The 72,089-nt window shown below is 36.1% G+C and overlaps 2 protein-coding genes and 1 pseudogene across 5 annotated transcripts; 2 read left to right on the forward strand and 1 right to left on the reverse strand.

Moving 5' to 3' along the window:
- The first annotated feature begins 17,480 nt into the window (after nt 1–17,480).
- On the forward strand, nt 17,481–18,736 carry LOC127081341 (probable 26S proteasome non-ATPase regulatory subunit 3; annotated as a pseudogene).
- A 25,557-nt stretch (nt 18,737–44,293) lies between these two features.
- Nucleotides 44,294–48,149, forward strand: LOC127081351 (1-(5-phosphoribosyl)-5-[(5-phosphoribosylamino)methylideneamino] imidazole-4-carboxamide isomerase, chloroplastic). Of its 2 annotated transcripts, XM_051021621.1 has the most exons (9): nt 44,294–44,591; nt 44,684–44,745; nt 44,871–45,081; nt 45,965–46,050; nt 46,777–46,878; nt 47,129–47,262; nt 47,346–47,394; nt 47,464–47,640; nt 47,750–48,149. In XM_051021621.1, exons 1-8 carry the CDS (start codon nt 44,492–44,494, stop codon nt 47,638–47,640), a joined length of 921 nt encoding a protein of 306 aa, XP_050877578.1. In that variant the 5' UTR covers nt 44,294–44,491; the 3' UTR covers nt 47,750–48,149. The 2 variants fall into 2 exon arrangements, with proteins under 2 accessions (XP_050877578.1, XP_050877575.1); XM_051021618.1 differs by having other exon boundaries at nt 47,464–48,149.
- Nucleotides 48,150–61,868: 13,719 nt separating this feature from the next.
- On the reverse strand, nt 61,869–66,142 carry LOC127081364 (WUSCHEL-related homeobox 9). Of its 3 annotated transcripts, none has more exons than XM_051021626.1 (6): nt 65,906–66,142; nt 65,684–65,813; nt 64,152–64,419; nt 63,149–64,069; nt 62,338–62,537; nt 61,869–62,252 (listed from the first exon to the last, which is right to left on the reverse strand). In XM_051021626.1, the coding sequence occupies exons 3-6, from the start codon at nt 64,282–64,284 to the stop codon at nt 62,247–62,249; spliced, it is 1,260 nt and encodes a 419-aa protein (XP_050877583.1). In that variant the 5' UTR covers nt 64,285–64,419; nt 65,684–65,813; nt 65,906–66,142; the 3' UTR covers nt 61,869–62,246. The 3 variants fall into 3 exon arrangements, with proteins under 3 accessions (XP_050877583.1, XP_050877587.1, XP_050877592.1); XM_051021630.1 differs by having other exon boundaries at nt 64,152–64,356; nt 65,906–66,115; XM_051021635.1 differs by lacking the exons at nt 65,684–65,813; nt 65,906–66,142 and adding an exon at nt 64,594–64,968.
- Between the last annotated feature and the right edge of the window lie 5,947 nt (nt 66,143–72,089).

Below are 72,089 nucleotides of genomic sequence, written 5' to 3' on the forward strand. Positions count from 1 at the left end.
TTAGTTTAGGGCTAAAAGTCTATTGACTAAAGAATTAGGGATAAATACTACGGAAGAATAGTAACCATATCGAATAATAGGTTGTAGCAGTAGGGTTAATTTAGCATACTAAGGGGAGGCAATGCCACCCATCCCTAACATATTTTAGCCCCGTATTAAATTCAAAAGAAATCAATTTCAGTTTTTATATAAATATTCAAACACCTCAACCATAACCTTTTGTTCATCTGAATCATGAAATTAAAATCAACAATATTAGCAGTCTTTGAGTCTGACACTCGGTAACTCTATCATTTTTATTACTTGCATGATTTAATACACTTGCTAAAATCAAAATCAGTAGTGTTGCAAGCATGCTCAAGCCCTGAATTTTGGTGGAAAATAACATGAAGGTTATTGCTAAGATGAAGGGTGCAAAATTGAAGAAAAATGGAAATGGTTAAGCTTATGAACCGAGCTCACATACATGGAGGTATCATCATCAACATTGTTGTCTTCTTCAAAAGGTGGGCTTCTTCTAAGCTTGATCTATTTAAGAAAAAAATATAATTTTCATGATTGAGGATTTAGGTTTAAATGAACTATTGATGATTGTGTTTATGTGAAATGATGAATTATCATGGATGAGAATTATTAGAAATGAATCTAAATGATTATGGATGAAATTAGTATGTTTAGGGATGTTTTGGGAGTAAAGTTCTGCAACTCGTATTAAGGGCACCCTATTAGTATTTTACTTATAACTTTTTCTATAAAGATTAATTAAGAAATTTAACTTGTATCATTAGAAAATAAAAAATATTGTTTCACGAAATAGGCTTGGGAAGAACTTGAATTGGTTAAGTATAGTGTGAGAACATCTCAAAACAGAAATTATCCTTAAATAGATCAACTTAAGGTATGTGATATGAAAAAAGAAATTTAAAGCTTTGCGTCAACAAAGATGAAGAAAACAATCAAATACTTCTGATCAATGAACTAGCCTAAAAAATTGATGTCGTCGATCATGGGGGATAAGTATGGTCTTATGTATGACTTAAATATGCCTCTATGCTTGTTTCTATGATTTTATCAAGTAACTTGTCCCTTTTGTTCTATTCGGGAACCATAATTAGATGCACTTTATGGCATAATAATCTTGAACTGGTCGTGTTGATTTGCGATACGACGATGCAGGGTGGACCTGCAAGGTTAGCACTCTAACGTCCAAGCCAGTTCAAAATTCAAGATGACTGTAGTGAAAAATGGATATTAGATAATGTACCTTGATTTCAGTGTGAACTTACTTGTATAAATTGGGTCAAGTGGAGTTGACTTGAGATAAATTTGACCTTAGTTATCTGAGCCTTTGGTCGATCCAGAATAGTTACCCCCAAGGCTTTTCCGCGTATTAAGAGAGTCAGGGAAGCCTTTAGTAATTTTGGTCGGCCTCAATGGTTGTCTTCTGATGTGAACTAAAGGCGAAATGCTTGGAGTCAACTGAAAAGTAGCGGGGAACAAGTGGATTTAATGCATTTCCATCATTGAAATGTTTCATTACTTGCTTCTGACATGTGGGTTGACGCGACAAGTTAGAGCATGGAGCAACTTATATTGCACTTGAGTTTACATGTGTTCCAAAGGACAAATATAGTCTTTGGTTTGATACTTCTTTCCATCACAAATCTAGATTATTCCATAATCTTCTACTATAAATGGGGGAAAATTGAGCGTTGAAAGACTTTTCACAATCCTTTCCATTCAATTTTATTCATATACACTTATTAGCAAGTGCCTTCACCTCTCCTTTATGAGAGAATTAATTAGAATGATTGTAGTTCCTTGATAAAAGTCTTTGCCTTTCTTCATTTACTCGCTTCATCAATCTCACACAAGTAGGTATCCTCTTCAACTCAAGCTTTTATCTTTAACATTTCTCACTCTTTCTAGCTAGGATGAGTGATAATACTATTAACCTAGTGAGTGACTTTGAGAGAAATAACTCTTCTGCTATGGGAATGGGGACATCACTTGATTCTCATCTCCCTCCCCTTTCTCACGATCACATGGGTCAGGAAGTTATATCCTTGTTTGACAATTCTAATTCAAAAAGGGCATATGGGAACACCTTTGTTTATGGAGTTTCTTCTTTTGACTCTTTTGAAGCATTATTATCAGATGATGGTGAAAGGGAATGTCCTATTGGGGTTCCTATCCCCTCTCCCATTTTGACTGAGGAGAAGACCCAAGTTAACAAGTTGATGAGAGATCACGCTGATGATTTCACCTAGCTTTTCTTGAGAACCAATAACTGTGAACCCAACGATGTTGAAGTGAAGACCCACTTGAAGTTCTAGAGTAGGTATATTATATTATCTTGGATCACACCTTACGGTCGTTCCAAATCTGACCATCAGGCCCATATAGGCTTGACGCTGGTGTAACCCGCCATCACGGCAAAATACAATTGGGTGGATGCATAGGTGGTGGGAACCCCATTTGTTCTAAATATTAAAGCAACAATAAATGTTGTTGGGATCATGGTTGGAGATCCTTTGGAATGGTCAATTCTTCCTGTGGGCCTTGGGAAGAGGATACACATCACTTTCAATGATTGTGCAGTCCCATTTTACGTGTGCTTTTTCACAAGGATATGATTGCAAACTCTTTTCTCTAACTTTAAAGTTGTCATCTCGAAACACTTAAACGTTTCTCCCTTAAAGCTTCGTCTGAGGCCCTGGGCCTATACAAAAGTATTCCAGTTGTGTGCATAGCGTAAGTCTTGGAAACCTTTGCTTGGGATTTTCTTTAACTTGTTCTACCTTGTTTGCACATCTCAAGATAACTACTGCTACTAAGGGCTCATTAGTGTTCACCCAAATGATCGTTGATTTGACCCTTTTAACTAGGACTGAGGAGATTTTATAAGGCGTTTCTTGCTGGTGAAACCTCTTATGCCAAAGGTCCATTTCAAAAAAAATTTACTACTCTTTTGGATTCTCTCACTTCTGTAAGGGCACATTTTTGAAGTACTGGTCTGCACGTCACTTCTGTCGGGATGTCTATTACTACCATACCAAGCTAAGTCATCTTTATCCTGACAAGGTGGTGATAAAGGTAGGCTTCCTATCATGGTTAAATGGACTTGGCTATGAAGAAGGGTTTGTCCCTGGTGAGGTTCCTTATACTGAGGTGAGAGAAAATGGATTAAAACTTACACTATCTTGAGTGCGGCTAACCTGGAGGAAAGGAAAAAGATTTTTGGTGAGGACATAGTCCTATAATTTTTACATGTACGATTGCATCTTGCAGATAACATGGATAAGTTGCAGATGTTCTATGACCTTGCCAATTCTCAAGGTATTGAGACTATGGTGCCTCCCTCGATGATCGTTGCTCCTGCTCCGACTATCACTCCTACCTCAGCCCCTGAGACCGTAGTAGTTGTCCCCGACGTTGGCCAGCTTGTTACTTCTATGTCCATTTTAACTTAGGAGGAGGAGCCCCCGTTCCTAATTTAAACAAAGAAGGGTCTGAACAAAGACTAATACTCTCATCCCCTTGAGAAGAAGGTGCACCTAAACAGTCTCGTCTTTCTGGGGACGATAATTTAAGGGAGATGGCCCACTTCCTTTGGATGCCTGCCACTTCCAGGTCCACTTCCCAATGGGGTATGTACCTAGAAAAATAGAGTCTCATATTGGTGTTATACTCCGTGTCATAAATTATTGTTCCCCAACAAGGGTAGGATCATTGTCCCTGCCCCGAGGTACGAATCGCATCGGGGTGGACGTCTCCGGGCTCCACCGTCCAACTCCGAATGGGCGGATCGGGGACGATTTTTACCTCCCCAAACCCAAACCTAAATCCTCAAACAATCTCCGTTCCCCGCCCCAAACCCAAACGGGGATGGAGAATCAAAACTCAAACCCGTCCCAAACGGGTTCAGGTTGGGTTAGGGTATCCCCGCCCCACCATCATTCATTTAGTGAAATTAATTTTTTTAATAGAAATATATATTTTTCCAAAATAAAATTACATTATAGATAATAAAATAAAACAATATAAAAAAAAATTCCATACATACATTTCAAATATTTTAAATAATAAATTCAAATTAAAATATCAAAATATTAACCACATATTTAATATTCTAAATTATTAAAAATAAATAATAATGTACATAATGAAATAAAAGGGGCGGGTTCGTGGTGGATAATAGTGTCCCCATTACCCGACCCGTCCCCATATTTTAAAATTAGGGAAAATCCAAACCCGAACCCAAACCTAGTCAAAGCGGGTTTTCCCCGTCAACTTCGGGCGGGTTCGGATTGATACCCGCGGATACGGGTTATGTTGTCATGTCTAGCTGTAAAGCATATCTTATAAGATTGGTTCATGCTACACACAATCCCCTTTGTGATTGAAATATTTAACAATTAGGATATCAATTATCGAAACTGTATAACAACTTTACAGCGTGTCTAACTAATAAAAGCAAAGGTAAGAATGTGATGTCCTATTTTATCTCATATTTTCTTTAATTGTTTGGGGAATTAGTGTAGTCAATCTGATATTTTCATGTCCAATGGGGAGGCGTCCACTTCGGATGCCTCTGAGCCTTCGTAACCTACGGGTACCACCGGATGGTCGACTTTATTAAGGACGTAGCTTGATAATGGTTGTTGATACACTGAGGTGACAAAAATTTCTTTAAGAGTATTCTGGCGCAATATCCTCTAACAAACATGATGATGATATCCTTGCGGACCAGAGAGGCCGAATGTGGAATTGAATATAAATGTCGACCGAAGATGTCTTCGCTTTAACTTCTCCCCTATCTAACGGGGTATGCGGTTTTGTTTCTCTGCACGTGGTCAACGAACTTCTTTTATTCTACATACTTGGCTATAAATATCTGGTATTTTGATCACGTCTTTCTCTTCAAACTTGTTTGTATCCACGTATCTTTATTTCTTGAGGCAACGATCAATAGTAAAAAAATGATTCTTACTAGGAAACCGCCGTTGAAAGCAACAACGCTTCATATCTGAGTGACGAAGAGAATATGTAGTAGAGTCAGAATTCTTAAAACTCCGCGTCATGGAGGTAGGATGTGTTACCCACGGTGATTAGTGTTTTCCCAAAAGATAATATTACGTTAGATGTTCGTTTCACTTTCCTGTGATTAAGTAGATTTAGTAGTAACATGAGCTTCATAGGGAACTATTAGATTTGACTGGACCCGACTTCCAATCAATGTTTAAAGATCTTCAATCTCCTGGAGAAAGTGTTCCGGTAACGGAGCCACATCAGCAAGAGCTATAAACTCGTTGTATTTTATAAGTCTCCACAATAATTACCGCATTGTCGGTGAATAACCGAGGTAATGTGAGATCAGAAGGTTGATTAAGAATCTTCAGTATGATCTTGAACGTGATTACCTCACTTCTTTGATAATTCTAGCATAGGTATGGATCTGGATTTAGTGTCATTCGTTATTTTACTTCTCATAGTTTATGCGAGAATTAAAGATCCGGAAATTTGGTGGATCAAAGTTGACATGTTGACCGATCAGATCGAACACGACGAATCTTTGCCTTCGATCCAAATCACTCTTGATTTGGTGATCCTCAAAGTTTACGCATTGACGAAACGAAGAGCGAATTATGAAATCATGGAAAACATAGGAATCAGAAATCGATTCCCACATACAACGCCATTGTTCTGTTCGAAAACCAAAATTTTGCAATTAGTATTTATTATATTTATTTTTGTATCATCACCTTGATATACATAATCATTAATATATATATATATATATATATATATATATATATATATATATATATATATATATATATATATATATATATATATATATATATATATATATAGTGTTATTTGTAAATGATATAATAAAGTCTTTTGAATAATTAGTATGTTTTATTACTTATTAAGTATGTCTTAATCATGAGACTTTATTAAATATAAGAAAATTATTCTTAAAGTATCTGTATTCAAGCTTTACCGTCACATATGACAATAATGATGCATAAAGACTTATGTGAGTAAACTGATGACCTTATCTCAGGGATCATGGATATGAGATATTAAGTCTTCACATATGTATAAATATTAGGAGTAATATTTATACTGGATTGACCCACCATGAGAATATTACATAGTTTGTTATGTAAGTGTCATAAGTTACTCTCATAGTAATTATGGTGTATACTACCATTCGGTCAGAAACCACTGAGGATCCTAGATGTTGAATCGAGTACTGTATTTTCAATAAAACATTATCCGTAACATAATGGTCATGTAGATGGTTAATGGGTACTCCCATGCTGAGGGACATGAGTGATTTAAATGAGATTTGTTCCTCCTACATATACAAGAGTAATATCTATGAGCCTCTTGATAGAGTATGACTGCAAAATGTCTGGTCGTGTTCAAATAAGTCAATATGAGATATTGAGCTTATTTGATGCTATCAAGTACTCTCGGGAATTAATGAATATTATATTGAACTATACAAGGGTGACATATATTATACCTTGTGTATAATATAGATATACAAGAAAATGATAATTGTACACATGATCATTATCATAGAAAGATTATGTTAGATCACATGAGATTCTCTTCACTTGAGTAACAGTAGACCGACTTATTTTTATGAAAGTATATTTTAGCAATATGCATCTTAAGGTGCATATAACTATTTTTTAGTTAAAGCTTGCTAAAATACACCTTCATAAAAATAAGCGGGTCTATTTTAATAAACTCGAGAGTTTGTTAAAATAGACCCACTTGTTTTTATGAACGTGTGTTTTAATTACATGCACTTGAATTCTTAAATTGTTTAGAATTTTAAACTCCTTAAAAAATTCCAATTACTACATCCAAACACAATTTTAGCTTGTTTCTCTTTGTTGTCTTTTGCTTTACATATTGGTTATACATAGTGAAATCAAACTTAAAGAAGTAAACAATCCTCACTACAAGCACCCGAGGGTGAAAGAAATTATAAAAACTCAAATTACATTGTTTAACTCTATTTACAAAGACAAAAGGTTATCACGAAAATAAAGTAATGAATTTAAGACTTAAGTAGAGTTACTCTAGCTCTCAACGACACTTTGATGCTCTAGAACACTTCAAGTGATCAAAACATTATATTTTACTAGGCAATGCATCTAGGGGACGCTTGGATGTAATTGAGGGATCATTTTTCCCTAAGGATTTTCATTCTATTCTAGCGCGTATGGGCATCCATATCTTGTGCCCAAGCGCACAACACATCGTTGATACTTTAATAGAGTGTTTTTGATATATTTTAGGAATTCTTTTAGCTATTTTGAGAGTTTTTTCTTGTGCTCTAGTATAGAAAATATAGAGGAGGCTGACTATAACATTGTTATCCCCAGCAGGATTGTTATCCCCGGTGTGTGTCTGACTCTCCAGCAGGATTGTTATCCCCAGCGTTTTGTTTTATCATTTGTCTGTGTCTCTGTGAACCATCAGCATTCCCCGCAGATTGGTCTGTCCAGTAGCATCTCCTATTAAGGGTTCACCGTGTCCCTAACAGATAAATTAAAAATAAAATAAAGAGTCTTGCATCCATGCATATCATATCATAGCATTTGCATTTTTCAGGATCAAAATCTGGGTCTCCATGGTATTTAACCATCCCCCACTGCGATCCGATGAAAAAGTGTTGTTTCATTTTCCTCTGGTGGAGGATGTTTAAATAGGGGCAACTGTCATACCCTGATTTTGGCCCTGAAATTTTTTCCCCGTCACTCATTCATTTTCTTTTCTCCTCATGACCATTTCATCTGGTCATGAATCTATCCACCGACTTGTTTTGTTTAGACTTGTCATCATCTTTTATTCGATAAATCTTTGGGCCTTGCCATTTGTTTTGGGTGTAAGGTAATTAGCTCCCTTAGTCAAGCAGGACTTGGAGCACATTATCATTCGATAAGAATCAGGTGGAATCTCATGACTTTTATTATCATGTCTACAATTCAATCCATGTTTTGTCTCCCTCATAAGACACCATTCACCCATTGTTCAAGTTTGTCAATTATGTGGTCGTTCACATTCCTTTGTCTTGTTCCTGATCATGACTCACTTCTAATGAATTCCTATGCCAAATACAAACATTACATTCATTCAATCATTCATGTTCATTTTTCATTTATTCAAGATTCGGAATTTCCATCCATATTTCTCCATTCATATTCATTTTTCCGTTTATTCAAGATTAGAAAATTCTTTACATATTCCGTCTTTCATATTCATATTTTCTATTTCACATTTTTTTGTTTTTTCACATTCAAAATTTGCATTCATGTTTCTTCATTCGTATTGAAAAATTTTCCATTCATATTCAAAAAAAATTACACATTCATTCATATTTCAATTACGTCATTCATTCATTTACATGCATGATCTTAAAGTATCTTACATGAATGTTTGGAAGCTAAGACTCAAGGAACCTTTTTTAGTATTCCTACCTTGGACGAACTTGAAGGGTTACAGAAAGTTGTGGGACGTCTTTCCAACCTTTTGGACACTGCTTTAAAATTTTCGTTGAGTTCCTCATCAAGACCCCCACAAATGTTTTCACCACATCAAAAAAATCTTGTGGACCCTGAATGCATGGACTTCAATGGATGCAGTGAATATGAAAGTTGCAAGTTTTATTCTCGAGATGTGGTTTAACTGGCACGAGTCTTTGTGGGCATGCTTTCCTGACTTTGATAAGAATTTCTCCAATATTGAAGGTTTTGATAACAACAGTATTTCACTACCCCAGATGCTCATTCAGCCTGTGTGTGCTTCAACTGTGTTACAAATCACGAAAAGCTCACATGCTATCAAGGACTTTTGGGTGCAATGTCTCAAGTGTAGAGTGTCCTTGTCCAATTTGTGGAATTGCTCTCATCATGGGGAATATTTTCCTAAATTTCTTTTGCCTGGTGCTCGTGCCCTTTTCCAGCAGATTATTTATGCACACAGGAAATCGTTTGACGCTGATCAATATGCTGAAATTAAGTTTAACTTTTCTTCTTTTGAGGGAAACATGGCTACAGAAGAAAGCATCCAGTTGGTGAGCACTCTTGTTGCTTCATCACGACACCGCGGATTGAAAAACTCGGTGAATAAGTTCGTTGTTCCCCTGCTTAGGGAGTTGTATCTTCAGTCCACTACTTATGATTTTAATTTCAATTATATTATTAGTTGTGCATGGGCACACATTAGAGCATTGCGCATTCATCTCTTGCTTAGCTATAATGAAGTTGATCCTGCCATGCAGCACCTGCTACCATATAGGACAAACGCGCAACCAAAACGAAATGGAAGTTGCAACCACAACTTTAACATGACCAATTATTCCACCAATCCAGATGACTCAGCAGCTGGGACGGCAACCGCAGAAACAACCACAGTCATCTCAACATGCTATTATAAATAACAGTGTCATTGCTTCTAACCAGATTTCAAATCAATTTGTTCAGCTTTCATTTGATACACAAGAACCCTGCAACAAATCCATAACAAAATCACAGCAACATCAACCAAATCATGACCAAACAGGCTTTGTAATAATTGAAACTTTTACCAAATTTCACTGATAAGTTCCGAAGAAGAGAGCAGAATCCTGTGGCGCCACCGGAAGATGTTGCAGGTTTGAATCAGAACAACGTTAAGGGCGTTGACTTGGGAGGGGATAACCGCGAGGAGGAGAGCTGATGCTTCAAGATTATCTGATGTGGACAGTGGAGATTCTCGTGCTCCAAGGTGCAGACTGCTGGAAAAGGTGTATGTTGTGCATTTGTGATGATATCTGTCAAGGACTCATATTCAGTTCACATTACAAATGTCAAGTAGAAGACACCGAGTCTCAAGCCGAATTTCTTCTGGGCAGATTGGTAGAAACTGAGTTAGCAGAACAAAATTTTGATGGACAAGGAAGTTGAAGTTTCCTTCCTAAGACGAGAAGTACGACAGGAAAAAGAAGAAGAGCATAACTTGTTGATGGAACTGAAGCAGAACATCTTGAGGATTACAGAGATGAGTGAAGTAAACAAGGCACTCGAACAAAATATTGAGCATCTAAAGGATGTTAGTTGTTCTAATATCGCATTGGAGTCTGCCATTGAGATATCAAACCTCAAAATCTATTGGTTAATCCATACACCCACCGAAGTCATTTCAAAACGGTTAAATTCCTGAACTGACCATTGTGCTTACAGGCCTCGGTTAAAACTCGAAAGCAACACAAACCACACATCAATCTGCCAAGTAATGCCTCAGGAACCTAGAAATTTGATCCGTCACCCTTGCTCCATGAACCTCCTGCAATGCAAAAGTCGCATTTGGACTACTTCAGGTCAGCATGTCAAACCTGTTTCAAATTCAAGGACGAATACATAGGTCAGCAGCAAATAGAATTTCCGACATATTTGATGATCTTGCAGCAGCATACCACTGATCTACACTGCTATCTTGCCAGAAGTTAGCCCCTGCAATTCAAAAACCAACTCAGTTCAGCTCATGTCAAAATGAAATTTGTAACAAACTTCGCCTTGCTTATGTATTTGGCATGTTGTCAGAGTGCTATTTGCAACTAGAAAATACCAAAGATTTATCAGCAATAGCACAACCTGATCACACAAATGGCAATATAAGGTTTGCTCATTATTACAAGGTTGTTGAGCAAGAATGTAAAAATCTTTCCTTTATCAATAACCTGAACTTCAAAAATATAGCTGGGTTGCGTGGATTGAACTTTGAGTGCTTTAGTGATGAAGTTTATGCGTGCATTGAGGAAAGTAGCTTGTCTGCATTGTCGAAAATGATACAAGCTTTTGTCGATATTTATGGTCATTCATTTCCTGAGGGTTTTATGTCATGGCAGGATGTCTACAAGTATTACATCCTGAGTTCGCTGAGTGCTTTGGAGTCTAAATCAACAACTAACTTTAGTAGTAGAACTCCTGAATGCATTCAAAAAAATTTAAGTAAGCTTGAGCAGAGCTATGATTCTTGCCGAAAGTATATTAGACTTTTGAGCCAGTCTGTTGCTTTGACGATCATGACGCAGTACCTCACTGTAATTGTGCCTCTCCATAGTTCATATAGATTCCTACCTGACAATTCAATTTGGCAAGAGTGCCTCATTGTTCTTTTAAACTTTTGGATGGGATTGACAGATGATATGAAGGAATTTTCATTGGAGGAAAATTCAGGAGATGACAGATACATGGCCATACGTTTGGTGCTTGGATCATTCGTTTATGCTGTGTCGGCAACGTTTTTCCTACTATGCCGCTGTTTTTATGCAGGTGTTTTTTTTTAGCTTATTTGTTGAAGTTAGAATATGGCAATGACAAGGCTGCAATATGAGTATTGCATCATGCTATTGTTGATGTGTTGTTTATAACCGTATGCGAGTTGTCGTACAAGTTTTAGCAACAAAGAGCGTTCGGTTCCTTCATAGCCATTAACGGTAGAAGACAAGAAGACCATGTATGGGCCAAGTAAAGACTTCACCATTGGCAGCGAAATAGCAGTTGCTCCGTCGACAACCAATGATTCCACTTGTGAAAGCTTTTCATGTTCGTGTGGCAGTATATACTGAATGGTCTGCTTGTGGTGCTTAGAAATATTGACCCCTTGCTCTTCAAGCTTCCGCAATGATTCTGATGAAAGCTCCCTGACAAATTTCCTAAGAGGATGTTGGTGCGGTCAGACTTGGTTGTCTACAGATTCGCAATAATTCAACACGAACAAAGATATTTCACACCAGCCTCTTCGCAGACAAACCTCAAATAAAGCCCACATTATACAAGTCAAGCTTGCACTAGTGTATGAAGCATCAGGAACCGGCTATATGACGCTGAAGTTGTTGCTAAAGCGTTTCCGCAGTTTTCTATTTCTCTATCGATCATCTGCCCAAAACAACTTCCCATGTTGTAAAATATTTTACTGATATATTAAAAAGTTATTCTTACATGTTACATCTACATGCTTTAAATAAGAGAGAATAGAAAACCTAATGGGCTTTGACTAATGGGCCTCATTACTAATAGAAATAATTACTATTTACAATCTAATATTTACAACACTCCCCCTCAAGCTGGTGAATGGATATCTATCATTCCCAGCTTGCAAGTAAGTTGCCTGAATCTTTCTGTTGGTAAGCCTTTTGTTAACACATCTGCCAGCTGATGCCCGGAAGGAACGTAAGATGTAGTTATCAGTCCACTATCCAACTTCTCTTTGATAAAATGTCGGTCAATCTCAATGTGTTTAGTCCTGTCATGCTGAACAGGATTATGAGCAATACTAATAGCCGATTTATTGTCACAAAACAATTTCATAGGACCTTCACATTGTATCTTCAAGTCTTCTAGAATTTGTTTCATCCACAATAGCTCACAAATTCCTAGTGCCATAGCTCTAAATTCTGTCTCGGCGCTTGATCGAGCAACTACACTTTGCTTCTTACTCTTCCAAGCTACAAGGTTACCACACAGAAAAGTACAATAGCCTGACGTAGATCTTCTGTCACTCACTGATCCGGCATAATCCGCATCAGTGTAAGTCTCCATAGTTAGATTTCCACCTCTTTTAAACAAAAGTCCTCTCCCTGGAGTTGCTTTAAGATATTGTAGAACGCGGTCTACAGCCTGCAAATGTCTCACCCTCGGATCATGCATGAATTGGCTCACCACACTGACTGCATATGCCAAATCTGGTCTAGTGTGTGCCAAGTAAATCAATTTTCCCACTAATCTCTGATATTGACCCTTGTCAACTTTGTCACTTTCCTCCTCAAAGCTTATCCTGTGATTTTGTTCAATGGGAACACTTGCAGGTTTGCATCCAAGTTTGCCAGTTTCCTGCAAAAGATCAAGCACATACTTCCTTTGAGAAATAAAGATGCCTTGCTTTGAGTAGGCTACCTCAATTCCCAAGAAATACTTGAGTTGCCCAAGGTCTTTCATCTCAAACTCTGCTGATAATTTCTCTTTGAGGAAATGTCTCTCAATCAAATCATCTCCTGTAACAATAATATCATCAACATACACAAGAAGTACAGTCAATTTTCCTCCTTGTGAATGTTTAAAAAATAAAGTGTGGTCTCCTTGACTTTGCTTATAGCCCAAACACTTCATTGCCTTTGTGAATCTTCCAAACCATGCCCGAGGGGACTGCTTTAGTCCATATAAGGCTTTCTTCAATCTGCACACCTTGTTAGCTCCATTTGTTATGCCAACACCTGGTGGAATCTCCATATACACTTCTTCCTCTAAGTCTCCATGCAAGAATGCATTTTTAACATCAAACTGTTGCAATTCCCATCCACATGAAGCAGCAAGAGATAGTAAAATTCGAACAGTATTCATCTTTGCCACTGGGGCAAATGTCTCCTCATAATCAATACCATACGTCTGAGTATAACCTTTTGCCACTAGTCTTGCTTTGTACCGATCAAGTGTACCATCAGATTTGTACTTTACAGTATAGATCCATCTGCATCCAACTGGACTTTTGTCTCTTTTCCTTTCAATAATCTCCCAAGTACCATTTTTTTCAAGTGCTCTCATTTCCTCATCCATAGCTTGGACCCAATTTCTATTTTGCAATGCTTCTTCAACAGATGATGGGATTTTCACAGAATCAACAGCTGCAATAAAACTTTGATATTGTGTGGAAAGATGTTTAGTGGAGACATATTGAGAGATAGGGTGTCGATATAGGGAGGGACAAGATCTTTTATCCTTCCTCAAAGCAATGGGTAAATCAACTGGATTAGTGTCACAAGTATCAGAAATGGCACAATCATCACTAGAGGAATCATTTTCAGTACTTACCTCCGGTTCAGGCGATTGAATTTGTTTCTGGAGAAGGTCAGGTTTACTTCTTCTCTGATACACTAGAGTTGGTGCTGGAGGTGCTGATTCCTGTAAAACAGAAGGCCTTGAAGGACCAGGAACACTTACTGGCTCAGATTCAGGTGTTGAACTAGGACTCAAACTCAAACTAGGTGACAACTCGGGTTCAAGAGAGGGAACACTGATAGGTGTTCTAGGGAGGCTAGGACCAAGGATCAGAAACTCGGACTCAGACTCAGACTCTGACTCTAAGTCACTTATGTTCTCCCCCTGAGACTGAGAACGAGTGAAATATGACACATTTTCATGAAAGGTGACATCTTTGGAGACAAAGAATTTTCGACTCGGAGGATGATAACATTTGTACCCTCTTTTGTTGGGTGCATAACCCAGAAAGATACATCTGACAGCACGGGGATCCAATTTGTTGCGATATTGTTTGTGAACATGAACAAAAGCAACACAACCAAAAATGCGAGACTCAAGAGTGTGTAAGATAGGAACAGATGGAAAACGTGAAAGCATAAATTGGACAGGACTTTTATTACCTAACACTCGAGATGGGACCCGGTTAATCAGATAGGCAGCAGTAAGAATTGCCTCACCCCAATAAGAGGTAGGAACAGACATTTGAAAAAGGAGAGATCTAGCAACTTCAAGTAAATGACGATTTTTTCTTTCTGCGACACCGTTTTGTTGTGGGGTGTCAACACATGTGAATTCATGGAGAATGCCATGTTTACTAGTGAAGTTGGAAAAGGTATGATTGACATATTCTTTACCATTGTCAGAACGAATTCTTTTTATGCCTTTTCCAAATTGCGTTTGTACCATATTATAAAATTGGATAAATATTTGTGGTACTTCGGATTTAGTATTCATCAAGAAAATCCAAGTTACCCGAGTACAATCATCAATAAATGAGACAAACCATTTTGCACCAAAAATATTAGAGGTAGGGGCAGGTCCCCAAACATCAGAATGAATCAAATCAAAAGGTTCATCACTTTTATTAAAACTGGAAGGAAAAGATACACGATTGTGTTTTGCCAACTGACAAACATCACACTTAAAAGACTCAACAGAATGGTGTAAGAACAACGACGGAAACATAGACTTAATTATATAAAATGGAGGATGACCGAGACGCTTGTGCTGAAGCCAAATTTGTGAGGCTGAAGAGGAAGACTGAGACTGGAAACAGGAGGACAATACCTTTGGATGGTCATCAGAGAAGTAGTATAACCCTTCCTTTTCCTTAGCAATTCCAATCGTCTGCCCCGTGGTAAGGTCCTGAAAAACACAATGGGACATAGAAAAAATTACTTTACAATTCAGATCACGGGTAAGCTTATGGATGGAAATTAAATTGTGGGAAAGTGTGGGAACATGAAGCACAGATTGCAACTGGAATGGAGGTTGCAAGTCAATATTTCCAGTGCCAACAACACAAGCATGAGAGCCATCAGCAACAGTGATATAAGGAATACTCGAAGGTGTGGTATAAGAGCATAATAATGTGGAATCAAATGTCATATGATTAGTAGCACCAGAGTCAAGAATCCACGCATTCTTAGGAATATTACCACAAACAGTAAGAGATCGGGAACACAAACTCTTACCAGTAACTGCTAGAGACCCAGAACCAGAAGGCTTACTCATGGAGTCAAGAATAATCTCAGCCATTGAAAGGACAATCGAGAGAAAACAAACCAAGAAACAGGATGGGTTAGGGTTTCAAAGATGAGTGAACAAAAACAAGAAGCACGATGTGCTACAACACAAAACAACAATGACCCAAACACCCAAAAACAACAACAAACTGCAAGCTGCAGTAAAAAAAAGACTCCGCTACAAGGCGGCTAGGGTTTAGGCGGAAGCGAATCCCCCAAAATCGGGAGCTCTTGATACCATGTTGTAAAATATTTTACTGATATATTAAAAAGTTATTCTTACATGTTACATCTACATGCTTTAAATAAGAGAGAATAAAAAACCTAATGGGCTTTGACTAATGGGCCTCATTACTAATAGAAATAATTACTATTTACAATCTAATATTTACAACACCAAAGTTAAAGCCATTTATAATGCGGGAAAACGAAATAATAGAGCTTCTGATCCACCAGTTGATGCTAAAACCACTCATTTCCTTGTTTTAATATCAGAAGGTTTCAGGGAAGCCCGTGGTGCCTTGAGTCATTCTGGAGCAAACTTGCCTTCAAATCAAAGTCCTGTGAAAGTAGATTCTGCATCTACAATACCAGTTACGGGGGCACCCCCAACTACATTACCATCAGTGAATGGATCTATTGCAAACCGACAACCAATACAAGAACAAGGTTGATGTGTTTGCTCTTCGACAGGCAGTGTTTAAGTTGCACGATGGGACTTATGTCAAAGCTTTTGAAAATCAGTTACTGTCATCTTCTAGCCCCCAGGCTAATCGGCTTGTTCAGCCTCAGTGTTATTCTGCTAGCGGCGTTTCTTTGAATCGTCCAGTGGTGGAGACAGAAACTTTGGGTGCTGAGAACAGTTCAAAACTTGTTAAGGCTGAGAACAATGTCATGAAGCATAAGTATATTTCTAAGCATCAAGATGAAGATGCAGGTTCTGCAGCTTCAGCTATAAAATCCAAAGTAGCTTTTGAAGATAAGGTTCAACCAAATGACAGTGGTTTTGTATCAGAAGAAATTACTTTCGATTCTAAGCATAATCTTCGCGAGAAGGGAAAAGAATTTTCAAAAGAAAAAAACCAAAAGATTTGAACCTATTGCTGTTGCTAATAAAAGGCTTGTGGTTATGGCACTGCCAAGCTTAATTGATGAGACATCTCGGCGAATTCATCTTGAAAGCAAAACTTGTTTTGATGTTAAACATGATGGAAATACAGTACTATCACGACCTCGTGATGAACTTCTGATTTCAACGGATGAGGTAAAGCATCATAAAGTTAGTGTTGATGGGGTGCCGAATAAGATAAATGTTCAAAAGCGACGTGCAGATGATTTGAATTCTGAGACTTCTGCTGTTATAAAAGAAAGAAAGAGTTCAAATTTACGATCTACCTTAGACCATGTGGAGAAGCCTTCAACTTCTGAAAAATCTATACTTCCTTCAAGCAAGGTGGATCTTTTGCTAGTAAGCAGCCACGTGTGTGTAGTAAGCTTCTTCATGAATTGAAAGCGATTGCTTTTGATCATTTTCATGGTATTAATGGAAGAACGCCTTCATTTGTTATCAAGTTCTTTTTGCGGTTCAGATCTCATGCTTACCAGAAAAGTTTGGTTTTGTCGTCACCACCAACAAAGAATGCAGTTCCTGAAGTTCATGCTACCAATGATCATGCTAGTGCTTCACCGGTTGTTAAGCCTGTAGAATAATCATTCAGCCGGATGATTCATACAAAGTTGCACGAAAAAGGGCTCTCGCTGACCCCCGAGAAGAAATTAATGCGAAGAGATTGAAGAATATCAAGGAGTTAAAGGCATCGGATGCAGAGAAGAAGGCAGCCACCAATGTTCCACCTGAGAATGAGCGATACGACGAAACAAACAACACCTTGCTAGAACTCCCCATTTTCCATCACAGACAATGAGCCCTTCAAATATGATTTCAGCTTTTGGTGCTCACCCTACACCTTCTCACTCCGTTTCCGCAGCTATTCCTTCTACATTGCATCATTTCAAGGAAATAGCATCAATCATTGCAACTGGTTCAAACTCTAAGGAAGTTCGCAGAATTTCTCGTGCCATGCGCCTTACTATTGCTTTGAGGTCCAAACTCACAGCTCCGGTTCTCTCATTGTTCATCGATCACGTTCTTCCTACAGCTTCTGAGTCTCATTCTAAGTTATCTTCTTATCTTCCCAATCCCAAGGATGATGATCATGAGATGGAAGTGGATTCTGCAACATCTGCAGCTATTCAAACCCCAGCCAAACACTTGTTGCCTGAGCTAGAAATCTACTGTTACTTCCTTGTGCTTCTTTTTCTTATTGATCAGAAACGATATGAAGAGGCCAAAGCCTGTTCCTCAGCTAGCACTGACCGGCTCAAGAACTTGAATAGAAGAACTGTTGATGTTATAGCCTCAAGACTGTACTTTTATTACTCATATAGCTATGAGCTTACTGGAGATATTGCTGAAATTCGTGGAAACCTCTTTCAGTTGCACAGGATTGCTACCCTGCGCCATGATGGACTTGGTCAGGAAACACTTCTTAATCTGTTACTACGTAACTACCTCCACTACAACCTATATGATCAAGCAGAGAAGCTGAGGTCTAAGGCTCCGCGATTTGAGACACATTCAAACCAGTAGTTTTGTTGCTATCTCTTCTACCTTGGGAAAATTCGGACTATTCAGTTGGAGTATACCGATGCAAAGGAGTCTCTCCTACAGGCTGCTCGTAAAACACCAGTTGCAGCGCATGGTTTTCGAATTCAGTGTAACAAGTGGGCCATTATAGTTCATTTACTGTTAGGAGAAATTCCTGAGAAGACTGTCTCGTGCAGAAAGGAATGGAGAAAGCTTTGAGGCCATACTTTGAACTTACCAATGCTGTGAGGATTGGTGATTTAGAGCTGTTTCGGAATGTTGCAGAGAAGTATGCTACCACTTTCAAGACAGACGGGACCAATAATTTGATTGTTCGACTGCGTCATAATGTCATTAGGACTGGTTTGCGCAACATCAGTATATCATATTCTCGCATCTCGCTGGCTGATGTAGCTCAGAAGTTGAGGTTGAGCTCAGCAGATCCCATTGCTGATGCAGAAAGCATTATATCAAAGGCTACCGTAGTGAAGCCAAGTTAACGATATCGTGCCCGAACAGGCCCTGCAACATTGGTTTAGCACACAGTTAGTTAAGGTGTAATTAAAACATTTTCAAAAATTCACAGTGGTAAATGCAATTGTTACTAACACAAAGGTTAACAAAGGTTAACGTGAGGAGAGGGACCACAAGCTGGAGTAAGGACAAAATTCCAAATGTCTTCCGTACAGACATTTCCCACTACTCTGAGGAAACACAGCAACACAGCAGAGAGGAGATGAGTCATATATAAAAAAGCAATCACTATTCAGAAAGAACCCTAATTTTTTGGAGAGGAGCCGTTACTGTTCACTAAGAGAAAAAAGCAGTCGACGGCAAGGAGAAAAGAAAATCATAGTTTTTCTTGGTGGTGAAGAGCGGACAAGAAGATCAAAAACCGGTTCAGCCGGAACCTTACCGGTTAGTTTCCTTTTCGAGTTTCTATTTCCATTTCTCCGTTTAGCTTCCTTGAAGCTTCCATTTGTGTGGTTATCTTGCCGTTAAATCTTTGATGTTCAAAATGGAAAGAAACAGGATCTCTGTGCGTTAAGATGAATTTGTTTGAGTTCTGCTACTGTTTTCAACTTTGTGTTTTATTTAACTTTGTGTTTTATTTAAAAGGCTTGGTCCGTTTTTTTTTATGTTATGTATTAGCGCTTGAGATCATATGACAAGGATGCTTATCTGGCGGAGTTGGTAAAAGGGATGCTTTGGCAAGCCCTTGATCCTGGGTTTAATACTTGTGTGCACCATATTTTAATTTTACAATATTTTTTAATTTCTATTTCACATTTTTTTTTAATCTCCTCATTATTCCTAATGTTTATTACCCCTTTTATTTATTTTAATTGTTAAATATCGATTTTAATTTATTGATTCAACAATTTCCATGTTGTTTATCTATGATTATTTTTATCGATACATTTCAATTATTGTCAACATGCGCAAACCGGCTTTGAGCACATTATTTAGGTTTTGTGTGTCCCTCAATTTTCATCTGTGCAAATCCCGATAATACCTTTTTTCGATTTAATTTTTAAGTGTGTTGTAAATATAACTTGTTGTGTTATTTTCTTCACATGGCTTGCTCTTGGGCCTTCTTACAATGAGACAGTTCTCTTGCACTTACACTCATACATCGCATTGTTTGTTGTTTGGGCCCGATTTAATTATTCCAGTACTTTGAATCCCCATTTAACAAAATGTACCCCACTCCCCCGATGTGTAATAATTTTACTATTTTATTTCTTTACTGTTTAGTTAGCTACTAACACAAGAATAAAATCAACCATTTTCAAAATATCAAAAATAAGACTCGATCCAACGTCGAGTATTTTCTCAATAAACAAATCAATCCATTTCTTCCTCCTATTCTATTCCATTTCTTTCAAACCTTCATCAAATGTTTGATCCAACGTCAAGCCATTTTTCATAATAAAAACTCAAAAATATTAATTCATATTTAAGAGCTTTTTCAATAAAGATGGAAGTGGAACATGGTGGATACCGTGCACTCCTGAGAATAAGATTCGAGGTGGATGCCTCGCCTATCTTAACTCTCGCCATCATCCAAACTTATCTACTTTGTTTTCTCTCAAACACTCATTCAAATCTTTCTCAATCACTCATCAAATGCTCGATCTAATGTCAAGTCATTTTCATAATAAAACCCAAAACATTTAACTCCTATTTAACACTTTTCAATAAAGATGGAAATGGAACATGGTGGATATTGTGCACTCCTGAGATTAAGATTCGAGGTGGATGCCTCGCCTATCTTAGCTCTCGCCATCATTTAAAATTGTCAATGCGGTTTATTCAAACCCTTTCTCAATCAAACCTCAAAAATATTTAATTCTTATTAAACACTTTTACAAATAAGATGGAAGTGGAACGTGGTGGATACCACGCACTCCTGAAACTAGGATTCGAGATGGATATCTCGCCCATCCAAGTTCTCGCCATTATTCAAAACACATCAAACCAATCAATTTCTTTTCTCGCCGCCGTGCGATTGACTCTTAAACCTTTTCTCAAACGAAAGGTACTTTATTTCAAAACAATGCAAGACAATGTTTCTCCATCTGTTTTGGGTAGTCCAACAATGTTTTCGTCGATTTGACACAAAGTAGTTTTCGCTAAAATCGACCAACAAACAAACATTTTTCTACCCAGAACTACGTAAGCCTTGATTTCTCTGTTGAGATACGTAGGAGCAGGATTTGCAAATCTTGTCAGACCCACTAATAAAAAACTTAGGTTTAGTCCTTCGTCAAAAATCCAAAAATATTCTCCTCTCTTCTATTCCTTCTTTCCCACTTAATAACTTGAAAAGCCTAACATTTCAACTAACACTAACACACACAACTGGCCTAATGGTTCCCGTTGAGTACAACGGACGTGACGAGTGCTAATACCTTCCCCTTGCGTAATCGACTCCCGAACCCTAATTTGGTTGCGACGACCATAATCATTGTCGTTCTTTCTTGGGTTTTATCAATATTTCCCCTTTCCTTTTTAGGAATAAATAAAGTTCGGTGCCAACTCTGTTCAGTCCATCATTGCGAGCGTGCGATCGCGCTTCGCTTAGGTTGTGTCTCTCATTTTCATCGAGGTACGACATACCATGGATAATGGAGGAATGAGATTATGGTATCATTTTTCCCTCATTCCCTACACTCTTACTAGTACAATGCACACACTCATGGGTCAATTACCTAGGTGTGCAAAGAAACTTCACATGGTGAAAGACTTTTTTCCCACTTATCCTGATTACGAACCCTTGATGTTCATTGACAAACCTTTCAACTTTAATTTCTTCAAGAACCTATTTTTCTGCTCTTCTCCTCCAACCGAGGATGCTGAATATATCAAATGGATGGACAAAGTTGAAGAGAATAAGAAACACATTTGGAAGGATTTATGCATTTTTTGCCTAACCCAGATGTCAAGAGCGGATCCCTCCTACAACTCCCACATGTTCATCTCTACCATGTGTTTCTGGTACATGTCGACCAACGTGTTCCATTTACCTTATGGGATGATAAGTCCCACCCTCTTCAACATTTCTGCCATAGTTGGCCTTCGACCAACTGGAGAGGATTTCGAGCCCTCAAGAATAACCAAAAGCATTTCTTCTTTCTACTTTACAAGGATTGCTTACAGCTCCTTCATGGAGGACCATCGATGTTCGATGGATCGAGTAAATGACCAGGAGCACATTGCCTTCTTGACTTAATGGCTCTCCATGTATGTCTTTGTTGGTGTAAGCCCTAGAGGCCAATACTTTTGGTACTTATATCGAATTATTTATTAATAATAAAAGGCTTTTTCTTTATTATGTTTGTTTAATAAAGTCCCTAGAATAACTAGTCTATTTTATGTATCAAGTGTGACTTAATCATGAGATCCCATTAAACATAAGGACACTATTCTTAAAGTATCCGTAGTCGAGCTTTGTTATGAAGTGGAATAACATTAAAGCATTAAGACTATTATGTATATAGACTGATGATCACATCTCATTGATCATGGATAAGGAGTTATCAAGTCTTAAACATAAGTATGAATATTGAGAGTAATATTTATACTGGATTGACTCACTATGAGAATACTATATAAAATGTTATGCTAAGTGTCATAAGTTATTCTCATGGTGATAATGGTGTATACCACCCTTTGACCTGAAACCACTATGTACCCTAGATGTAGAGTCGAGTGCTTTATTGTTGATCAAACATTATCTGTAACTGGATGACCATAAAGACAGTTGATGGGTACTACACGAAGCATGCTGAGGGACATGAGTGACCTAGATTAGGGGTGGCAAACGGGCATGCCCGCCCCGTTAAGGCCCGCCCCACAAAAGCCCGCAAAAAAACGGGGCGGAACGGACGGTCATATTTAAGGATGTGAGCCTAAAACTTAAGCTCGCGCCCATAAAAAAGTGAGGGTGGGGCAGGGAAAATGGGGCGGGGCGGGGCAGACACATTAAAGGTTGAGGGTCTAAATCCTTGGCCCACCCTGCACTAAAGTGCGGGCAAAACGGGCATGCCTAATGGGTCGGGCCCATTTTGCCACCCCTAACTTAGATGGAATTTTCCCATCCTGCGTAATAGGATAAATGTCTACGGGCCCAATATTGAACTGGACAAGGATGACACGGTTTATGCCTTATGCTCAATATAGACATAAGGGAAAAAGGGTAATTATACACATAAGTATTATCACAAAAGGATTTGTCAGATCACATGACATTTTCGTGTCTTAGGTAGCAGTGATGTGTTGCTAGATACCGCTCACTATTTATTATGTTAAATACGTTATTTAATATAATTGCTAATGTCGCGAAAACCTACAGGGTCACACACAAAAGGACGGATTGATGAGAGATAAAGTAACTAAGGAACACCGTAAGGTACGGTGCACTTAAGTGAATTGTAGAACATCGTAAGGTAAAGTGTACTTAAGTAGAATACAAAATATGGTAAGGTACCACACGCTTAAGTGATTTTGGCATATCATAAGATATAGGCCACATACACTTAAGTGGGCTTTTTAGCTTGCAGCCCACACAAGTGGTTCTATAAATAGAACCCTTGTGCAGAAGCATTTGTGCAGTTGTAATTTCTTTTCTCTCTCTCCCTCTCTCTCTCTCTCTCTCTCTCTCTCTCTCTCTCTCTCTCTCTCTCTCTCTCTCTCTCTCTCTCTCTCTCTCTCTCTCTCTCTCTCTCTCTCTCTCTCTCTCTCTCTCTCTCAAAGCCTTCATTTGTAGCAGCTAGCACTGAGATTGAAGGAATCCGTTCGTGTGGACTTAGTAGAGGCGTTGTCACCATTCAACGTTCATGATCGCTCCGTAGATCTGCATCAAAGGTTTCAATCGCCACAAGAGGTAACGATTCTATCACTGATCATGTCAATTCGTAAGGATCACTAAAGGAGATTTTTTTTAAATTTCGTTGTGTTTTGGATCGCTCTTCTCCTTCAGCCTTTTGTGTTTGATTTGTTCAAGTAGCTAAGAAGTGTGTTCCCCTAGCCACCAAACTCCATGAAGGGAGTAAAATCTGCCTGAGAAGGTTAATCCTCTTTGGCCTCTTTGAATCCTTGGAGTTGACCTGTGAAGACCTGAAGGAGAGGCATAACCCATATATTCTTCAGATAGGTGGCTTTATCTGGCTTTTATAATTGTGGCTTAATTCCACCTTTGAACCTTCTCTCAAAACCAAAGTTTATCGTAACCCATAAGTAGGGTCGAAGGTCTTAGGCTGACTAAGCTTACTCCATACGACATGAAGGTTATCTTATTAGAGATCTTTAAAGATTATTTCCAACTGTTTTATAGGTGCAAAACCTCTACCTCGACGATGGCACCCTTTTCCAGTCAAAAATATGGTCCTGAATGGTTTACAAAACCCTTTTCCCAATCCACATCGACGCGAGGAAAATGACATATATAACATTTTGATTGCCTATTTTGATCCCATTGCTCTGTGATCGAGGCGTACTTCTGCTAAGATAGGTCTGAGGGAAGCTCCTTACCAATCAAACCTGGTAAAAAGGCTAACCCTTTTTCTCCAGTTCTTTCTTTTTCTTTTCATTGACGTTACTATTCCAAATTTGCTTTCTTAGGGTAATAAAATAAAAAATGATTCTACTTCTGCAAGGCCATCAAGGAAGAAGAAAAGGGTAATGTATGAGGCAGTAATAATCTTCGAAGATGATGGTACTGAAGAGAGTGCATTGCCACCTCTAAAGGAAAGGAAAGAGAGTGGAAACACCTCTCAACAACCCATTAAAAAAGCTTAAACAACGTCTTCAAATCCCCATCCAGACACTGAACATGTATCTTTGCCTTTTTACTCTCTTATTTCTAATGTTGAACCATGCTTATTCAAAATTGCTTTTTAGCAGTCGATTGGCATTAACCCTGAAGGCCCTTAACCTCAGCCAAATGAACCCAACAATCGTCATGAGGATTCAAGCATCAAACAAACAACACCTTCATCGACTAACCCTTCTGACAACCTGTATAGTGGTGCTGGGAATGGTGGGGTAATCGACCAAGCAAGGCTAGTTGGTGGTTGGATGATGGATCCCATTTTGGAGACCACTAAAAGTCCAACCACTAAGTCTCCTGCTACTAGGCAGGGTCGAGGCACAACTGCCCATACTCCCCCAACCAATCAGGCTAAGAATATGATGCCAAAAGCTCTGATGAGGACTAGTCCTCTACAAGGAACTTCAGGGGGTCCTCATGTTGGGACTCCTAATGTTAATGTAACCGATAATGAACAACCACTTGCAGAGTTCCAGGTCATGATGGTTTTCATGGGCACACTCACTTCTCTCCTACTCCATGGTCTATGTCTCAATCCCTTGAAAGCTTTAGTGAAGTGTCCACCTCCACCTTGAATGATTTAACAACTGTTGATAAACAAGAGAACCTCCTTAAGGCTAATTTTTTGTCTGGCCCATGTAAAATTGTTCCTGAAACACTCTCTCTAATTGACTCTAAGTATGTATGGAATTATGAGGGAGTGTTATGAATTGCATAAAATCATTTTTGTTTGAGAATTTGGAAAGTATTTCATCTTTAAACTCTCATTATTAGCTCTACCCCCTGCCTCAGTCTTGTATCTAGTAACATGCTCGACTGTTGACTTGTTAGTCTCACCATAAAACTTAGTAAATTTGGGGACTTTCCAACCCCTAAGGAGTTTGGTCCGTCAAACATATTTTGTTAATAGGGATACGTAATTAGGCCCATGGAGGCCAATGTTGAGGCCATTTTGGGCCCAAATTTGTTCGACCATGTTTGTTATATTATCCTGCCCCCCAGAATTATTTTAGTGGAAACTTCTAGGTATTTGGTCAGCATCCTGGTTTCTAGGCACCATAAGTATTTCAGGACCATTATGTGATTTGTTCCTTTCGACTATCTCCGATGGAGGTTATTCGATTGGAAGCTGTCATACCTCAAATTTTTCCCTCCCCTTTTCATCTTTTCATCCAACCTTTCACTTAAGGTTCATCTGTACTTATTCATACCCCATTCATATGCATCATTCATTCATGTTGACACTTTCTAATTGATCATCATAGATTCAAAGCTTGTGGCTTGCAAAGCTAGGGTTTGCTTGTGGATCAAGCTCTAGAAATGTGACATGGCTCTCCATATGTCCATCATGGGTGTGAAACCCTAATTTCTTGATCTTTGGGATATGGATTCAAGGAGACCTCATCATGGTGGGTATCAAAACCCTAATCATTGGCTATGCTACTATGGGATCTTGTAAGTGCTTCTTAAGCTTTGGTTTGATCTTCTAAACCCTAATTATGGGCCCATGTGTTAGAAGATTAATTGTGGAGCTTTATGCTTGGTTTGAAGGCCTTGATTAGATGGTGTGCACCTTGAAACACTAATCAGACAGCTTTGGTTCTTGTATTCCTTGTTGGCTTGACTTTTTACCTTGTGATTGTTTCAAACCCTAATTCATTTGAGTGTGGTTCTTTACCACCATATCATGCATCATCAATCCTCAAGGGTGTTTTTTGCTCATGGAAATCATTCAAACAAGTTGATCATTTGACCTGAATACTTGGGGATTCATCTGATCCAAGGCCTTGTTCAAGATTTCATCCATGTCATATGCATTCTATTTTTCCATTCAAGTTCATTGACCCTAGGTCTTTGGTGCATTCAAAGTCCTTGGTCCATGCTGCATGGTTCATTGGTCCATTAATCTATCATGTCATGTTTCATTGTGCATTCTAGTCCATGAATCTTTGATTCAAGGTGCATTGTCCTAGTCCATTGGTCCATGTGTCATCATACATTCATAGTCCTTTAATGTTTTTAATCCATTAGTTCATTCATGGTTCATTTCAAGATTGATTCAAACATGTATTTTTGAAGGCAAAGTCATAACTTGGAAAATAAGACATTGTTTTTAGAACCATAAAAGACCATTTCCATCCAAAGTATTGTTCATTCAATCATGCATTTTCCATTTACATTGTCCATACAAAAAAATACAAAGTTGACCTACATTTGACTTTTTGGTCAACCAGTTGACAAAAGTCAACTGACATAGTCTAATGACCTAGCCCTAGTTTCTACATCATTTCTTCATCATTACCATTGTTCTCATGAAAACCCATGGCCAAGTTACTTCATTCGCGATTAATTATCTTTTGAACCAATTCACATGTAATCATCTTTTGCACCAATTCACATATAATCATCTTTTGTACCAAGCTTTATTTGTGACAAGCCTTGCTACCATACCTTGAAGCCATGACCATAATCCAACAGTCCTGCATTCACGACATGTTATAACATCCAATAAACATTGCACATTCATCATACCATATTTTTGTTCTAAATTCATTTCATCCAAACAAGCATGATGCAAATCAAGCAATGCAAAGTACAATTGGACATGCATACATTCACTTCAATAAGATTATACCAACTATTAACAACATGGAATCAAGGTACAAAATCCACTTACACCCTAAGCATTAACAGTATATCATTCATGCAACAGTTATGAGTTCAACACAAATTGAATTGGATTAGGAAATTTGGATCACACACACCTGCAGTAGGAATGTAGCCACCTGCATTTGATCAACCATCATCAACTCATACACTTCAGTTCCCAAGGAAAAACCCTGCACCAACATGAAACCTAGCCATGAGTACCAACCTAACATGTGAAATTCAGAAAATTGGCCAAGACATTGGCCCTGCAATAATGAACCTGAACTAACATGAACATAAGTAACCATCACCCTGCAGAAACTCTGTTAACAAAAAAGTTAACATTAACCTGCAACTCTAAAATCTAACCAAGAGTTAACATGCATAATCAATAGAACATGGCTCTGCATTATTCCCTGTAAATCCAATAACCCAGAACCCTGCATTAGCTGATCAAAAAACCCTGCAAAACCCGCATTGGCCAGGTAATTGATCAAAATCAACAAACACTTGCAGCTTGCTAAAACATACATAACCTGCAAATTGAGAGATAACCTATTCAACAGGTCATCAAACATCATTCCCCATGACCTTGCATTGATCATCACCTGAACCAACCAATCACATTGGGGTCACTAACTAACTTTTAAACTCGAGTTATTCCTAACAGCAACATTCAGTTTTCAGTTCAAGTGCAACTAAACCTAACTGAATGTGAATCTCACAACTAACTTCTGAATTTCATTGGAATTTGGGATGGATTTCAGTTGCATCTCATAACAGAAAATCAAAGCCTATAAATCACTCATCTTCATTAACTCAAGCCACACATACACATTCACTACGAAATTCCAGATTTCGATTTCTCTCTGATCTCAAATATCTCCCTCACTCAGAGCTTGTTTCGAAACTCCATTGAAGCTTCATATCGAAGCTTCAATAAGAGTGAGTTGAACCACTATTTTCGTTCCTCACAAGACCAATTTTAATTCTCACATAAAGGTACAAGAAGAAGTGAAATATTGAAGAAGACTCAAGATCATGAATTACCTGCATTTCAAGTGATTTTCCCTTCGCGTTTTTGTCTTCTTCGATCAACACTTGCCGAAACATTTCTCCATTTTGGAGGTAAATTTTCTTACTCATCTATTTGCCATGATTTTATTACCATTTTCTAGATTGCATTTGTGGCATCAATATCCCTAAGGTTTGAGCTTGTATCCATGATCATGTGCCATTTAATTTAGCTTTGAGTATGTTAGGGTTATTCACGTTTTCCCTTCGATTTGCATAACATAAGAAGATTTAGAAAGTTCCATTATCGTTTATGGTTTCAACACGTGAAAAAGGTTTATATGATGTTCTTGGTTGGTGGTCAGAGGCGCCTCCGCTGCCAGAGGTGGCCTCCGACACGGCGGAGGGAGAGTGAGTTGAGTGGTTTGAGAGGAGAGGAAGGTGAAAATGCGTTTGTGTTATTTCCATTATTTTATTTTGCCACATTTTTTCATGTGCATGAATACTTAGTTGATTTCATTAATATGAGTCATACATCCCATGTCATTGCTGAGTCATGGCCAAGTCACCATGCCTTATCCATTTCCTGATTGAATGATGTGGATTTCACTGGGCTGCATGTTTGGGCCTTGGGCATTAGTATGGATGTCACCTTGGTTTGCTAGCACATACTCCCAGTCTGTATGCAAAATATGATTTGGGCCTCACTCCTGGGCCCAAGCGCCAGATCTGGGTGACAGCCCCATTTGGCAGCCTACCCCTTTATTTTCATTGTTTGCTTGATCATTTTTTGTAGATATTTTCTTGATTAAATTTGCTCCATTATTTTTGTATACCTTTTACTATAGTTTTGACATTTTTCTAACATGATATAACTTAATATTAGGTATTAATTTTATTTAGATTTTGATTGAATTTTAATTCACATTAAAAAAGACTTTCTTTCATTTTTGTATGATTAGTTTAAATTGGTGGTTTGTCCCATTTGTACATGATTAATTTAGCTTCCATGTTCATGTGATTTGAGTGAATACATGTTGATTTACAAATTGAGCCATGATCCATGTTAAATAGATTTTTTGACCTAGGTTTAGTTGCATTTAAATTGACCATTGATTTGTTGTGGTTATCTTGTAAATTGAAAATGCCATTTCAATTTGATGTATCTTGTACGTCATCTCTTTTGTCATGATCATGTGATTAGATTAATTCCCATGTAATTATCCATGATTGATTCTATTTCTTTTGCCTTCTGATGACATTGAACATATGAACTCTTTCATTGGTGGTAATCTTTTGTATGTTCCCCTAGTTTAGGGTTGTATAAAATCAGTTGATTTAGTGTGACTGATTAACCCTTTAGGTTGTATATGATTCAATTAACTATTTCCCTCTGATTAATGTTGATCAAAGTTTAATTTGATAAACCAAATCCTTTGCATTGTGCTTAATTCCCCAAGCCTATTCAAGTGATCAAAAGACCATTGATCACTTGATAAGGCAAGTCCCTTGTATTCAAGCTGTACTGGACCTCATGAGCTTAAGACCTCAAGATTCAAGATCAAGAGTTTAAGACTTCAAAGTCAGTACAAGATCTTCACATTACAGACAATGGACTACTTCTCAAGCACAACAAATGTCAACACTTATCAATCATTATTCAAGTTGTGTGACATGAGCCTTAAGCAATAGAGAATGAGTGAGAATGGAGAATTCAATACGCCAAAAACTGGAATAGACAGCGCACCTTAGAGGGCGCTTTATTACAAAAGCGCACTCTAAAGTGAAGCGAAAAAATAAGGAGTGAACAACTGGAATAGACAGCGCACTGTAAAGGGCGCTTTTGTAATAAAACGCCCTCTAAGGTGAAGCGAAAAAATAAGGAGGAGATAGAGGGACAACAATACAGGGCGCTTTTTAGAAAGCGCCCTCTAAGGTTACCCTTAGAGGGCGCTTTTAAAAAAGCGCTCTATAAGTCCATGTGCATTTCTAGTTTATAAAGCGCTTTTGGAAAGCCTTAGAGAGCGCTTTCATAAGCGCCCTCTTAGGCCCCCTTTAGAGGGCGCTTTTTTTTCCACAAGCGCCCTCTAAGGTCCCCTTTAGTAAACATTAAAATTATAACATACTGCGCGTTTTGTTATTTCACTCTCTGTTATTTTCGTTCTTTTTCACGTTAGGGTTCTCACTGCTACGATTTTCGCTACTTCTAAGGCGTTCTCTTTCCACCTCTGTTAGATCTACGATGTTTCCTCCTTCTATTAATTCGTTGTTAGCTGTTCGATTTTGACACCATAGGTATTTTTCTAATCTTCATATTACTTGGTTTCTCTTCTGACGTTCGCTATTGTTCATTTTTGGTTTCATTTTTCTTGGTTCATACATTTATTGAGTATTCTCAACAATAATTATTGTGTTGCAATGCTAGCAATGGAGACTAGGCATTATGGGTTAAATTTCACCAACTGTTCCATTTGTTTCTCGATGTAGAAAAAGGAGGCAGCAATATCTAAAACACCTTCTACCAATCAAAGGTACACTATACAGCTTATGAGTGTATTTATTCTAGCATACATAGCGTAGCTAGTAACTTAAGAAGTTTAGGTATGTATGTTATTTGATAGAGTAAATTAGAGTCGACTATTCTTCTGTTAGCTTTCAGTTAGACCATTATACAATTCTACATATATATTTTCTAGTCAATGTTTATCTTTTGTAAAAACTATATGATGATATATAACTATGCTACAAATTAGTGCATACCACTAATGCTTAATGCATGGTTCATACATTCTCATGCTATTGAAGTCAGAGATATCTGAAAATGTTGAGAAACTAACTCAATAAACCAAATTTTTTTTGGTTTTGGGTTGTTGTTGGAGACATGAATGCCCTGCACAGAGACTAACTCAATAAAGCGAAATTGTTTTGTCTCATCCCATTTTTGGTTTCTCTTCTGAAATTGTTTTTTGTTTATTCTAATTAGTAATGGATAATACATGGATGTCTTCCAATCGATTGTCGAGAGAGTACGAGAATGGGGTATCAGAATTCATTAAGTTTGCCGTTGCGCACGCCGAAGACCCTAGTAGAATGATATGTCCTTGCTTGGGTTGTTGTTATGGGAAACGGGTTAACGCAGTTCAGTTGACATCGCATCTAATGAGGCATGGAATTGATCGAAGTTATACATGTTGGAATTTGCATGGTGAGAAAAGTAACGAGAATGTTGAACCGGGGGATAGTACGACTTATGCCTCAAACTATAGTGGCGCAGATACATACGATTGTGATCGAGTTGAAGAGATTGCAGAAGCACTTGAAGGAGATCTTAAGGATTGTCCCGAAATGTTTGAGAGGTTGGTAAGTGATGCAGAGAAACCTTTGTATGATGGTTGCACTAAATTCACAAGATCTGCGGTATTAAAGTTGTACAACTTAAAGGCGGGCAATGGATGGTCGGATAAAAGTTTCACAGAGTTATTAGCCCTTTTGAAAGATATGCTTCCTGAGGATAATGTTCTTCCCAATCGAACATATGAGACCAAAAAGATGTTGTGCTCTATTGGCATGAGCTATGATAAGATACATGCATGTCCAAACGATTGCGTTTTGTTTCGAAATGAGTATGCATCGTTAAATGAGTGTCCTAAATGCGGTGTCTCGCGATATAAGAACAAGTTGTCTCCAGCAAAAGTCTTGTGGTATTTTCCTGTTATTCCGAGATTTAGACGCATGTTTCATAGTGAAACCGATTCAAGACACTTGACCTGGCATGCAGATGAAAGAATTATAGATGGAAAGTATCGACATCCGACAGATTCACCACAGTGGTTGAAAATTGATAATGATTATCCTGAATTTGGAGAAGAATCAAGAAACCTTCGCTTGGCATTATCTACTGATGGAATGAACCCACACGGTATCCAGAGTATCTCACACAGTACATGGCCTGTGATTATTATGATTTATAACCTACCTCCATGGCTATGTATGAAGCGTAAGTACATGATGTTGTCTATGTTGATTTCTGGACCTAAACAACCAGGGAATGACATAGACGTGTACTTGAAGCCCTTAATCGAAGATTTAAAGATTTTGTGGGAGACCGGTGTGGAGGTTTATGATGGATATAGGAAAGAAAGTTTCAACTTGAGGGCGATGTTGTTTGGCACAATTAATGATTTTCCAGCATACGGAAATCTATCAGGGTATAGCATAAAAGGTCAATGTGCGTGTCCTATTTGTGAAGATAAAACAGATTGGAAGCGCTTGGAGTTTGGTCAGAAGAATGTCTTTCTCGGTCATCGGAGATTCTTAAATTCAAATCATCACTACCGTGGATGGAGAAAGGCGTTCAATGGAGAGACAGAACAAGGCAGAGCTCCACCTATATTGACGGGTGATCAAATTTTTGAAAAGGTGAAAGATTTGGATACTCAGTTTGGCAAGCCTTTTGCCCACACACTTGTCAAAAGTGGGTGGAAGAAGAGGTCAGTTTTTTTTGAATTGCAGTATTGGAAGTCCTTGTATGTGAGACATTTTCTTGATGTTATGCATATTGAAAAAAATGTATTTGAAAGTGTTATTGGCACGTTACTCAATATACAAGGAAAGTCTAAGGATGGCCTTAAGGCAAGAAAAGACTTGATAACGATGGGAATAAGAACTGAATTAGGACCCTTGAAGAAAGGAAAACGAACATATCTACCGCCTGCTGCTTATACTCTATCTAGAAAGGAGAAAAAAACATTGTGTAAGTTTCTAAGTGAAGTTAAAGTTCCAGAAGGGTACTCTTCAGATATTATAAGACTTGTGTCTATGAAATACCTCAAGTTAAAGAGTTTAAAGACCCATGATTGCCATGTTATAATGGAACATTTTCTCCCAATAGGTATACGTTCTATTCTTCCAGAAAAAGTAAGAAGCTCTATAACTAAGTTGTGTTCTTTCTTCAAGTCAATTTGCAGTAAGGTGATCGATCCTGCGATCTTACCAATGTTGCAAAAAGAAATCGTTATTACTTTGTGTGAGCTTGAAATGTTTTTTCCTCCATCATTTTTTGACATAATGGTACATCTAGTTGTTCATCTTGTGAAAGAGACACAATTGTGTGGACCAGCTTATATGAGATGGATGAACCTTGTTGAACGTTATATGAAAATATTAAAAGGGTACGTGAAGAACCGAAGTCGACCAGAAGGTTGTATGGTTGAAAGATACATTGTTGAAGAAGCGATTGAGTTTTGTACTGAATATTTGTCTAATGTTCAGTCAATCGGACTCCCCAAGTCTCAGCTTGTCGAAAAGAAAGAAGGAAAAAATCTAATTGGAAATAAAATCGTGGCAGTATCAAGGGTCGAACGGGATCAAGTGCATTTGTATGTTCTACACAATGAGAATGAGGTTGAGCCGTATGTTGAAATTCACAAGGATGTTCTCCGAGGTTTAAATCCCAATAGAAATGAAAATTGGGTAGTACGAGAGCACAATCGATGTTTTATACCTTGGTTTAAGGATCATATTTATTCAAAGTATTATTCAGATCCCGCTTCAATAACAGAAAGGTTGAGATGCTTAGCATATGGTCCAAGTTTCCATGTTTTTTCTTATAGCGCATACGCGATTAATGGATACACATTTTATACCAAAGAACAAGATGATAAAAGTACTATGCAGAATAGTGGTGTCACCGTGGTAGCTGAAGCAATGCACATATCAAGTGTGAAGGACTTAAACCCCAAATTTGCAAATTTGTCGTATTTTGGTGTTATCGAGCGCATTTGGGTGTTTGATTATGAGAAGTTTCAGATTCCTATATTTGGTTACAAGTGGGTTGAAAATAATAACGACATTCGAATGGATAAGTCAGGATTTTTGCAAGTGGATCTTAATAGGGTGGGATACAAAGATGAGTCTTTTATTCTAGCCTCTCAAGCTAGACAAGTGTTTTATGTCAATGATCCGAAAAGTACGAAATGGTCTATAGTTCTTTTTTCCAACAAAGTAATTGATGAAAACACTGGAGATCAAGGTGATATTGATGTTGAGATTGAATCGTTTACCAGAAATGATTAAGATGAGAATATTATATCAAATGATTCATATATTAGAAATGATCATAATGAGGGTATTTGGATCAATCCAACCGTACGTGTTGTTAAGAGACATGTAGAACATATTCCAACCAAGAAAAGAAAGAGAACTTAGTGAAAAAGATACAGGTCAAATGATTTTAATTATTTTCTTTATTACAGGTAAAATGGCTTTTATTACAGCAAATCGAGTCAGTTGCATAAAAAAAAGGTATAAACACAATTATATGATATTTATGCATAGAAAATGTTAATTCTTGATCTTATACTTCACCTAGCTAATTTTATGATATTTTAGGTTCATGCTATTGATATTGAACAAAAAGAGGTTGTTGCTAAGAAGACTGCGGCTAGCAAAAAAAACATACATCTCAGAGATACTTTTGCTACTTAGTTTTATTTCTTTTTAAGTTATGAATTGGTTGTATATTTAGAATCTTTAGAAGTTAAACGATTATATATCAGTGGATTGTTGTATATGTATGAATTGTTGTATATAAGGCTTGTTGAATGCAATGTGTGAAAAAGGGCTTCAAATTATACAGTTTTAGGTGTACTGCTTCAATATACAGGTTGTCTAAAATAAATAAAAAAATATAGCGCTTTTTAAAAAAAAAAAATTAAATAACCACCCACTTTAGAGGGCGCTTTCCAAAATAAGCGCCCTCTAAACCCTTTAAATTTCCACTTTAGAGGGAGTTTTCCAGTAAAAGCGTCCTCTAAACCCTTAAAAGTTTCCACTTTAGAGGGCGCTTTCCAGTAAAAGCGCCCTCTAAACCCTTAAAAGTTTCCACTTTAGAGGGCGCTTTCTTTAAAAAGCGCCCTCTAAAGTGGCCCTTAAAGGGCTTAAAGAGCCACTTTAGAGAGCGCTTTCACCAGGAAAAAAAGCGCTGTCTTTACCTATGCCAGCACCAGATTAGAGGGCGCTTTAAAGCGCTGTTATAGGCCAAAAAAAGCGCTCTCTTTTCCCTTATTTGGCGTAGTGATTCCTCAACTCATTCTAAATATCTTTGGATACAGGACGAATGACCCACTCATCATATTCACCTCTATTGATAGACTTTAGCACAATTTGAATCAAATGATTATCAAGTCTCTTTTCATAAGCTACATTGCAATAATCAGAACCTTCATGAACACTTGTTAATCATGATAAGAGTTACACGCCATGAGCCTTAAGTAACAAAGAATGATGTCAGTGGAACATTCCTTAACTCATCTAGAGTATCCTTGGGTACGGGACGAATGACCCCAGTTGGTTAAGGTATTCTCCTTTGTTCATAGACTTTAGTGCCATTTAAATCAAATGATTGACAACTCTTCATCATAAGGAGAGTCTTCCTTAGCAACTTGAAAGTTATGATGAGAATCACATGCTATGAACCTTAAGTAGTAAAGAAGAGTGAGAGTGGAGAATTCCTTAACTCATTCTGAATATCTTTGGGTACGGGACGAATGAGCCAGTTGCGCATCATATTCACCATTACTCATAGACTTTAGTGTGGTCCATATCCAATGACTGTTAAGTCTTCTACATCTTTCATTACCATCCCTCGGTAGTATTACATTGTCCTCTCTTTGGAACCAAATACCTTATCCTTTTGGATTCCATGCATACCCTTTTAGGGCAATTCCAATGTCCATCTTCATGAACCAAGAGATTCTTGAAGCAAAACACCTAATTCCTTTGTTTTTTGGCTTGATGTCTATTTCCTCTTCGGTCCAGAGTTTATTCCTTCATGGATTCAGTGTACTATTTTCTTTTTGATTTCAAATTGCTTGTTCCTCTACAGTGATATACCGTTTCCTTGGACTAAATATCATTTTCCCTTAGGTCCCATACATATCCTTTTAGGGCAATTCCAGTGCCCATCTTGTGAACCAAGATATGTTTGCCTTGATGCCAAACACTTAATTACTTTGTTTTCTAGCTTGATACTTGTTTACTCGTTGGTTCAAAGTTCATTTACCTTTATGGGTTCCTATGCTGCCATTGTCTTTTGGTGCAAGTTATACTTTTCATCCCTTCTTATCAAATCAATCATTCAGTTATTTGTTATGCATTAGTTCCACGAACTACGGAGCTCTGACTTTCTCTTTTCACGGTGAGAATACATAAGCACGAGGATACGAATCCTTGGCGAGCATAATTATTCTTTCTTCTGCCTTAGGGAACCATTCATATCCTTCATGATCCATCATTTATATTCAATCATAACCATTCATCCTAGTGACATACTGCTTCTTTGGAACCAAATACCATATTTATTTAGAATTCCATATATACCCTTTTAGAACAATTGTCCAACTTTGTACTAAGAGATGTTTGCCTTGATGTCAAACACTTAACTCCTTTATTTTTGGCTTGACACATGTTTACTCTTAGGTTTCAAATACCATTTCCGTTATGGATTCTAATAATACCCTTATCTTTTGGTTCCAAATTATACCTTCTGTCACTTTTACCAAATCTTTTAATTTCTTTCTATCTTAATTATTTCTCTATTCTACACTTCATTTACATAATTAACTATTCACTACCTACATTCAATACCTTCTACCATCATTCACTCCATGTGATATACTCTCTCTTTGAGCCAAATACATTATTCCTTTGAGCTCCATCCAGTGTCTGCCTTTGAACCGAGAGATGTTTGCCTTAATGCCAAACATTTAATTCCCTTTGTTTCCGGCTCTTCCATATAGTGGTACCATGCCTTGCCTCCCCACATATAGGTTCATTCCACCTTTACTCTATGGTTCAGAATTCATCCCTTCATGGGTTCAAACCACATAATCCTTTGGTTCAAACCATATTTGTTATCACTCTTCTTTCATCTCCCACCATTAGTTCTATGAACTACGAAGCTCTGAATTCCTTATTGCACTATAAGGATAAGTAGGCACGAGGCCCTAATCCTCTCCGAGCATTTTATCTATTATCTTCTTTTACCCTTATTCTTTCGTGAGTAACCTTTAGATATAACACCCATTCGAGCTTAAAACAATCAAAATGGTTCTCGTTGAGTATAATAGGTGTGAGGAGTATTAGTACCTTCCCCTTGCATAACCGAATTCCTTACCCATTTTCTCTTCCCCTGGGTTTTATCAATGTTTTCCCTTTCCTTCGGAAATAAATAAAGTCTATTGCGACTCTGTTGTACCTTCTAGTGTGCGATGAGTTCGGGTATATTTCCGCTAGCTTTAGAACCTGGTTAACATGTGGTAGCACAACTGGCACATGAGGCACCCCCGAAAAGAGAAATCCTACCCATTTGATGGGCTAACTGCTGGTAACTTTGGGTGGTGTTTTAGATGAACAGATTAAATATCGTACCTATTTGTTGTGTCAATATATTCACCATTTCATGGTTACTTTCGTCCATTTGTTATCTCATGCCCGCTAAGGAATCAATAGTCAAAGTTGGCATTATGGGAAGGGCATATCGAAATTGCCGTTATGGGTTCCCTATGCAACCAAGGTTGCTTATGGCAGATCCTGACGCCAAATGTGGATCGAGGAGTGATGTTATTGTTGCAACATTATCTGTAAATGTCGAAGCATGACAGTGTAAGCCCACCATCCTGGTAGTTGGTATGCCTTAAGGGTAGTCCCTCGTAACTAAAGACATAGTAAAATTTGGGATATATGGGGGGTTATGATCCCCCATAACTATCGTAGTAGGCCTGTGAGAGGTTGGTGGGCTTATTACCGATTGTAAAGTAACTACCACTCCTGACATCAATGCTGAAATCCGTACCCGGAGTTAAAATAGGACTTGTGACTCCAATAGTATTCATTATCCCCGTCGTACTAACCATCGTAGTAATGGGTCGTTCAGAGTCTGGAGCATCATTTCAGGCTTGAGAAGTGTTCTTTGGGTTTGTCATTCCTACTAAAATCCTACCACTCCTCAAACGAGTGTGACACCGGACATTAAAAATCTTACCACTCTTCAAACGCATATGTTAACGAACATTGGAAATAACTAAATGATAACAGAGTGAAAAATACGAAAGTTTCTTCTAAGAAAATATAACTTTTTACACAAAAACACATAGGTCCCACTAGACGTGTCAATTTGTTCGCATGTATTTTTAACAAACAATTACGAGTTTGAAAGTCTTTAAGATTAACTCGGAAAATTTTGGGATCGGTTTTGTGTAAAAGCGTTTACTATGATGTAGGTGTATGATGTGATTACAAACGTCTGATTGCAGACATCGTGAAAGTGAACTTTAAAGACAACAAATACTAAATTAAAGTAAAATAAATTTGAAATAATTAAATGGTTTCCAATAACTTTTTTGTACGTTAAATTGAATTTAATTTAATAAAATTTATTGTGGATTTGTTTAGATTGATTTATTTAAAATTATCTAATGTCATAAGTTTTGTAATACTATTTGAGAGTCTTTATCAAAAACAACTTATGATATTTTTTATAAAAAATTTAAGCCTAGTAATGTCTACAAGATAGCATATGAGAACAATTTATAAGATATATAAAAACCATTTAAATTTATTTTATCTTATTATTATAAAAATGACTTAAACAAATTTATTTATAATTATTTTTTTAAGTACTTATCCTATAAGTTGGAAATAAATGAATTTTTTTACTCAAATAACCTAATTCTTAAAAAAAATCCTAAAATAACTTATTTTTCAAATTAATTTCTAAACTACCGCATTTAAAAAAAAACATTAACACCTAAGTGTCAGATGAATTGACGCCCATCCTTAATTTTAAAGTGGAGGCGCCAATTGAATTGGCTACAGCACATGGTGGTGTCAATCCAATTGACACCTATGTGTAGAAAATGAGAGGAGGCGCCAATTGGTCTGCCTCCTCCATGTATTGTGTAATTTTTTTATTATATAAATAGAGGTGTTGTGTGATTTATTTTTCCACATCTCTTTTCATTATATTGCAAACATGGTTCGTCTTTGTCGCCGCTATGGAAAAATGATTTATTCGAGAGACAAGCCTCAGATGGAGATGCTCTTCTGGAACATTTGTCTTTTCGATCAACTACAAAGGGAGTTGGTTCGTTGGTTAGACGGAAACATACCTGAAGGCAAAAAAATTAGAAGTATTGAGAGACTTGACGCCGTATGTGGATGGGTGCGAGTAAAAAATGATAAGGATGCTAAGGAAGTGATGTTTGGACCAAATGATATCATTTTGATTGTTGTAATCAGTTAGAAATATTGTTTTTAAATGTTGTGGTTAAGTATTTTTATCGGTTTTGATATCTGTTGTTTGTGTTGTTTATTCAGACTTGTTCGGTTTTAAGTGTGTTTAAGTTGGAGTGATATTTGTTATTAACCTTGTTGTAACAAAAAGTTATTAATATATAAAAGTCAAATGTTATAAAAATTGAAAAGAGGTACTAAATTATGATGTAGAGGTTGCTCCTAGATTGAAATATTTTTTTCTTATTATGTCTGAGTTGACGATATATACTACATAATCTTATCATTTTATCATTCGTATCCATTTCTGTTCTAATATGCGTGTTGTTTGACTGTCCTTTATACTTTCTTCGCATCTTATCGTTGTGCCAACTATGTCCCATTGATATGGAGGCCAATATTTATCCATTTCTAGCACTGAGAAGCTTTCGTCATAGACATTCATGATGGTAATGGCCTTGTAAACATCAGATAGATGGTTGTAAGCGTCCTGACGAGTATGTGTGCATGCCGCAATGACATGGGAGCAAGGAATACAAAAGACCCGGAACTTGACACAGTTGCACCAACTTTTGTTTAGTCTAACTACATAGGATAAATTTGGCCTCTCCTCATTGTGGTCCATTGTCTCATGTACACTGAAATTTTGACTATGACGGTCAAAGATTGTAACCGCGTATGTGCTAGCTTTGATAGTTTCCTCTTTCATCACTTTTATACAACATTCACTGAATAATTGACCTGACATTAACACTTCACTTCATCTTTCGCCTTTGGTTGCGAAGGTCGACGCCAACCTAAAATAGGTTGTTCTGACCAATGCGGTTATTGGTAGATTTCTAGTGCCTTTGAAGACACCGTTCATGCATTCCACAAGGTTTTTTGTCATGTGTCCCTATCGACATCCTTTGTCAAATGCCCTTGTCCACTGCTCTAATGGTATGTTATCCACCCACCTTCCTGCATATGCATTTGACAATCTAATTTTGTCACGGTAATGTTAAAATGACGGCTGAGTTAGAGCATACCTCGCATTCACCATTTTTTGCGAAGGTTCTTGTCTTTGATTGCACACATGAAGTTTTGTGCGATATGTCTAATGCAATATACATGAGTAGAAGAAGGATTATGCCATATGTTATCATGGTTATTATAAGCACTCTCAATAGCAACATGTTTATCTGAAATCAAATAGAGATTGGCTTGTGGAGCGACATGTGTTCTAAGATGACTAAGGAAGAAACCCCAACCACCGGTGATTTCATATTCAACTAGAGCAAAGGCAATGGGAAAGACATTATTATTGTTGTCTTGTGCAACATTCATAAGCAAAGTGCCCTTGTATTTTTCGTATAACCATGTTCCATCAATTTGAATAATAGGTTTGCAGAATGCAAAATCTTTTATGCATGGTTGAAACGCCCAAAAGAGGCGGTACAAAATTCTATTTCCAGCAACACAAGTTCCGTCTGGCGTAAATGTTGGCAATGTCTCCATAATTGCAACCGTCCCCGGTGCATATGTTTTAAGTGCCCATAAAAACCGTGACAATTCTTTGTATGAATCCTCCCAGTTGCCGAATACCTGTTCAACAACCTTTGTCCTTGCAATCCACACTTTATTGTAAGAGGGAGTATAATTATACCGTGTGACGATATGAGATATTATTATACTCACCTTCATTGATGGCTCTTTGTTAACAAGCGGAAAAATGTCTTGACATATCAATTCAATGCTTAATTTTCGGTGACCATATACAACATTAGTGGCAATGCAATTGTGAGGTGTGTCTATAGAAGCTATCTCCCAATAATCACTTCTCTTCCCGTGAGATGCAGCCAACTGAAACTAGCAAATGATGTTACGACATTGGATGACATACCTTCTCCAATCAGTGTGTTTCACGGTGAAATCAGCATAGTTATCCATGTGAAATTTTTTGATAGATCGCACACATTCTTCTTTAGTGAGAAACGTATCTCTCACTTTTAACTCACCCTCTGACCGTGGATACGAGTTATAAAAAACAATGTCAGATGTGTCATCGTCATGCAAATCCATGTTTGTCATATGTTGAGGCGGACAATATACATGACTTGGAGGTAATGACACTCGACGATCGTCATCTTCAATGTTGTTGTTCAACATATGATCGACCTGTGTCTCTGTTTTTTCTTCTTCTTCATCAACGATGTTGACTTCTGCTTCTGCTTCTAGGTCGGTTTCATCTGAGTCTTCTGAATCAAATTCATCAGATTCAGCTTGATTAGTTATCTGAGATTGTTGAGAAGGTATACTTTGTTGGAAATTAATATATAACTCAATAGAGTTGCAACCAGAGTGTTTGTGACTAACAAACATATATTCAACATCTTCAACGTGTCACACCTTTAGCGGGTAAAATTTACATTGATTGTTTTCAAAATAAATTGGATTCTGGTATGTGATTTGTGACACAGGACAAGATCCTATATATGTTTCTATTCACTTTTTCAAATGCAAGAAATTTGAATTTTTCTTGATTGTAAATCAGATAGTTTCAGTGTTTCGAAAACTAAACACGTATACATCACACTTATATGTCTCACCGTTGCAGTGAGCATTGATAATATATTTAGGTGCAAATGACATAGTATGATAATGAAGTTGTGTAGGTTTGACAATGAAGATGTGTTGGTTTTAGTAAGAGTATGAATTTATGTTGGTATGAGGAAGAGTATTAATAGAAAAACGTGACATGACCATGCATGCAAGACCTAGCGCCAATCCATTTGGCGCCCGCTTTGGAATTTCGTACATAGGCATCAATCCATTTGGCGCCTTCTGTGCATGCCCTCGAGATTCTACGATGCATGCATTAGCTATGCAGCCCTAGCCATGTAGCCTAGTGAAAAGGCTAAGCATGCAAGATCTGCCACAAGACAGCCATGCAACTAGACACATAGGAAGGCGCCAATGCAAATGGTGCTAGCATTTAAAATATGCATGTGCTCGCCAATTAGACTGGTGATAGGATGCATTTCATGCATGGGCACTAATGCATGTATTTCATTATAAATAGACATACAAACCAACATTTCTTCATCAGCAACAAACACTTCTTCATCTACAACAAACACTTTTTCATCTGCAACACTATGACAAAATGTCTCACTGGGTGTCGAAAATGGAAGCACCGAAAAAACCATGTCTTAACTGATTCTGTGATGCCAACTGAAGAAAAACCAACTCGTAATTATATGGACTGATACAGATCGGTTGGATTTGAGTTCCTCACCGAGGATATGTACCTATACGACCCACGCAAGGTAACTTACACACAAAAATGTTCAACATCTAACCCCCGACAACATTTCCAGACCGGTTACTTGCAACCCCTACCCATCAAAATTTTCGGTCCACAAATAGACAAACATACGACCTTAACATGCCAAACACCAAACCACAATACCAAGAGCATACCCCGTACCACCACCAACAAGAAGATCATCATCAAGACACCCAACATCGCTATACACCCAACACATCACCCTATCATAGTTGCCTTAGGCAAAACACTCAACGATCATTTAACACCAATCGTCCATCCTCCTACTATCTCCAAGAAGCCCAAACATCACAAAACCAAAATATGCAACAACCATATGGCTACCAAACACCACAACAATCATTTCAACCTTTCCTCGACACATCATTCACACCAATGCCGCCCTTCAATCGTCTTAGTCGCCCTCCAATAACTCAAACATAACCCAACTACTCTGGCATGGGTCACGAACTCAACTATGGCGGTAGCGCTTCATTGCATACACAAGCCTACGCGAATTTGTCTCAATATCTTAGGCAATCTCCTACAGGTGGTGGTGATGTTCCTGAGCCCTCAAATCCTCAAACACCTGAGGTGAATCATCAACGTGAGTTAGGGCCACGCGTTCGGGTAGGTAGGGGATGTGGTACCGGAGGTCGGTTAGGTCATCCCGGTCAACGACATTAGTCGTTTTGGTATTCATATGTAAACGTATATTAATATTAATAGCAATTGGTCCGGTTTTGACTTTTATCCCCAAAAAAACAAGATCTTTTATTGGTTTAGCTTGCAACTACACAAAATTTTCCAGAAGAATATTTTAATCAAGAGATAATACACTCTTGGTAAATTACAATTAAATCATTATCCATAAAAAATGATCCTAACTTAGACACAAAAGCACTTTTACAACACTAAGGCATAATATATGTGAGAAATTTGATAGGAAAATTAAGACATAATAACAAACAAATACACTGTGAATATAAAATTTTCCAGACTTGTAGGAACCTTGAGGATCAACAACAAATATAAGACGACAAATCGAACAAATAAATGCACAAAAGAACACCGATATTTTTAACGTGGAAAACCCCTTAATATGAGAGTAAAAACTACGAGTACATTGTTTTTCAAAAATATTTACACAACACACATAAGTGTCAGATCAATTGACGCCTCCTCTTAAACCTAACACGCATGCGCCAATTGATTGACATCTTTAGGTGCATAAGCCAATCCAATTCGGGTCACCTCTTTAATTTAGAGAGCAAAAATCAATTCACCTGACACCACCTTTTTAAAGTGGAATAATTTAGAAATTAATCTAAAAAATGAGTTTTTTTTTTAAACTGATTTATTTGAATAAAAAATTCGAACTAAACGGTTTTTTCAAACAAATAAGTTTAGAGACACACTCAAAACTAACTTTAAATTCTATATAAAAAGCACTTCAATTAAGAAATTTCTTATACATAAACATTAAAAAAAATGGTGAATCAATTGAGGATTGAATTAGGTTAAAAATGCAATTGAGCTAGTTTATGTTTCTGTGTCTCCGGATTGACTCACACATATGAATAAGATTTTCACGTGTCAACTTAAGTTCCATCACCACATTACTCGCCGCTGCACCTCCCTAAACCTTGTTCGTATAGCTTCTTTTCGAACTCAATGCGCAATCTCACTTCCTCTTGTTCCATAAGAGCTTTCTCATCTTCCCCACTTCTCCGCTCCAATCATCTTCCTTTTCTTCCTTCATCTTCACCTTCCAGTAACTTCTCTCTTCCTCCATTTTCTTCTCTTTATCTACCGTTTCTTTCTTATGTTAATTTCTAACCTTCTTTCTATATTCAACAACAACAGGAAAATCTACACCTTCAATTCAATGCGCCGTTCAGTTCCGCCCTTGCATCGACATTCACAAGGTAACCACCTTTTTTCATTATCAAAATTAACCTGCATTTTTCCCAACTCATACATAAAGGACCTATTTTTATGTTCCATTTTTGGGGGAATGTCAGCTAAGGTTCATTCGTTGTGTTTGTTGCAGGGGAAAGTGAAACAAATTGTTGGGTCAACCCTTAAAGATTTGAAAGGGGATGATGGGTCGGATCCAATTACCAATTTCGAGTCTGATAAATCAGCAGCTGAGTATGCCACACTTTACAAACAAGATGGACTCAAAGGTGGTCATGTTATCATGCTTGGTGCTGATCCTTTCAGTAAAGCTGCTTCCCTTGAGGCATTGCATGCTTATCCTGGTATTCTAGTTTGATGCCAACATTTTTGTTCCTTTTATCTTTCATGTTTGATACTAATTTATTCTAGAATTTAATGCTAGGTGGAAGGTGATATTCATTGTGTTTATTAGTTTTCAGTTTTAACTAATGTCACTAGAAGATTATGAAAAAATGATTAATTTTGACTTACTATCTAGCTATTTAGCACCGACATCTCTAAAAAAAGGCCGACACCGACACTTGTGATTAAGTTTAATCAATTCATTTTTTAAATTATTGTCGGTGTCGATGTGTTTGTGTCGGTGTGTGTTTCCGGTGGCCGTGCTTCATAGCTATCTAGGAGGTATTGCACTCTCAGTTTTTCGAATAATGTCACATATGGAAGAAAGCCAAAAGTTCCACACTTTTATTAAGCTGCCATAAAACACCATCCTTGGCAAATTGACCATGGAGGTTGTCAAAAACTCTGCCACCGCAGTTCCCCATGACGATATTTGGCAATACTGACTAGAAGAAAGAAATTTTGTAACCATAAATCTAATGAGATGGGTGTGGCACCTATGTTTATGTAGAGTGATCAATGGCCAATTTTAAAAAAATGAAGAAGTTACATGACATGAATAATATGACTAATTTCAAATTATACATTCTTTGTGATTGTTATTGAAAACTTTTTATTGGGTGATTTTAGGAACTAGGGATCGTTTGTTGATATTTAACTTCTTATGGTGGTTAACTATTAAAATGTCTTTGACTTCATGCCTATATTTGTCAATACCAGTATAACATGGGAGAATGCTTTCAAGTTGTTTTGCATTGCCTCTGTCTTTCATGGTTGATGATATCTTTCAAGCTCTTCATTTTTCTTCTACTAAACTTATTGTGGGTGAATGGTACAATTTAGGCGGTCTGCAAGTTGGAGGGGGAATAAATTCTGACAATTGTTTGAGTTACATTGAGGAAGGAGCAAGCCATGTCATTGTGACATCTGTAAGTCATATATCTTCTCTCTTTCTTTGGGTTATTCAACTTTTACGATAGGTGATTGTAGTTTGTTAGCTGGCCAATCATAGTTAGTTAGCTAGCCTTAGTTCGTTGAAGGGGTTAGGATGTGATATTATAAAAAAGGACAGAGAAGTGAATTAGTGGAATCTGGAAATAAGTCAGAACTGAGAAAGTTGAAGGCACTCTCGATCATTGCTAGCGGATTGTACTCTGTATTATTCCCTTAAGGTCACATTGATCTAGAGACTTTTCTCAATAGTATTCACATTGTTTTCATCTATTCTTTCTAAATACTCGTTGGATCAATCATTTACTTCACATTAACATTTGTCCATTGAGAAAATATGTTGTACTAAATGTGTATATAGATGGGTTTACGACTCAAATCTTCTCATAAAACATGTATAGATTCATAGGTCTTACTACTCTCAAACCTTCTTTGAAGATATATACTGTACTACGAGAACGGTTTCTGTGAGTTTTTTATTTCATTTATTTTACTTTAAGTCTAAAATTTGATGATTGATAATGAAAACAAAGAAAAGAACATATATTTGTAAGTGGCAAGAAAAGCACATTAGTTTGCATGGTCTCCAATCCTGATCTGTATTTATGCAACCTATCAATTACATTATGGGAAAAACATGTGGTATTTGTTAATAGGAAGTTATTCTATTTCTATCCATGTATTTATTGATTCAATCTTTACAGTATGTATTCAACAATGGACAAATGGATCTTGAAAGGCTTAAAGATCTTGTTCGCATTGTTGGAAAGGAGAGGCTTGTGTTGGATCTCAGTTGCAGGAAAAAGGTACAAATTGTTCTCTTTATATTTGAAAGTGAATTGCATTTAAGAGAAAAGGTTATGCATGGAGAAACTAGAAGGAAGAAATATTTAAATAACAGGCTAAGCATTCAATTCACAATGCTATTTCGCGTGTTCATAATTTGATATACATGTTAACGAAACAATCTATGATGTTAAGGGTCTCAATCCTTCAATGCATTTGATCATTTAATTGAACTTTTTTTTTCAAGCACTTATCGTTTCCAGTCCTCAGGATGGTAAATATGCAATTGTCACCGATAGATGGCAGAAGTTCAGTGACGTGTCACTTGATGCTGAAGTAATGCAGTTTCTTGCCAACTTTGCCGACGAGTTTCTGGTTCATGGTGTGGACGTTGAAGGAAAGAAGTAAGTAACAACTTTTAATGTCTGAAGGTAATTAATTACATACAAAGACATAGATTTTGATGGTGAATGATTGCTCCTTGTAGGTTGGGAATCGATGAAGAGCTCGTCGCTCTGCTTGGCAACTATTCACCGGTTGGTAGCGCACCCTTGATTTTACTTTCATGTGAAATATGCATATTTCTGATGCATTTTTATTGTCAGATTCCTGTCACCTATGCTGGTGGTGTGACTGTGATGGATGATTTAGAGAGGATAAAAACAGCGGGAATGGAAAATGTCGATGTTACCGTAGGAAGTGCCTTGGACATTTTTGGAGGAAACCTGGCTTATGAAGATGTTGTAGCTTGGCATAACCAACAAAAGGTCTTCGTGGCTTAAGTAAGCATCGTTGAAAATTGTTGGGGGCAGGGGTGGATGTGCTCTGAGCAAGGTTTGTTTCATTGTTTCTCTCAGTACTAACTAACCTTGAATCTGGTAACTTTTCCAGCAATCTCTGATTCCAGCATTTTGCCTCAACCGTTAACTTGTCACGAGATTCTTACATGGTTATCATCTGCTAGTCTGCTACCACCACACTTACATCTTTGTGATGTATGTGTAAGGCAATGCATGCACAACAAGCTTTGTGTGTTTCTGCGTATTAAATAACCAATGCAGGATTCGAGTTCATTCACCGAAATTTAATTCTATAGTTGTAAAATGTTATTTTATATTTTATAACTAACACTTGTCAAACTGTAATTTGAATAAATATGGCATACACACCAGTTCCTCTAAAATCATTTGATCCATTGCCTTGGTTCCTGATTCTGGAGCATCAGTTCATGTGGCAATTGATCCATTGCCTTTACTTCACCTATTTAATCAAACACTACATTTTCATTGAATTACATGTTGTTTGATCCATCATTCACCAAAACTTCTGTTTCTATTAGTTTGTTTGTGGTTTTACTTTTGTTTTCATATTGCTCTGTGTTTGGTTAAACCTCACTGCTCACATCATGTACTCTCAAAATCATCAGTTAGTTCATGTTGACTCTATTATTTTAATAAAATACTATTTACCAATATGTCTTTATCTTATAGTTCTGGTGATACAACTATTTCCCCGTTTTCTACTATTTTGTAACAATTTGGACTTTCTTCAGGTAGGAAGCAAAAAATGAAAAAAATGTGCAGAGAATAGAATCAAAATCAAGATATATTAAGATTATTGAAACGACCACACTATGGAAAACCAGTGTGCAAACAAGACAATATTGACTATGCTGAAACTGTATAAAATGAATACTTCAAAATAATATGCATTATTGGAGAGGGAAAATTCGTACATAATTCTTCTAACAAATATTATAGGCACGTTTATTTTAGTATATATATATAACTTATAATTTATAATTTATAAAGAACTTTTGTTTTAAAAAATTTATTCTTAAATTTTAAATGAGAAACTGGTTTAGATAGTTTTTTTAAAAAATATTATATTAAGTATTTCATTCTTTTGCAATTTTTTTGTAAATATCAAAATTTTAAAAAATATTTTTTGAATATATATTTTTGAAAAATTATAAATTTTGACTATTTAATCTGTTACTAGATGTTAAAATTAGTATTTTAATTTATTAAAAATGAGTTTAAAATTAGTATTTCATTCTTTTATATATATATATATATATATATATATATATATATATATATATATATATATATATTATATATATATATATATATATATATATATATAATCGAAAGAGAAGTTATATTGATTATTCCAGAATCGAAGTTGATTGACTTTATAAAAAGAAGAGATCAATGAATTTTCATTCAAATATTTTCCAGGATTCAACCAATTGTCTTGATTTGCTATCTCATTGATTCATAATTTAGATTTTTTGAGAAGTATAATAGTCATCCAATAATAGGGGTTTCCTTTTTTTCAAATGAACAGTTCGCAGACCTATTGATTCTAATAATGGATTTCCGAGTGCATCATTCATACGTTTTAATTCATCCACATGGATCTCGGATCTATGAATGGGCCACTCCCGAAACTCACAAAGAAAAAAGGAAGTGAGTGGGAAGAAGCTACTCAAAACGGTTATTCTGCTTTTATATATATATATATATATATATATATATATATATATATCGATTTTAAATTGTGAAAAGGAAATTGTTTGAGAAAATGGTTCTTCGGTGGTGATGTCTCATTTAGAGGGAAGGGGGTCTTAGAAGAGTTTCTCCTTAGTGGAGAGATATTTCTATGCTGGTTGGGTCCATTCTCTGGATTGTATTGGAAACTTTATTCCATATTCCAACAATTATTCTTTCACTCCTACCATTCATTTGATTTAATGAAAATATCTTTGTATTATATTAAAAAAAAGTAAAAAAATAAATAAATAATCCGGATGACTTATTTTAATTTAGCGGATGATTAATGTTAATTTAGTGGGTCTAAAGTGAAAAAAAAACATTGTCTATTCCCAGAAGTCTTTTAATTAAGTCATTTGATCCGTATAATAGAAAAATTACATTTCGAATAATTTATAATTTATGGTAAGTTATGAAGGATTATAATAAAAATAAGTTTAGACAACATTTTACTTTTGACAATGATTACATGATCTTTTTACTTTTGACAACCGTTTTTAAACGTGGCCAGTCTAAAAAAAATGGCAGAAAAATTTATACAAAATTATCCGATAAACAAAAGAAAAGTTATCGAAAAACTTATAATAAATTATTTAGTAAAAGATTATAATATCAAATCATTTTTATGTAAGTTGTTCGGTGAATATATAATCTATTGGAATATTTGATTGTAAATTATTTGATGGAAATAAATTATGTATTAGAATTCTTTTCGTGACGTTCTCCGATACACTAATGTAAAAATATAATTTTTATTTATTTAAAAAGACATAATAATATAGAAAATATAATTGGAATATTTTAAAAAATATAGAGGTGAAGGATAATTGTTGAGTATGGAGTAAAGTTTTCCTCTAGAGAAAGAATTCAGTTATGGGCTTCTATCTCCACAAAAGTTTCTACTTCCAAAGAATTAGCACAATTAGAGTTACAAAATTCATTTTTATATGACTTTTGTATGCCCTGGTCAATTTGTATTGTTAAGAGTTTTGAGTAATTCAAGTGCCGTAATGAGTTAAAACGGAGTGTAATCGGTGACAGGTGTTCAAATAAGTCAAATAAGTAACAGAAAAGTGTTTGTGGAGTTGGTGTAATCGGTTATGCATTCGCAGCAACCAATTACCACTGTTAGTTAATTTTAATTTCTTTCAGCTGTAATCAATTACATGTTTTGGATAACCGGTTACAGGCTCGAGTTTTTGATTTTTCCAATTATTTGTATTATGTTAATCATGTCCCAATCATTGTATAATACTTGTATAAATGTCTTAAAGGCATCCTCACCAATGATTAATGAAAAACATTTTCACCATCAATTCTCCCTCTCTCTCTCTCTCTCTCTCCACACTTTAATTTCTCAATTATTCACCAATCTTGTGGTTCCAAGTTCTAAAATTTGGCATCAAGAGCCTGGTTCTGATCCACAAACACCTAGTGTGCAACATGAGTTTTGTCTCCAATAAAATAATCCATGCAAAGCTACCAATCCTTGATGCAAAGAATTACGACAAATGGTGCAAACATATGAAAGTGTGATTTGGCTACCAAGATGTTCTTGAAGTGATCAAGAATGTGGTGAATCCCCTTGCCCAAGGTGCAACGGATACCCAACAAGCAAGATATAAGGAAGAGAAGAAGAAAGGTTTCAATTCGCCATTTTGATCCATCAATGTGTGGATGGTGACAACTTTGAGAAAATTGGTGATTACGAATCATCAAAGCAAGCATGAGAAATCTTGGAGAAGGCATACCGGGGGTGACAAGGTGAAGGTGGTGAGGTTACAAACTTACATACGTTAACTTGAATTGATTCAAATGGAAGAAAAAGAGACAATCAACGATTTTACAATAAGAATCACACGATTAGTGAATCAAGTGAAGGCATGTCGAGAAACAATCACATAACAATATGTTGTCGTGAAAATATTGTGTTCTTTAACACTAAGATTTGACAATATGGTTGTAGCAATTTAGGAATCGAAGGATCTTGCGACGATGAGCAAAAAGGAGCTACAAAGCTCTCTTAAGGCTCATGAGCAAATGATAGATGAGAGAAATAATGATAAGGCAAATGTGAAGATCGCTTTGCAAACTCGCTTCAATGAGAAGGACAAGAGTTCGAAAGGAAAATGACCCATGAAGAGTAAAGAGAATTTTCAGAATTTTGGTGGAAGAGAGTCCCAAAGTTTAAATTTTCAAAGAGGTGAGAGCAACTGCAAAAAAAATGGTGGTCAATGCAACTTTAGAGGTGAAAAGAAGAGGTTTCACAAAAGCAAGGAGCAATGCTTTAAGTGTCAAAGGTTCGGTCATTTTGTAAGACAATGTTCATGTGCAAATAAAGGGATTCAGCAAAGTCAACAAGCTCTTATCCAAAGGAAACCGTCTCAACTAGAAGAGACCCTGTAAAACTTCATCTAAGCATCTCAGACTTAGCTTTGCTAAGGTAAACTAGTATCATGAAGCAATGAGCAAGAACCATGATGCATCCATAAAAAATTTGGAAGTGCATATTGGTATGTTATATAGATAAATAACTGCCTTACATGGCTCGAGTGGAGGATTTACAGGTAATACCGTAGATAATCCTAAAAATGAGTCTTGCAAAGCTGTAGGAACATGTTTCGAGGTGAGCACCAACAGGGGTGGAGATGAAATAGTGTAAGAGGGTTTGATGGAAAAGGAAGAAGTGAGAACTGAAAGAGAGGAAAGTAAAAATTAGGGTGACCAAGAGATCTTTTTGAATTAATGTTTTTACTTTCAAGTCACTTATTACTTTTCTGAAGTTTATTTTCAAATATTTTACTTTCGAATTTAAATGTCAAAATGTTTCAAACTCATCATTTTTGCACAATATGTCCTGAGATCTTTTTGAGTTTAACCCTTTAAATTAAATCAAACTTGTTCTTGTTTACTAAAATCCACAGTAAATAGATGATCATAAAGGTAGGTCAGTCCATCAAAGTGTCGGCTCCATAAGTGGTCCTTCCTTGCACAAAAGGCATAAGAGGAACCACCCTGTTGTTGGCTACCAATCCCCTCCATAACACCTCCCACCTCTAGGTTAATTAAAGTAGTGACATCCACATCCACTACATTTTTCTAGGAGTAACCTTTCTCTTTTTCTCCTGAAACAACTTTGTGTCATTTACGAAAAGAATGGTCGTAATGGTGGTCAAAGGAAAAAACATAATCCCCCCTCAACCACATTCTTTCTTTTCTTGATTACCCATGTTTGGAAGCTGATAGGATCACTATGGTGATTGGGTTGGGTCTCGCCCTAACAAGATTTGGCTATCGCCATCACTACCTTCTTCTCATCCACTGAATATGAGTTATCCTCCCTGCAAAAGAGAGTAAGTAAGTTAAGACCAACTAATATAAACAATAAAAATTATGTAGAATAACACCTTACCTAGGAAACTCATCAACACGGAATAATATGTTTTATATCTAAATAGATCTCTCACCCCATGGTATGAAATTTCTCCAAGAATCCCATTGCCTACCTCTTCGTCTCACTGAGTTTTTTTCGGAAGAAATCCCTTGATGGAGAGAGGCTCGCCCGTCCAGTAAAGAGGAAGCTTGTAGGACCCATCATCCTCAAAACAACCTCATGGAATTGAGCACCACCTCTGATCCTAACAAACCTGTACTATCAATTCTAATAATTGGAGGTGTAGGGAAAAAGAAGAGCCCGCCCCAGTATTACACTAAAAGATACCCACTCAACATGGGACACACCTTTTATTTAATTAAAGAAGAAGAAGATCCCAGTGGTGGGTGTAATATCCAAGCTTTGACAAAGGATCTAGAATCCTTGGATAAACACCCAACTATTCAGATGTATCTGGGAAGGGGAAACATTGAGCACCCGAAGAATGTAAGATTTAAAGATGGAAAAAGGGATTCAGAGCCCAAAATCTACAAAGACACCAGTGAACGCAAGGTTCTAAAATGACATTGGCTTCACTATCAATGTTTGAATATTTCAAAACACTTGAAATGTTTCCACCCAATCATCCTCGAGACAAAGGGAGTCAATACTTATAACCTCTCGGTAGAAGGAAATAGTAGAGAGGTAGAGAGCTCCATGATAAATTTGACAAAACTTAAGGAAGAAGACACCTAATCACTCTCACTATCGTTAAAAAAACTCTCATAAGAACCAAACATATCCCTCTCCACAAATCTTAAATCCATTTTCTGCTTTATCTATTCAAAAGCTTTTTCAAGAGTGTGTTGCACAAATCAATCGTCTTCAAAACAGTTTAGGGTTCAACGACTTTCTCAAACATGTCACACTCGTGAATAAAAACCATAACTAAGAGTAAAAAGGAAGAAAATGATGAACAATAGAGAAGAAGGAAAGTTGAGTAGAGAGTGCAAACAAATTTTCTGTAAATACAAAAGCTCAATTAACTTGGAATAGAAAGAGGTAATACTTACTTAAAGGTGTGAGTGGCAAACAAGGAGGGAGCCACAATTAAGGCTACTAACCTAGGAATGTAAAACTAATGATGATTAGAATTCTATGTGAGTCCCATGTTAGTAAGTAATCATCAAAGCTAAAACCCTATTAAAAATGGAAAAGGAAAGAGAGAGAATGAAAAATCCTATAGGATAACATGCGACTTCGTATATCCCTTGCAACGAGCCAGACACCCACAAACATAGATTGAAATTAGTGTACATTCTGGTCCATTCCCCTAAAAGCATCAATCCCCCTGGGGTATCATGCTTAAAGTACATGTGCACATTATGGTCAAGTATCTCGCCCCTTTGAGCCTAATGTTTGAGGGAATGTGTACATCCTAGCCTCTCTCCCTAAAACATTCTCTTTGCTTTGGGCCTCATGTTTAAGGGACTATGAACATTTAGGTCTCTCTCTCTCTCTCTCTCTCTCTCTCTCTCTCTCTCTCCCTAAAGCACCTCTCCCCTTTAAGCCTCATGCTTGAGGGACTATGTACAATATGGTCTCTCACCCTAAGACATCTTGGTCAAGTATGAACCCGAGCATGGAGTAACCCGCCCCGACTTAACTCATTCACAGAAAAGGGCTAGACTGAATCACTTCTAATGGGCCAGAGCGAATGATTCAACTCAAGGGTAGATACACCTCATCTTTGATTAATACCTTCTACATATGTGGATATAATACTTGAGCCATTAAATAGCTTCTAAGGGACGACCTCTTTTATGGCAGACCTCAGACAAAGAAACACGTGTTGGAAAAATAACTTCAAGCACAAGAGAGGGGTGAATTGTGGTATTTAAAATTTGCGTCTACTTTTGTATTTTATCGATTAAACTTGAAAGTGTGTGAGTAGTTTCTTAAGAGTAAATGACATCGGAAATAAAAAAAGTAAATAACAGAAAATAAAGAGGGTAAGGGTTAGAGAGGTTGCACCAGAGAGTTATCCAGGTTTGGCCAAACATTGGTCTAGTCTTGTCCCCAAGAAATCTTCTTGAGATTTTGTCTACAAACATTTCACCTTTTACGTTTTATGTCCACAAACCTTAATACAATCTGATATTGAGATTTTTACAAGCTTATCTCTAACAAATTAAAACTTTTACCCCAGACTAAGCTAACGATCAGTTTTAGATATTTCTAGGCTTATCTTAATAATCAAACAAAACTTTTTTCTACAAAGCTCAAGAAACCAAGACAAAGATTTTATGACTGATTATTTCATAAACCAAACTCAATCTCTCAAGAGTATAACACTCTCAAGAATTAAGCCACTAGCACAACCACTTACAAACTATTCCTGACAAGTAAAATTTTACTAAAAAACACTAAGGCAACTTAAGTGACAAAGAAATATTTCTAGAGATAGAAAGAGAGAGAAAAGAGAGATAAATTCCTAAGAAAATGTAAAGCTTTGGAAAGTGACGTGAAATAAAGAGGAGAAAAGTCTCCTTTATATAGAAGGTGGAAAAATCAGAAAAGTAAATGATCCATGGGCAAAATTTATGAGCTAATCGATTGGCAAAACACCCTAATCGATTGGATTAGTCATTTTTAATTGATTACCTTTCCCGATATGGAAATATTTGATATAAAGTCGTTTCAAGTCATTAAGATGTGGTCTTAATCGTTTGGTTAAACGTTTGACCATTCTCAAATCGACTAGCTTAATGCTCTAATCGGTTGGCTGGTTTTGAAAAGTTTTTCCAATCGATCGGCTTAAATCCCCAATCGATTGGTTAGTTCAAAAAACCTTTGGAAATAGATTTGACAGCTTAATCACTTGGCATGACATAGAACATAATTTTCAAGCTAAAAACGTTTGAAAAAGATTTTGAGTGTGTGTAAGTTGCCTTAGTACTTAGAAGTTACTTCCTTTCTTTTATAAAACTTTGGCCACTCAGATAGACACGACCTAACGAGCTTTCACACTTCCTCGCTTTCATTACCCTGAGGCTTCCAAGACTTTTGCCAGATACATCAATCATATAAGAATTTTAATCTCGAGTCTTTTTTTCTTAATGAGGCATGAGATGTTTCTCTTAGTTAGGTCACCATCATCAGAGAGTTGAAAGTTTTTGCCACTAACTTCAATCATCGTTGTATCATTAAAACTTCAAAAATAATATTTTGCAGGATTATCAACTTTATACCTATAAGCACATAGATCCACAACACGAGATTTAATTCTCTTTATTAGTTTCAGCCAAGTAAGGAAACACGTACCATAATGAGTAATAAGTCAAACATAAATGAATTTAAGCAAATAAGATCTTATATAAATCAATAATCACCAAACATAAAGGGCAAACTTTTCATACGATAAAAATTGAGATAAACTATGTGACTCTATCTGGCATAACACTAGCAAAGTTATCAAATAGTGTATTAACATACTAGTGTTATGCATAAAGGGCAAACTTTTCATACGATAGAATTTGATTTTCGTCTCTGTATTTTTTCTTAAAAAATAATCCATGAATGTTAAAACAAAAAACTCATTAACTTGATGGTATACTGTCATACCCCAAAATTTGCCCATTAATATTTCAAGACATTTTTCAGGGCACTCCGACTCATTTTTATGACACTGATCTTAAAGGAACAAAGGCCCAGCTCACGAGTGGCCCAATCCAGAAAATGGCCCAAACTGGCCTGCTCGCTAGGCGAGCAAATCCTTCGCATAGCGAACGTTCGCTGCACGCTCGCCTAGCGAACGTTCGCTACACGCTCGCCTAGCGAAGCTGGCAGATAACAGAAAATTCTGGGCTTCACTCTGAGCCCATTAGGTCATGAAAAAAAGGCATTATAAATACCACAACTCCAGTCAGAAAAAGGGAGGACGAAAAAGGACGAAAGGAGAACCCTAGCAAGCAAACCCTAGCGCTCACAGACGGAAAACCCTGGAGGCTAACCCTGAGAATTCCGAGTAACCCTAAAGGAAACCCTGAAGGAAAAGCCGGCGGCAGCAAGGTCACTTCCGCTCAATTCGATCCGATCGGCCAATTCAAGGTTACAATTCGATTACAAACAGGTTGGCATTGCTATTACTACCTTATGTTCTTAATTTGCACATGGTATCATGATTGAATTTATGAAACTATCTTAAGTTTTACATATGAATTTAAGTATGCATGAACATCTGAATGTCTAACCACATAATCTCTGTAATGAATGCTATAAGGTGTGAAGCTTGCTGCCATTATATCGTTATTAAAACCGGAATCCGCAGCCGCTCGCTAGCACATCGCTAAGCGAGCATGCAACGAGTGTTCGCTAAGACTTCGCTAGGCGAAGCAGGAGCGAACGCGACAGCAGCCGACTTTTCTGTTCTGACTTTTGCCCACCTGTCATGTTTTTATCATAGCCATGCATTGTTTATCTGACCCTACTGCTGTTCTGGTTTCTTTTGTGGTGTAATTCTCGATTGCACCCTGATTTGGTATTCTGACATGTTTGCTGAGTTTTGCAAAGGTTCACACATCGCCGGGAAAGCTAGCTAGATAGGTATTCCACTTTATTTGTGGGATGCCCTTTGTGGAGTTTCACCCTAAATTACCTAATTAATTTTAATGTATTAATTTTAATGTGGAGATCCACCCTCAATTACTTAGCTGATTTTAATGTATTGATTTTAATGTGGAGATTCATCCTAATTGCCTAATTGATTGTAAAATACGGCCTTTAAATATGTGATCTTGGACCTCTCTTTGCTGCCCTACGGTATTACGGTATAACAGCCGTGTCCCGCGAATGTAGGGATACACTTAGCAAAGACCCTTCGGTTAAATCATCATAAAATAAATCATGGTCCCTCGGATGTTGCCTTCGAAAATACGATTTTGTCCCTCGATGACCCTTCGGTGTAGCCTACGGTTAAATGATGATCGTCCCTTCGAATGCTAAGGTATCCTTACAACTGTTGCCTTCAATGACCTATCAATGACCCTACAATGACCCTTTTACATCCAAAGGATAAAACTACTTACTTCTCAATAGTAAGGACAGTTTTACCCTCATAAGGATAGGAAATGCCCATAACGACCTTAGGAAGGTATAACTCTCAATTACTGGATCATAACCTAAAACATTTTCCACCCCTCACACTTTGCAAGTCCTAGAAAATCACCACTTGGTATACATTCATACTAGAATCATTACCAAGTTATATTTTTCTAAACTGTTTTTCAAAATCAAACGAGATAAATACTTTGTATACATTCATACGAGAATCATTACAAAGTTAAACTCTCTTTTCGAAATATTTTTAAACAATTCACCAACACTTTTCAGACAAAAATATAAGTGATCCAGCAATTAAGAGCCCATGGATAACCATGGATACAAAGGGTGCTAATACCTTCCCTTTGTATAATGTACCTCCCGAACCCAAAATCTATTGAGGTCTTTCCTGTTCTTTTCCACCTTTCCTTATTGGATAAAAGAAAAGTCGGTGGCGACTCTTGCTATCCGCGACATTGCGATAAAAAGCAAAATACCCCCAGTCAGTTCACCGTATGACATATACCTATTTAAGTTTTAATATCATTATAAACAAAATTTTATTAACATTTATTTTTTTACAAGTGGGAAAAGGAAAAGAAAAAAAAGTAAGAGATTATCTAAAAAATAAAGTCTCACTAACATCATCTTCCAGAAAAGTGGCGATTCCTACAACAGGCTCCGCAAAAGATCTATATGATGCATCATCATCAACCCCATGTTTTACTAGATAGTCAACACAAGCATTCTCCTTCCTAAAAGTATGACATATTTGAACTTCATTCCCTAGAGAGAAACTCTTTAATGTTGAGAAGAATCGCGATATAGTGATGTCAAACATTAACAAACTCAAGAATAAACTTGATAGTAGAGTTGGAGTCAGAATAACACATCAAATTTTTGACGCCAAGTTTCTAGGTCATACGTAACCCATGATATATTGTCATCAATTTAGTGAGAAGGGTGTTGGAATAACGAATATTAATCGTAAAACCGTGAACGCAAGCTCCATCAACATTTCAAACCAATCCACCAAAATCCGAGACGCCGGGATTACCGAGACTACTATTATCAACATTCAAAATTATATTACTACATTTGTGTGCATTCCACATAATTGTTCTCGTTGGATGAGACAAATTATGCTTGAGAAAACATTTAGTTAACAAATTATCATAATTCACTGTGATGAGTTTCAAAGTATAGGAAAATACCACTTCATTCGCAAGACACAGTTTGCTCCTAGCGGACCACAACCACCCACAAGCAGCCAAAAAAATAGAGCCACCATCGATGTAATGTTTAATCCAATCATATAAATTATCGCCTTAGAAGAATAGTGAGTTCAAGAAGTCAATAGATTTCCAAAAATGAACAACAATTCACAATCTTTTAAGCAATGTAGACTCGTCTCAATATCCTGATTACATTTAGGATAAATATTCGTTTGAAGCATACCGCAATAACATAATATCGATCTCATAGAATGTTTAATTAACAATTTGTGTACAAATGCTTGTAATGTTCGCGAACAATTATTTAAAATCTTGGAAGCAAAAATCCACATAAAGTTAAACATAACTTTATTCTTGCCTATGGACTCCCCTTGTGTATATGTCATTGTTAGACTAAACTCTGATTATAAACACCGACAACCATTAACCACCATCTCTCTCAATAATTCCATCAATTATTGTTAATTACATAAATTATTATATTTTATTAATTTTAAAAAAAATTATTATTTTAAATATAATTTCATGGATTTAATAAGTTTTTATTAAATAGACGAGGAATGAAATTAAAAATAAATTGTTTAAATCTTATGAAGTGAGTGAGTGATGATAATGAACACAAGAATCTACCTCCAATAAATATTTTTTGTGATCATAAAGTCGCAAACACTCTTGGTGACTAGACAGACACACTTTTTATTCCCTGATCAACCAAAGCTTCCTCTTCATCCATCTATCCATCCATCAACTAAACAAATACCATTCACATCCATATCATCATCTGAATTCTTCATGGTCATCATTATATTTTTGTGATACTTCATTCATTCATTCATGCAGATCAAGAAAGTGTGACATAGCATACTAAAAGAAAAGGTATATATGTTAGGGTGTGAGTGACATAGCATAAACAAAAAGCTAGAAAAAAAAATTGAATTAATGAAGTATTATTATTATTTCAGTGTACTATAGTATAGAGATGAAATAACTGAACTCTTTGGTCGACATATCATAATCACAGTGTCAAATCAAGGCATGATGATGAGATAGAAAACACTGTTGTTATAAAACAACACGTAAACCAATCTGTAACTGTTGTTGTTATTGTGACTTCTCGTCAACAATTAACCACTCTTGTGTTCTTGAATTTATTGGAAAGATGGAACAGTGTTGTTGTTTTGTTTTTGTGAATTATAAGTACTTTTATTTCCTCATATGAAGACAAAATTTGGATGTTTGTGTGAAAAACGTTGGTGCCTTTCCGTTTCTGGTCAGACCTTTACCAGGTTGACACCTTTTTTGATCAAACAAAACACATAAAATCTGATAACTTGTAACTTAATGAATTTAACTAGTTTGTGTTTTACAGTACACAATTTCTTTCACCTAAAAAAATAAAGTACTGTGTAATTTTTTTTTTGAAATACTACAAAATAAATTAAGTTCAAAATTGGTATTGTATGTAGAGGAATTATAAAGAAGGAAATAATGTGCAAAAGTTATATCCTTGAAATATATAGAGAGGAATATTTAGTAGAGAGATTTATGTGTTTAGCTATTTTCATTATTTTTATTGTATACAGATTAAATCGTGATTAAAAGAATCTCGATGTACAATTTTTTTATAGATAACTAGTGATTAAATAGGATTTTTGCAAATTTTTAATATGAGTAATTTAGCTTAATACATTGAGCCTCACAAAAAAAAAAAATTAGAAAGCCCTACTCATAAATTTAATAAAAATTATATACTAAGACTAACTTTTGCAAAACTATGGAGATTTACTATAATTTTAGAAAAAACTCACAATATCAAACAATTTAAATTTCTTCTACACATTTTAGTTTATCGTGTCAATGTTTTTCTTTGAACATAAAGTATTTTTTTTTTTTTTTAGATTTATGTTGACTCAGTATGTTCAAGACAGTCTTTAAAAACGTAGAAAATAAACTATCATACAAAATTTGAAATTGTCACGACTCAACCACTCAACCATTATTAAGTAGAAGTCTCATAAATTTTTCTATCATTATTTAATTGTTGCAAAATAGATTTTCTATTTATTTTTGTATAGTTGAACAATAACAAAACTATATACGATCTCAAAATGTCTCTATTGTTATAATGTTTTAGAATATATATGTCTTGTATATTTTTTTAAATATCAAAACACAATATCTTTAATTTAGAGACTTTTAATATGAATCTGACATAAATATAATTTTATTTTTAATAAATTTAATAAATATATATATTTTTTCTATTTTTCATATTATAGAACAGATTTTTATTAAAAATAGTAAGAGTTCTATATTTAGTCTGGATCGAATCAAGAGGCACTGTTTAGGTTGTTCTTTATGCTTGTTCTCCCAAGATGCTAGTGTGTTGTGGTAGATGTTTAGATTAGGTTAGAGGATGGTTGGTTGGTATGTAAGGTTTTCTCTCTGGTATAAGCCTATTTTATTTTTTTTTCGATGTTTTAGCCGATTTTATTTGTTTTCTAAGCACATTTTATATTTTTGTTTAATATAGAAATTAATTATTATATACTGTGAATGTAAAAAGTTTTATATTATCAATTTATCATCATCATCCATTTATATTATTTTATAGATGGTTGAAATAAAAATGAAATTTTTTCAAACATTCTATCTATAATTAATTGACCATTTAAATTCTTATTGAAATAATAATAATAATAATAATAATAATAATAACAACTATTATTGAAATACACATAGCATAACTTTAATTAACTATAGCATATAATATAATTCCATATCATACTATAAATCAACAAACATAGTTCTCTTGATCTCATACAAGAGATTATAAAAGTTACATATTTAAGTCAACAAAGTCATGATCATATCTCCATACTTTGAAACAGCTCATATATCTGAAGTCATTCTCATGAGCAGTGTTCACAAACACTATATTTCAATTCAATAATAACCCTAATAGAAACACACAAGAACTGTCACAAAAGATAACAAAAAGAAAAACCACAAAGTCATCAAAATAGACAACAACAAACAACAGAAACAGCAACAAAATGAATCAACACCATATATTAAACCTTCATTCCATTCATCGCCCTTCAGCTTTTTTCTTTTCCTTTCTATATCTGTAAAACAAAAACACAAAGTTAATTAATGATTAATTAGCTTAATCTGATAAGATAAACTAAATATGTTTACGTGGTTAATTACCAGATAATAACATGCACCATGCTGGAGTGAATGGAGAGTTACACCCCATTGGTTTGTTAAAACTGGTTGGCCAGTTGAATGAATGAGCACAGAATCATCCCCAAATGCTTCACGAACATTGAAAGGTCCAGATGCTACCTCAAACGCCACATCATTGATGAACACCATTAATCTTGCAGGAACACCTGTTTCTCCAATGCCTGAGATACACTCAATCATATCACACATACAACCCTAACTATAGCTATATACTAAAAGTTAAAAACAAATACAAAGCCTATATTTCAGCCAATAAAGCCATGCACACGTGACCTAAAAACCATGGCAGACTAATTAGCCACCTCTTTCCTTCTTTTGCTTTACTTACATTACCATTTTTATTTCAAAAACCATGTTCTTAGATTCTATAGCCGGTGTAAAACAAGTATAAAAAGAATTATTTGCGCAAATGAAAATTAAATGAACAAGTAACTAAAGATCTTAGGTTTTGGCCAATAAGGGTTTTAGAAAACAATCCGCGACTGCAAAAACGGCCGTGACAAAACGATATTGACAGATGTTGATATCGATAACGTTATTCACAGTTTTTATGTTAAAGAACAAAGAGTGGTTAATTTACACCGTGACGACCGCAATCACTATCACGACACATGTACTTACCAAAATTGTGAAAGTCGACCGCAAATGTTTTTAAAACCTAATTACAAAAAGACTTCAAAAGATATCTTTTAATTTCTGTGGTTATTTTATGTTTTTTTTTTGTTTCTAGTAGTGTGTGATACGATAAAGTAAATACTATCTAATTAATTACCTTGTAGTTGAGAAATGATAGGGGATGGAACAGTGATGGTGGAGGAGGTAGTAGGAGGTACAACAGTAGTAGTAGTTGTGGGTGTGGGTGTGAAACACAAGTTAAAATGAGGGATTTGGTGCACTATTTTGACAGGCTTATCCTGATCTTGTTGATCTTGATGTTTCTTTGAGGAATTAGCACCATGGTTGTTCATGATCTCACTGAGCAGAAAACTAGTAGTGCAATGACCCGTGTTTTGCTGCTGTTGATGTTGTTGTTGACCATGTGATTGTTGAGCATGAACCACATTTGAGAGTTCAGAGAAGCAAAACCCTTGTGATGTAACATTATTAGGTTGAACAACACCTTGTCCATGATTTTGCACTGGGAAGAAGAAAGTCTCAGTAGGTGGTGCAGTTACTCTTGCTTGTGGTGGAACAAGATTGGCTTCATTTTGTGTCTGAAAATAGTTATGGTTCACAGAAGAAACAGATGGAGAATTAGGCACAACGTCATTGATGTTAGGGAAACCAAGAGAAAACACCTTGGAAGGTATTAACTCCTTCGGCGGAGATTTCTCAGAGGAAGAAGATGAAGATGATGGTGCAACAGTGGTTTGAGCAAGTGAAGAAACATGATTGTTTTGCTGTGGTTGCTGTGGCGGTTCCGGATTCTGATTCTGATTCTGAAGATTCTTTGAGTTGTTTTGGTTTTGAAGATGACGAAGCTTATGCTTGCTTCTTGATTTGCGGTTCTGGAACCAGTAAAACACATTAGCATCACCAACTTGACCATACTCTTGTAACTGTGCTCTAATCTTCCTAATTTCTTCTCTGGGTGGATTCACCATTCCTGAGTTGAATATAGCTTCCAGTATCCGAATCTGTTCAGGTTTTGGATTCCACCTAGGCTTCGGTTCAGGACTTCTCTCTTCACAACCTTCAACAATACAGATTTGTTACAAAAAAAAATAGACCTAAGGATCCATCATTTTTACCTATATTTTATGTAGAAAAGTTACCTGATGAGTAAGGAGTTCTGTGACAAGAAGAAGATGAAATGAGAGAAGAGTTGATGTCATGCTGCCATTGGTGATGAGTGTTGCAGGGCTTAGACTTAAACATGCTTGGCCAGTGTCTATTAGAAGAAGCCATGATGGTGATGAATGAATGAATGAATAACTGATAGAAATGTAGAAGAAGCTGTTTTTGTTTCTCTCTTGCTTTCTGTAACACACAGAACCTTCTTATATAGCCAGTAGTTGTTAACCGTGCGTCTCACAACAAGTTCTATAATTGAAATAATAATAATAATAATAAGAAAAAGTCATTAGTCATAGTCATAGTGATAGATAAAAATTAAATTAAGATTGTATATATAAAAATAGGTGAGAAGCAACAGGAATCGCCTGTGAGAAAAAATAAACAAGAAAGGAAAGTGAAATAAATAAAAAGAGAGAGTACCATATAGTATAGTATAAGTGTTCCCATGCCTTGTAGTACTATAGGTATAGGTTTTTGAGATTAGAAAACAACTTTTGCATTAATAGTAGAGTGAAAAAAGGTGAAAAATAAAAGAGATATAGTTTAAAGTAGAAGGAAATTCCCCCCGGATGAGAAGCAAAGGGAACAAGGAAAAGAATAGATGCTGGGGACTTAATTAGGAATCTTGTTGGTGCAGAGATATGGCAGAGAGAAAAAAAGCTCTTAATGCTAGGGCTTTCATCACACACACACATACAAATACAAGAAAGAAAAGAAGAGTGTGATCTGAACAATTTGTCTGATTCTTTTAACACAATTCCATGGGGGAAGGGAAAGAGAAAATGTGTGATATTAATGAGAAGGTGTAGGAATAATAAGTGTGGGATTATTCTAATGGATGAGGTTGTTGTATAGGAATAAATAGGGGTTGAGGGGATGGAAGATTTTCAAACTTTCAAAGTCAAGAAAAGAGTGTGTACTAATTTTTGATTGGAAAGTGGTAGTGGGTTAGTAATTGCTTCTTTTTTCGGTCATTTTAGCCAAACTAAGGACTAAGCTTGTATTTGGATTGAATCGAGGGGGCATGTTTATTGACTATTTTACTTCAACAAATGTAGTTTTTTTCTCTCTCTATTTATTTTAATTCATTTTTGCACCATATATACTTAGGGTTCATATATATTTAGGGTTCATTCATGGTATAAGAATAGTACTATTAATTATTTTTTATTTATTTACTTTTTTTGAAAATAACAAATGATATTACAAAAATGTGTGATTGAGTTAATAAAAAATAAAAAAAAGTTGATAGTTCGTTGTGACGAAGACATAGATATTGTGAAATCTCAAAGATCAAAAGGCAACTAAGCACGACAAAACCTTTTAATCGGATATATTATTTGAGAATAAAAAAGCAAAATTTTATGTTGCGCACAAGTTTAGATCCAAATAAAATATATCATTAAAAAATGACATGAGAGTGAAAGTTAAAGCAATGAAAGGTATAAATAAAACGAAAGAACACTTTTATTGAATGACATAAATAAATCTATTATTTTCATGTACTTACCTAATCGATCTTCTTTTGAGATGTTGTAATCAAAGAAATGTCTTGTAATTCAGAGTATGAAATCAATATGAATCTCGATCCCCTGATTTTGTCGGTGAGAATGAGAGCACTAAAGCAAAAAATGATATGTCTGCGATAGTGTAGAGAGACTGTGTGAGATATATAAGAAAGGGGAAAAACAAAGAAAATAGATCGGAGAAGAATTTCAGATTTAGGGTTTACCGTGCCAACGGAGCTTACGAACAATCTCGATGACATTTAAGATACTTCTCGGGATCGATGATCCATCTCGATCAAGAGTTTGAAAGAGATCTCTTGACGACGATTTTCCAGATATCTACGACGGTTCACAACACGCAACGATCGAAAATAAAAATGCAAGGGTGTATGTTTCTTTACTGAATGAAAGGAAAATTTTCTTCTAATTTACTTCATTTGATGAAAAAGTTTTAAATTTAAGATACATGAAAAAAATATATAAAAAAATTAATATATATATATATATATATATATATATATATATATATATATATATATATATATATATTATTTTAATATAAATTATATAACTTGAGACTTAAAGTTAATGTATAAACCTATATTATTATTATTATTATTATTAAATTATATATTTAATATTAAATTAAATTAAACATTTTATTTAATAAAAAATAAATTGTAGTTGACAAGTAAAATTTTTAGTAGACACTACTACGGACGACACATATAATGGCGGTTGTGAAACACATAATGACGGTTGCACGTCTATTGTAAGGTAGCGTGTGATTGTATGTATGTTGGTTTCCATAAGGAGCGTCTAATCGTGACTATAAGCTATGTAGCGCTCTATCTTTCACAACAGATATACTAAAGAACCATTGTGATATGTGTAAGAGTTTATTATAAATTATGAGATTGCTTATTTTTCTCTGTCCCTCATTAACCATATATAACCATTCAAATAGATTTTTGAGATAATAATCAGAAAAATTAAATTATTCTTGAAAAACAACTTAAATGATCTAATATTTTTCGAATTGCATGCATCTTGTAATTCTTGATTTCCTTATTAACCCATATAATTTGATTCAATCCCAAATTCTTCAAAGTAATGATGATGAATGGGTGTCTTCTAAGTCTTTCACACAAAATTTGATTTCCCTTTTTTTTTTCTAGTTTATTTTGCAAACATCAAATTTTGTGTGAAAGACTTAGAAAGACATCCATTTATCATCATTAATATTTTGAAGAATTTGTGGCATTGAACCAAATTCTATAGGCTAAAGAGAAAATCATGATTACAAGATGCATGCAATTCGATAAATATTGGATCGTCTAAGTTGATTTTCAAGAATAATTTAATTTTTCTAATTATTGTCTAAAAAATCTATTTAAATGAATGCAAGTTCAATGAGGGGTTAGTGAAACAAGCAATCACATATGATATAACAAACTCACTAATAATATTTATCAACAAAAACATCAATTAAATAACATAGATTGAGAGAACTTGATAACTAACCGTTCCTGGAAGCTATGAAGAGGATAAAGTAGAAGGGAGAGTATAAAACATGTGTTCACTATGAGAATATTATATGAAAGACTCATATAATATTTCCACAGCGAACACAAGTTCATAACTCTCTTATTAGATTTATGTTCACAGAACCAGTTGCATTAGTGATAAAGAACCATAACCACTCACTACCTACAGATGAAGAACCATTTATTAACAAACAATACAAACCAACATCAAAAACATACAACATAATTTATCAACAACGTACATGCCATTAATTGAAAAAATTCGAGAAAAATTAAGACAAACCATCATGTGAACCACACCCACAGTATGCAAACTTGTAAAATGAAAGGAGGATGAAATTGAGGAGAAAGCTTCAAACTTTTGTTAAATTTGAATGAATGTCATTCTAGGTCTATCGCACAAGTTTGCATCTTTCACTTCAGCTTCATCATCTCTTGTATTTTTTCTTCATAGCAACAAAAATCAATTGTAATCCTACAAACACTATGAAAAAAATAGCATGTTAACATACACTAGAAGTTCATTGTAATCCAACAAAAATTTATCAACATGCATAACAATAACATCAACATAACAACAACATACACGAAAAAGAGGGAATATGAAAAATATTTGTCAACAACAACAACCAACAACTAAACATGTGAAACCGAAGTAAATAATATGAAAATCAAGTCAACTAATATTTATCTACATTTATCAACAACAACAACAACATACAAAAAAAAACCATAAACTCTCGAACAAGAAGAAAATCATGTCTAAATCATATGACACATAACAACAACATACACGAAAATGAGAGAATAAGGAAGAAGAAGAATACTTTTATTTATGAAGAACAAGATTGAGGCTATACTGTAGAATAGGAAATCTAATGACGCAAAAGAAGAGAGAAAATGTGTGCTAGGTTTTGTTGTGAGAGATACGATGATATTATCAAGAAGCAGGAGTTAATTCGTTTATACATGGGTAAATAATTTCACCACGGTCGTATTTAAAAATTGTGATGAAATGTAATTTCTTTCACAACTGTTACATTACCAACCATGGTGAAAGGTATTTTAATTTTAATATATATATATATATATATATATATATATATATATATATATATATATATATATATATATATATATATATATATATATATATCATTTATAAGGACAACACTTATTATAAAAAAAAATAGAAAATTGTTGGAGATGAGATTCGAATCCTGTCACTCCATGAATGTATAATCACGGTTAATTGTTTTGACTGTTATGTAGTGTATTTTCGTAAATATAAAAATAATGCGTCCAAAAATGAGGTATTACCACCGTTAATTGTCAGACTCTTATAATTTAGTGTTACTAAAATTCTGGTATGCATATATCAGATGTCCTAAAAGATGCCGAGACACTGATATCTGATCAAAACACAATGACACTAGAACAAACTGATATGAGAACAGAAAGTAACCAACACAAAGAGTTGTTAACCCAATTCGATGTACAACAACACCTACATCTGAGGCTACCAAGCCAGGGAGGAAATCCACTAAATAGTATCAGATTGTAGACCTTCAGCAAACTATCTCCAATTTACAATCTACTCTCTAATCATTACCTGTGCTTAACATCTACCTAAGATACACCTAGGTATGAGATCCTTCTCACTTCCTTTCAATCACAACAGTGATGAATCAATATAATTACAAAAGATTCAGAAGTCACACTTCACAGACACTCAATCACTCGATGCTTAAAAGCTTATGAGTGATTGACATAACTTACAACTCAATAGAGATAGTCATACTCTTATATCAAGATGATATTATAGAGGCTCACAATTAACAAGAACACTCAAACCCTAACACCTCACTAAAACAATATTTGATTTGTACTTCAACTAGGTTTGAGGCATTCTATAAATAACCAAAGTCTGGACTGGATTTGGGATTCATATACACAGCAAGACAGGTGCACAAAGTTAGGTCAATAATCAAGAGTTTCCTAAAATGTCTCAACATTTAGAAAACAGAATAAGTTTAAATTCAAATAGAATCTCTGATTCCTCAATCTTGGACGCCACATAGGATTATTTAATATTCCTAGAATATTCAGTAATCTGTTAATCAATCAACCTTTACCAAGAGTAAACCTGTTTCAGACAAGATTTTGGATCCACATGTTAGGACATCTTGTTCAACATGTTACTGCTAAGTTAGTTTTACCAAAATTACTGCCAATCATAAATACAGAAATTAACAGTCTCCCCCTTTGGCAAATTTTGGCTAAAACAACCAAATACCCTTTGCACAGAAGCACCACAATCCAGGTAACACCAGACCTACATAGGATTGAAAACAAATAAAACAGACAAATATGCACACACATCTCAGGTAATCATGCAGTAACACAATAGACAAGTTTTGTACTCCCCCTGTCACACATGATCAAGACTCCCCCTCAAGGGATCATCCAAAGCAAAAATGACCTGTCCAAGTTCACACAATAGAGGCATATGCAGCAGAAGAAAAAGAACCTCACACAACAACAATTCCTCAGACAAATTGATGTCAGGACATCATGTCTGACATCACGTCACAACAGCCCAAAAGTCCCAGAACAGGAACTCCTCCTTAAACACAACCTCAAACACAACCAAAATTTAATGGTTAGTGGTTAGAGCACCTAGACATTACCCCCCCCCCCCTTTAGCCATAATACGACAAAGGTAAGTAGCTAAACAAAATAAAGAAACCACATTCATAAAGTCAAGTAGCACAAACAAGAGGGCACACAAGGGTGCTTAAAGTCTTGGTCAGAGACCATAAAACAAAACCAAATAAAAAAATAACACTATAATCAGATATCTTCCTGACTATCTGAGTTTGTAGTAGCATACTCATTTCCTTCAGCTTATTTATCTTCATCGGTCTCAGTATCATTGCCACCAGCAGAGTCCTCAACATCAGCTCCTTCATTTTCATCACCACCTTGCTCAGCTTCCTTTTCCTCTTCTTCCATCAAAGCCTTCATAAAATTTTCAAGTTTGATCTTTATAGTAGTGCTAGACCTAATGGAATTCAACAACTCTTGACAAGTCTCCTTCAACTGTGCAATAACACTCTTTTTGGAAGTGGCAGGGCCAGGTACCTGAGAAGATGTCATGACAATATCTAGGACACGTGTTCCGGAAAAAAGTTTGTAGTGGAGGGATAAAGTAGATTCCCTTTTCTTTACACTATCAATAGGTAGTAAGACTCCAGGATGTTGGTTCCGGATTATCCCACAGATGAGAGATGGAAAGCAGATATGCATCTTTACAGCAATTGAGAAGGCCTGTTTCAGAACTTGTTCAAAAATGTACTTCCTAAAGTCAAAAGCTCTTCTTGTCCCAATAGCATAAATAAACTTCCCAAGCCCAATAGAGATGGTTAAGGTGTGATTAGTGGGCACCCAGTTGGCAGTCCCAATCCAATGAATGATTGCATACTTGACACTCAACTTCCCAACAGAAAACTTTCCTCTGTTTGGCTAGTGTTTTACCTGCTAAACATTTATCTCCTTGCACACCTGGTCATCTGTAACCTCTAGCTCAGCTTCAGGTTCTTCAGTTCTTCCCAGAAATTCGTTGATCACAGCAGGAGAAAATTTCACGACATTTCCTCTAACATACACCTTCCTATAGTCCGCACTCTTCACATCATCACATCCATCAGGAATTGTCATCACAAGCTTATTGACTAGACTTTTATAGGAATGACTAAATTTTGTGTCAGTCTTCATCAAACCAGCAGCCTCTATAAGCTCCACATTTTCCTTACATTTTAGGTCATCCTTACCAAATTCCCTCTCTAAAGTTATCCTCATTTGAATGACATACTTCCATCTTTTAGCATTCTTCATATAATATAGTGAAGCATTTTCCAGTAGAGCCTCAGGCACAACAACATAAGGCTTATTTATAGTAGATCTTCTCACAGGAGTGATGTCCTGGACATCCTTTTTGACCTCAAACTCAAAATCACTTGAAGAGGTAGCTTTCCTCTTCCTCGTAGGTGTAACAACTTTACTCCATGATCTAGCAGGACCAACAGGAGATTTTCCTTTGGAACTTCTAGAGGGAGTAACTTTCACACCACCAAATTTTCTTTTGGTCTCCTTAGAGGGAGAATCTTCAAACATCACAACCTTAACTTCTATTTTTTGAAGTCTCTTGGCTATACCAGGAGTCACGATGTTGGTAAGAGGTTCATCATCAGATGTTAGGTCATCAATATTGACAACATGATCAACTTTCTTTTTACTTCTTCTTTCATGAGCAACTTGCTCAGGGACACATTCATCAACCTTCTTTTTACTCCTTCTTTCATGAGCAATTTGCTCACAGACACTTTCCTCAGCTTTTCCACTAGAATCATCATCAGGGCTAGTTTCTTTTGCCATAGATGTTCGAACATCTGGAAAAACATCTGAGTTCACTTCCTTCAACACAGAGGTAACAAACTTCCGAAGTTCCTTATTAATGGCACTCCTTTTCTCTTCAGTTTGATTCTCAGCGCTTCCAGTATGCTTAATGGGGTTTCTCATCTCAGAACCTTTAGACCTAGACCCCTTTTCAACAACAGTCTTATCTTCACTAGGGATAGTAGGCTTAGAAACAGAAGACTTACCAGAAGCCTTGACATTCTTTGAAATAAAAGGAGTTGTTTTCTTCTGAGGGGGTGGATGAATCTTGGATAAGGGAGCAAAATCCAAGACAAGATCAGATAGATTGATCGTTTGGAATGGTTCATCTGCCGTAGCAGTTGGGTATGATGATCCACTGGTTTCAGTTGAGACATGCATGTGCTTGGGTGAAGATTGTTTC

The sequence above is a fragment of the Lathyrus oleraceus genome, chromosome 1 (assembly GCF_024323335.1).
Source record: "Lathyrus oleraceus cultivar Zhongwan6 chromosome 1, CAAS_Psat_ZW6_1.0, whole genome shotgun sequence".
Lineage (NCBI taxonomy): Eukaryota > Viridiplantae > Streptophyta > Magnoliopsida > Fabales > Fabaceae > Lathyrus > Lathyrus oleraceus.

Bases quoted from the DNA above. Each gene is read 5' to 3' on its own strand.
- LOC127081351 (XM_051021618.1), top strand. From the start codon at position 44,492: ATGCGCAATCTCACTTCCTCTTGTTCCATAAGAGCTTTCTCATCTTCC. The intron at 45,082-45,964 runs GTATTCTAGTTT...GGTACAATTTAG, and splicing joins GGCATTGCATGCTTATCCTG to GCGGTCTGCAAGTTGGAGGG. The intron at 47,263-47,345 runs GTAAGTAACAAC...TGCTCCTTGTAG, and splicing joins GTGGACGTTGAAGGAAAGAA to GTTGGGAATCGATGAAGAGC.
- LOC127081364 (XM_051021626.1), bottom strand. From the start codon at position 64,284: ATGGCTTCTTCTAATAGACACTGGCCAAGCATGTTTAAGTCTAAGCCC. The intron at 64,070-64,151 runs GTAACTTTTCTA...GTATTGTTGAAG, and splicing joins CAGAACTCCTTACTCATCAG to GTTGTGAAGAGAGAAGTCCT. The intron at 62,538-63,148 runs GTAATTAATTAG...AGTGTATCTCAG, and splicing joins TATCATTTCTCAACTACAAG to GCATTGGAGAAACAGGTGTT.